Below are 72,089 nucleotides of genomic sequence, written 5' to 3' on the forward strand. Positions count from 1 at the left end.
TCTATGAATGTCTTCATACCAGGAGAAAGATATAAGCCTGTGCTTATCCATTCTTCATCAGCTGAAACAAGTAATTTTACAGTGATCAGAAATTGTAAAACTTAAACAAGGAATAGCATTGTACTTCTGCATTTGGCAAGAAACCTTTCATACCCGCAGTGTTTGCACTGATCTGAACTCTTGCATTAGACACAGTGGGCAAGTCGGGTCTGTCCTTGATGATGTATGGAAGAAGGTCATCAGGATTAGGCGACACTTTGTATACTTCAGTCCCAATTTGGAGCATCAGGTGGTCTTTGGCACTTTCAATGGGGCAATTACTGGACACCTGTGGAACACCTACCTCCTTCACTATGTCAGTAAGAAGTGCGAGCACTGAAGTGTAGGTGGCACTGTCATAAGAACGCATACTAAGGTAATTTGCACAGTCGCAGCCCAGCTGCTTCAAGTAGCCCTGTTCATGATCTGTCAGTTCTTGCCCCTGGCTTACATGTTCAGCAAATCGCTGCAGCATCCTACGAAAGTGGTATCCCTCTCTACACCAATGCTCTATTTCTGGGGCCTCATATAACCCTCCACCCAAGGTGTTGCTTAAGAGGCTCAATCCCATCTTGTTAAGAATGTGATTTCCTGGGCATTCGGTCATCACATTACAGCCAGGGTGGGTCTGGGCCCAATACCAGGCATGACCCCCAATCAAAAGACCTCCGCCTTCAGCAACAAATTCTTGGATCTCTGCACACTGGCATCACTGTAGGAAGTGCAGACGTAGACGCTCAGATCTTCTCTGAAGCCAGTCAACTGGCAATCTAAACCGGATTTGCTCAGTACCGTGTGGGCTGCTTCGAGGCTGGGTAGGATCCCAATAACACCCGTCCGACCCTCATCAAGCCACTTGATAGCATTGATCATGAATGTGGACAGAGAGTCCCAGCTCAGGTAGCCTTCATGGGATACCAGAATTACTCGACCTTGTCCATAATAGGCACCAGAAATGAATGCTTCTCCAGCCGGAGTGACCGCAATGGGAAATGCTAATGGTCCGTGCACCATCACCTCAGATGCTAAAGCCTTTCCTTGGGTGTCAAACTCGGACACACCTTGTAGCAGGAACTCTAGATCATCTTTTATGTCTTTGCCTATTCTGAAAAAAGACAAGACAGATGGTAAAACGCATGGTTTATTAAAGAATGGGTAAAAAACAGAAATGTATGCTGAACTTACGATACAGCAAGCCAATTAGAAGGGATATTACTCGGAACAGGAAATTTGCCAACTTCTTGTGGGTGTTCAGAGAAATAAATTCCTGCAACACTGCACACCTTGTTTCCTGGGAAGTTCCTTATAGTGTTTTCTTGTGGATGATGATAAGACCAATTCCAGGCTTGGCCAGCAATGATCAAACCACCTCCAGCTTTGAGGAAAGCAATCAGATCCTTTGCACAGTTCTCGACACTGTAGGCATCTGTGATATATATAGCTAATCCATCCCGAAAGTCTCCTATCTCTGTCTTGATAGAGCAGCTGTTCAAGTTGTCAGCTACTGAATGTAAACTCCCCTTGATCCCTACAATGCCGGCATCACCGGTACATGGCATGAGCCACATTACGGCATTCTCTATGAGGCCAGGAAAGTGTGTTAGGTATTCCTCATGCCCCAACACTACAATACGTCCCTGACCGTAATGAGATGCAGCTATCAGCACCTGACCTCTTGGATTCATGGCAAGTGGAAAGGCATGTTCACTTATTAGTACAAGATTGCTGGGCACTGCATTCACTTGGAAATCAAGCTCCTGCAGCCCAGACATGAGAGTGTTGTAATCCTGTTCACGTGCCATGGTGGACTACTTCTGTTTAGTAAGTGAATTCAAATCAATCACTCTTGACTAACAATCAGTTGTACAGGGTCTGAACACTAGGTTTGTTCAACCAGAGATTGTGCATGCAGAAAAATGATACAGATTGGTTTTCAGTCCTACACATAGACAGAAAATAAGAAGAGAAAAAAAAGTTGCATATATTTAGAAAACTACACAAATTTTGTTAAAAAAATAATAATTATATTGTTTAATATACTATACAAAAGTCTGATATAAACAATTTAAACTTTACATCCCATCACAATTGTGGCTACATATGTAATATGCACACACTCACCTTTATCTGTAGATACAAACAAGCTCAAATGTCTTTCCTTATTAGCTCTGAGTAACTACTGTGTGAATGTGTTGTGGCTATGACTATGGCTCACCTATAAGGAGCACATGCTAGGAGCACGCCCATAAATACTCCTTTTTTCATTTTGTTTGTTCATCTAATGATGATCACATGATCCTTCAGAAATCATTCTAATATGCGGATTTGCTACTCAAGAAACTTTTCTTACTAATTATTATCAATGCTGAAAAAGTTGTGCTGCTTAATATTTTTATAGAAACTGTGATAGATTTTTTTTCAGGGTTCAAAAACAAAGTAAAAAAAAAACAGCATTTATTTGGAATAGAATTTTTTTTTGTAAAATTTTAAATGTCTTTACCTTCACCTTTATTACCTTACTGACCCCAAACATTTTGAATGAAAGTTTTGAAGTTTGCAAGTTTGAAAACTGAGTGTAGTAGATGTATTTCCCTTATCTTATTTATTTACTAATGGGAATACATTGTGTTTTTCAGGTGTCTGTTTCCACAGCCCCTGGTATATACAGAAAGCCTGTTATTGGAATGTGGGAACATCTGTGTGAGAAGGTGAATCACTATTGTGGTTATTTTTAATTGTTTATTAGAAGGATTGCATTATAAAGTTGTATAATTTTGCTTTACTTACATACAACAAGCAGCATGTTTGGTTACAGTAGCCTGTGTATATTAAATGTGTAGTAAGTGATCTCTGAGAAATGCTGTTGATATTTAAAATAACCAAAACAAACATTCCTCTACCCAAAAGGATCACACCCCTTGATAGCTCTATGTAGGAGGTGAGCTCAATTCAATTCAAGACTCAGTACTTTGATTTGAGGCCAATTTAATGGAACTAAAGAGTAGTTTAATGGCATTTTTATTTGCAGCCTTTTTATTATTCTTCCACATAAACCTAAACTTAACCCATGTAGTTACTTTATACTACTGTGTACTTACTGTAAGTACACCCCAACCCTACCCCACACTCTAACACACCGTTCAAACGCCCCCTCCCTTTAACCCATTACTCCGACCTGCAGATACCCACACTTGAAATAAAGTGCAACCAGAAAACGTTGTTTTAACAACAATTTTATCTTCTTTTTTTATTTTCAGCACAGCCCAAAATGACCCAATAATATATGCTCAGTTATGGTTTCCTCTCATTTTGCAGATGCAGCAGGACGTCCTGCTAACTGGGCTCCGGGGAAAAATAAGAAAGACTTCTCCTGCAGTGACAGACTGGTAATGACGTTAACTGCAGTCTTCATTACACATAAGCAGATTGAATGTGTTACTGTTATTAAGAGTTACTGTATTTTATAATAAATTGTTGATGCAAATCATGTGTAATAGCTTTTTCTGGACACAAGGGGGCTTTTTCTTGCTCCATTTTAGTATAACAAAAAAGGGAAACTTTACAATGGTATGGGCTTTTAGCAAAACACAGTTTTACAGGCTTTTTTGCTCTTCTTCTTATCTCTTGTGCCCTCAGTTTGCTCTCAACATTGGTCTTCAGTTTTACACCCCAGAGGAATACTTCTTGGGCTGGAAACTGGCTCAGTTCAGCTTATCAGAGTAAAACTTTTAGGATGTTTTTGTTTCGCTTAGACATTTTCTGCAGTGTATTCATGTATGGTTATTTATGTTTTGTACCTTAGTTGGGTACTTTACACTAGCTTTCAAAAGTTTTGGGTTAGTAAGATTTTATTTTAATCAGTAAAGATTGATTAAATTGATCAAAATTGGCACTAAATACATTTATAATGTATTTTATAAGAACGTTATTAAATGACCAACTGAGGACCATGTGGGAACGTTCTGTTACCGTCCCAAATGTCCTCTTTGTAATATTCTTATGTGACCATCAAATAACCAAAAGAGAAAGTCCCCCTAAAGTCATATAAGGAACCTTGAACTGCAGCACTTTCATTACCAAAAGAGGACGCTTTAGTAACGTCCCAAATGTTCTGTAAAGGTTCGGAATTTTCGTCACAGTTTCGAGAACTTTTAGGGAACGTTGTGAGAACGTCGCCTTCTGTGGGTACATGCTCGCTTTTTATAATATTTTGTTAAACAGTTGCTTGATGGGCTGGGATCATATTTCCCTAACAACACATCAGAAACTGCTGTATTGCTGGATTTCAATGGAGAATTAATTTATCTAGTCTATGTGCTCGCTTTAGATAACATTTTAGTCAATAATTTAAGCGATGTAGCCAATATATCTTTAATCTGTTGCAAATTCTAATAAAGTAATAAAATGGCATAACAAGCTACTGTTTGTGCCGTCAGAGCATATGTGAGGTATTCAAAATACGAGTAGCCTATGTAGAAGGCTAGATAAAATTTTGTGATGTGTTCATATGAAAATGATACCAGGAACTTTGCACCACAGACAAACTGTATGTACGGACAGAGCATATTGGCGGTGTCATAACATAACTTCTGAACTCTGAACGTCATAAAACAAGCTACTAAAGTCACAAAAAAGCTTCATTGATTGTCACCATTGTTGAGATTGACATATCGATTCTTGATGTCTCTATGATCCAAAAAAAAAAAAAAAAAAAAAATTATTTTGCTCAATAAACTATACAAAAGTCTGATATAAACAATTTAAACTTTACATCCCATCACAATTGTGGCTACATATGTAATATGCACACTCTCACCTTTATCTGTAGATACAAACAAGCTCAAATGACTTTCCTTATTAGCTCTGAGTAACTACTGTGTGAATGTGTTGTGGCTGTGACTATGGCTCACCTATAAGGAGCACATGCTAGGAGCACACCCATAAATACTCCTTTTTTTTCATTTTGTTTGTTCATCTAATGATGATCACATGATCCTTCAGAAATCATTCTAATATGCGGATTTGCTACTCAAGAAACTTTTCTTATTAATTATTATCAATGCTGAAAAAGTTGTGCTGCTTAATATTTTACGAGTTCTCAAAATAACCTATGTAGAAGGCTAGATAAAATCGTTTTCCAACTTAAAGCTGAAAACATTTTCTGCATAAAGACTTAAAATTTAGAATAGTAGGTTATGATTCCACAATATCACAAAGTTATAGTAGCCTAAATCATATGAAATTAACAGTTAATTTACTCAGAAATTTGACACTATGTGATATCAGTGAATCAGGCCACTTCATGATAACTATATCATCAATTGCTATAACAAACATGCATTAGAAACACACAGTTAAAGCAGTCAGAGAAAAACTAACATGAAAAAGTCAAGGGTCAAGAGTCCAACTAAATCCAACACTGACCTCCATAATGGTGACATCAAACTTTTTTCAATAAGGCATCAACATCTAAATCTTTCTTAATTCTCAATAAGAACCATAAAGTCTGGACTGTAATAAGTGCTGAGATCTTGAGAGATCTATTAGTGTTTAATGTTCATTTGAATCAAATCAGGAAATACTTGTAAAACTTTTAACCTTTAAAGAAAATTTATGTTAAAGTTTTTTGCGCTTTATTTAAACTAGGATATTTGACTTTAATTTCAAGGTCTTTGTTTGGCAGCCGCTGCTGCCAGTCATTGACCGTTTTTTCATGATAGGCCTATTTATTAAAGTGAAGATGTTTGATCGTAATAATTCAGGAATTACCTGTAAAATAACAGTGTTTTTCGCTTTATTATTATACTTTAATTTTACATGTTTTTTTGGCTGCCATTAATTTGACCATTTTATCATTTACTGTTTTGTTCCTGTTTAATTACTGATTATTTTTGTAATTTTACATGCATTTGTTTGTAATTTAAGAATACAGAAAAAATACTGTATAAAAATAAGAAATACAGTAAATTTTGTGTAAAAAATGTGAATTACTGTCATTTTTCATTAATATCATAATACTTAAAATAGTACTTCTAAGTTGTTAATTTACATACATTGTTTGTAATTTTACAGAGTTTTCAGTATAATTTAAAAGAAAAGAAAATGACAGTAATAAAAAAAAAAAAATCACAGCTATTTTCCACAAAATTAGGATTTTTTTTTTACAGTGTGGCCTAGCTATGTGCACCCACAAAACATTTTGGCACTGTCATATAAATTCAGAAATGAAATCATTCTAAAATGAAATCCAGCATTACAACATTTTCTGTTGTGTTAATATGGAAATATGATCCCAGGAACTTCACACCCCAGACTGTGTGTGCCGACAGCCACTTGGGCTATAATAATGTTCATAGATCTAACCGTATGTGACATTTGTGTATGATTTGGCAATAGAGGACAGAGTTGTGATCTTTCATGAACTGTTAGTTATGATTGATATGGTGTTGGGTACCCTCTGTCAGAGCAGGGTAAAAGGGAGGCTTTTATCCAATGTAAAATGCTCACACATCTTTTAGTATCTCTGTTTGCTTGGAGGAAATGTCTTTAAGTGACACATGCTGCCACAAAACCTGATGTCTGTGTCAGGGATATTTGAGTCATTGTAATCTACTTTATGCTGCAATATATTAACTCTATTAGCAGTTTTGCAAGGATACATTTTGGCATGTTCAATGAGTGCTGTAAATGTTGGGATGGTTTTCCCTATGCAGTACAACTAATTGGGTGGATCTGACAGCTTGACAGTGACATGCCCATTAGAAGTTTAGGTGTTCACTAATAGCAAAAAGGTAGCAAATGAACAGCTAATTACACAAAAGTTTTTTTGCAGTAGCATTTCATTTTCATGTGGCTGACGGCCTTTTACTAGGGGTGTAACGATACACTCAGCTCATGATTTGATGCGTATCGCGATACTGGGTTCACAATACGATACGTATCACAATATTTTGAAAAATGAAAAATGAAAATGAAATTCAAATAACAGATTTACTTCCAAAACATTAACAAATTAGAAGATTTGATTGGGTGTGTCACTGAAAAATAAAACTGAATCTTAACATTTAAAAAAAATTAGGATAACTAAAACTTAAGAGAGAACTTATTAAAGCAGTAAAATGGTGACACCAGAATAAAAATATTCATGATTCTGAACCTGAAAATACAGAATTATTGCTACATATAAATAACATAAGCCCTTTTTACTGGTAAAAATCAGACATTTTACAGGCACGGCAATTTCCACCCCATCCACTTTGCTCTAGGGAGGTGCTATGAGGTAGATGAGCCCTCCCCACAGATTCCTGACCTGGACCATTTGTTTGTTTAAGGGAAATCGCTCATGGACCACAGGAGCCCGTTTCAGGACATTTGCTCCACCAATGTTATCTGTCTGGCAACCAAGCTGCACCTATATAGAGTATCTCCTCATGTTAAAGGATTAGTCCACTTTTAAATACACTTTTCCTGATTATTTACTCACCCCCATGTCATCCAAGATGTTCATGTCTGTCTTTCGTCAGTCGAAAAGAAATGAAGGTTTCTGAGGAAAACATTCCAGGATTTTTCTCCTTACAGTGGATTTCAATGGCTACCAACAGATTGAAGGTCAAAATTACAGTTTCAGTGCAGCTTCAAGGGCTTTAAACGATACCAGATGAGTAATAAGGGTCTTATCTAGCGAATCGATCGGTCATTTTCGAAAAAAAAAATACAACCGTTTATGCTTTACAAACAAAATATCGCATTGAAGTTGGTGTAGTAAATATTTATGATCCTTTCTGTTCTGGTCTGTATATAAAGTAAAGTGCAAAGCAGTCAGGGGGGACCTTCTGTAACCAGAACCCCCATACAGAGATGGGTGAATGTCTGAAGACATTCACGTATCACTGTGTGTATATGCATTTCTTTGAGTAATCGATGTTATGCATTTGACATTTCTGAATTGGCTTCTAATTGTCTAATTGTAATGTAATTGGCATGATATATTTTTACTTGACAAATAAAATGTTATATTTGATTTACTCTGGATTCTTCTGAAATCATTATGACCGGTAGATTAGTGGAGTCCATATTTCCGCAATGAAAAGGCTCAATGAAAGGAGCATGTTGCACATCATGGGACCTTTTGATTTTTGTTTATCAACTGGCTTAGCAAGTTGCAGTATCGTGACTAAGAAAACTGTGTTTTTGTATGAACAAGCATGTGGCGGTTCAACTCAAATGCTTTAGTAAACTCTGCACCCTCTGACTAAGACCAGAACTGGCGAGTTTGTGATCGTGAAAAGAACTAAAACGGCCGAAGTGACTTTTCTAAGTGATATGGGTCCGTAATGAAAGAATAATTGAAAATAAGAGATACTCAGAATAATCAAATATCTAAATTAATACATAACAAATGATTCATTTCTAATTGGAGACACAACCCTTAGAATAAGAATCATTTGAAATTGGAGTCAGATTAAACGAGTGAAACTAAGTGAACTTCACAGAGACGCTGAAAAGGCATACACTCTTAAATCTTCCCTGTCCTGTGGGAAACCGTCATTGGACCCATTAGGCGGGCCTTACATATTTACATATATATATATATATATATATATATATATATATATATATATATATATAAAATAGCAACATTTTTATGTTAAATCTTTTATGTCTACATTTCTCAGTTTCATTCATAGTAATAGACATGAAAAATGTGCCTGGGTTTAGTGGACAATTGCTGCCATCTACTGGAAAGCAAACACTTTTAACTACAGTCACTAAATGGCTAGAGTTTTAATCAATGGTTCACATTATACAATCAATTAAACATTACTTTGTGTTGTTGTAAAGAATACTGTTATTAACTGTTCTAATAAATCTTCACTGTGAAGCAACACAGTCTACTGTATTTGCACTGTATTTGAAATTATGATATTTTTGAAAAATACAATTAATTACAAGGCTGTAGAGAACAATGCACTATTGCAGACTTATATTCTGAGGTTTTAATTACATTATTTTAATATAGTCAGTCGGGAATTAAAGTGGGCCGGTCTAAGGTTAGTTAGTCCCACTCCGGCCCTGATTAGAGGAATTGCATTATAAAGTTGTATCATTTGCTTTACTTACATACAACAAGCAGCAAGTTTGTATATTAAAGGTGCAGTAAGTGATTTCTGAGAAACGCTGTTGATATTTAAAATAACCCAAACAAACCTGCCCCTACCCAAAAGGATCACACTCCTTGATAGCTCCGTCCTCTTACTGAGGATTGGCTACAAGTACAAGTACAAGTACAAGTACACTGTAAGTACACCCCCAACCCTACCCCACACTCTAATACAGTGGTTCTCAAACCTGTCCTGGGGACCCCTTACCACTGCACATTTTTAATGTCCCCCTCATCAGACACCCAATTCAAGTCTTGCAGTCTCTACTAATGAGCTGATGAGTTGAATCAGGTGTGCTAGATAAGGGAGACATGCAAAACGTGCAGTGGTGGGGGGTCCCCAGGACAGGTTTGAGAACCATTGCTCTAATAGACCGTTCAAACGCCCCCTCCCTTTCGCCATGCTGTGACAAGGATAAAAGTGGGAAAATTATGTGAGTGCCACGAGTGTTCAAAAAGTTCATTAAAATACAAGCTCAACTGTAAACTGTAATATTTGCAGTCTTGCAGACCCTGAGTCCTGAGCCCTCCCTAGTTCAAATCTGTGGTGAAAAATGGAACTGCAGAATGCTCTCATGGAGAGCCATTGGGGCAGATTTTAGGCTGCCCTGCTTATTTTCACATTAGGTAAACACACCTTACGTAACCTCGCTCCAGACCAAGACGATATCAGTCCACTTCAGCTGTGTTTGCATCAGGGGTGCGTTTCTCATACAACAACGTAACTCGCTATTTCACTACCATAACATTCATTGTTGAACAAATCAACTAACTAAACCTGTCAATCAGCTATGTTGGTAAATTATGTCACGCAAGTGGTGGAGTAATAACTTCTTTAAATGAATCCGTTTGAGATCGAATTAATGCTAGGTTTTTTACTATAGAAATTACAGACAATACATCTAAGGACTAATTCTCTTTTTTCTTTGTTATTTTGCTTTATTTCCAGATTCAAACATAGGCTCATTCTTACGTACCAGAGAACATACGCACAAGCGCACTCGTCAAAAACGGTGCTTAAAATCTCTTGACAAACTACAATATGTAGCTAAATTACATTTGTATATATTCAAAATAAAATATGTACATTGTACTTAATGGCAGCTTGCTTATTTTGCTCAAGATGATGATTTTTTAAGTTAACATGTCATAAAACAAGAAACTACACCGCTAGAAATTTTACGTTCCCCACTTGTGTTAAGGACACCTAGTTTCCTAGTAACGTTCCCAGCAGAGGTGGAAAGTCTGAAGCGGTGTTAAAGTTAATTAGATAATTAAGTGATCAATTGGGTGATGATTGACCATTATTGAAGATGCCTGATGTTAACAAGCAAAATCACAATGATTAAGTCACCATCGTGGAGATCGGGGTTTGGGTTACTTGGGCTCTTGTCCCTTGACTTTTTAATATTAGATTTTGTATGGCTACTGTGACTTAGTAACAACAGCTAAACAAGTAAAGATAAGAGATAATCAGATGGTGTTGGTCAGAGAGTAAAAGTCCTGCCATATTTTTATTCCACCCACTGAAGAATTAATGAGATAAATAAGTGTTTAATTGAGTGATGATTGACCATTACTGAAGACACCTGATGATAACAAGCAGAATCACCAAAGGAGAAAATCACTATTTTTAAGTTACCATCATCAAGGTCAGGGTTTGTTTTAGTTGAGCTTTTGACCCTTGACTTTTTAAATATTAGTTTTTGTTTAGGCAGTTTTAACTGTGTTAAAACCAACCAGACAAGCAAAGTTAAAAGATGATCAGGTGGTGTTGGTTATGTTTTCACATAATCATTATTTGGTCTGAATCACTGAACTCATTTAGAGCCCAATCTTATTTAGATTTTCATTATTGATTACAGCAGCACTGTAATTCTACAGCAGAAGATCAACTTTATCAATACAACATTTTGTTTTAGAGATGTTGTCCTTATCACAAAAAAAAATGATTTTAGGCACACACAGACATCAAGAATCAGCGTATGAATCTCAATGATGGTGACAAGCAAAATATTATGATAAATGATGTTTTATAAACGTAGTTCAGGAGGAACAAGTCAAATAAGATACCCAATCATTACAACATCTTAATCATTACCTCATCTCAACCAGCTGTCAACAATCTGTAATCAACGTATCTACCCAATCGGCATGAGTTCAGGCCTGTATATAATCACAGTCAAACTCACCCAAGGATCCTCGACAGTTTCCAGAATTTGGTCCCGCCCTAAGTTCCTAACATGTCCCAAGTCGCGTCCGATGAAGAATCTTTCATCCTCGAGGAATCTTTGCCACAATCCTCTGGCCTTAAGAAAAATTTTTCTCCAATCCAACGGCATTATTTCAGAGGGGCGTCAGCCCAAACAAACGGGTCCCTGCATGCCAAAACGCCGAGGCCTGTCACCACGTCCGAATCATCCGCGATATCCTTCTGTGTATTTCCATACTCTGGCCCATTCAATCATTACTGTCATAGAAAAATGACAATAAGGCAACCGAGCACCAAGCTCGAGTCTCGGGCAATGCCGCCTCTTCCCGCGACGGAACGGGCCTTCTTCCAGCGTCAGGCCGCCGCAGCAGGCCTTCAGTAAGCCCGGAGCCGCGCCGCAGTGCAGATCCAGTTCCCAGCCGGCTCACATTCTCCACTCCATCGGCTCAACCCCGCAAGAAGCACAGTTTAAATCCTTCTCGTCTTCTTTCCTGAATTTTCAGTCATTCCATCTGGATCAATGTTGATCGGGGGATTGTTTCTGTGACTTGCCGTTATAAATTACTGTGCCGCTTCCTTGTGGTTAAACACGCAAACAGTGGCTCATATATCACGTTCAGTTCACACGCTGAATCACTATGAAACTCGGAACTTACTGTCATCGCTGTTCTGCGATTTATCAACAAATCGCTTGGAAACTTAAAGTAATAGTATGCATTTCTGTAACTTCAACCCACAGCTTCACTATTGAGACGAGGCACAGACTGGTAGGACAAATTCTTAAAATTGTTCTTTTGCTGATGCATTTAAATAAATTTTACCGTTCCTATTCATCTGTATGTTCATCTATATTTAGAACTAGCAGAAATCTGTAAGTAACGTAACGAACCATAGACAAATAACCAGTGAATAAACTGTTATGTTGTATGTTCCTACGCAGTTTGAGAAAGCATGGAATTTGATTTGAGTAATTTGAGTACCAGGTCTGGATAAGTATTGGGAAATAGAACTAAAAAGTAAACAAATTTAATTAAAAAACTATGCAAAGCTCTCTTTTTACAAGCTAGTCTCTTTTGATCTTTACTAAATGAAGGTGCACGTGACTCAAACCAGCAACAGTTAAAAGAACAAACGATCATCTAAATCAGTCTGTAGCCTACTTTGCTGTTTGATGATCATTCAACATCAATCAATGACAGTACAAACTGTAAACGACAGTATGGTATCAAACAATCGTGCCAGAGGTGAATATATGCAGGTTATAAAGCATTTTAGGCTTATTAATAAAAATTAATAATCGATTTCTCAGCCTTGCACAGTTTCGCTGAACTCAGACTGAATTTATGGGCTTTAACTTAAATACAGTTAATTTCTAGGCCTCACCACATAAGGAAAAATAGGATATTTTTATTTGTTTCCATCTTCATAGATGGTCCAAACTGTTCTAAACAGGAACTACTATCTTTGCTCAGCTATCTTCATGATGCGCATAATCCCGCAGGTCGCTTTTTCATCTCCTCTCTCTTGCTTCTTCGATTCATGTACTAGAAGACAGGCGTCAGGCCGCAGTGAAGGCCGCTCCCTCCGCCTAGCCACACACCGCAGTTTCCCAGGTGCCACACCACATACAGCTCTCTTCGCCCTCTTGGCGAATGCCTTCCCTCCTAGCGTGAGGATGCCTCCGCTAGCAGAGCAAGCTCCGCTGTTTCAGCCATTTCATCCCACCGTCTCTTACCCTATCCATTGTCTGTGGCCTGTAGATGTTAGCGTGAGGATGCCTCCGCTGATAGCGCAGGCCCGGTCATCAGTCTCAAACTCTCTTTTTGTCTTTGGTCTACAGCTCAACCACAGACCTTAGCGTGAGGCTGCCTCCGCTAGTGGCGCAGGCCCAGATCCCATATTTTACTCCCCAGTTTCCCTCTTTTCTACACTTTTTGTTCCTCCCCAGGCTCCAGGGACTGACCCAAGCGTGAGGTTGCCTCCGCTAGCGGCGCAGGCCCAGAGGCCTTATTGGACTCCCAGCTTCCCTCTTTTCTTCACTTCTTGTTCCTCCCCAGGCTCCAGGGACTGACCCAAGCGTGAGGTTGCCTCCGCTAGCGGCGCAGGCCCAGAGGCCTTATTGGACTCCCAGCTTCCCTCTTTTCTACACTTCTTGTTCCTCCCCAGGCTCCAGGGACTGACCCAAGCGTGAGGTTGCCTCCGTTAGCGGCGCAGGCCCAGAGGCCTTATTGGACTCCCAGCTTCCCTCTTTTCTACACTTCTTGTTCCTCCCTAGGTTCCAGGGGCCAGCCCGAGCATGAGGCTGCCTCTGCAAGTGGCCTCGGTCCCAGCCGTTCCTCCAGCCTGCCTTTCCTGATATTCTCTTCTCAACATTACTTTATTTATATCATGTAAACAGCATTAAGAACCTCCAAGCTCCCAGCAGACCACTTTTCCAGTCATTCGTTCCCCATAGGAGCAACAACCACAGCTGCTCAATAAGGCCTTTCCCAGCATCAGATTCAAACACTTGGTCACTGGTCATAAGAAGCTTTTAAGAACTACATCAAACTGTTTCCACATTAAAGAAGCCTAACAAACGCTTATCAGCTAGGTTTTCAGCTCCAGCTCATATTCTCACACATACCCACAAGCCATATCAAACTCAACTAATACCATCATTCCAATAAAATGGGAATGATATCATTGCCAGTGCAGCGATGTCGCCTCGGCTCCCGCAGGAGCTCAATTCTTCTGGCCCTTCTCTCCACTGCCACAGCAGTGATGTCCCCTCGGCTCCCGCAGATCAGTTCTTCTGGCTAATTTCTCCACTGCCGCAGCAGTGATGTCACCCCCGTTCCCGCAGGAGCCCAGCTCTTCCTAAACTCGGCCTCATCCAATGTTGCAAGAAATCTCCCGGTCTTCAAACTAACCCTCTAAACAGATGATTCAAACCACCCAGTCAAATCCGTCAAACTTCTATCTGACACCATGAGTATTGAGCTCCGATAAGAACCTCAGAAACAGTATACATTTTCTATTCTCGTTCAACTATGGCTGGGCTTATCCGTCCGATCGCTGTGAGTATTGAACTCTCGTCGGACTGCGCGAGAGCCCTCCCAGTCGAAAATAGCTAAACGTTTTGCGTTTATGCCATCAGGGGCTTACCCGTCCAATCACAGCGAGTATTGAACTCCCGTCGGACGTTGCTAGAGCGCTTACCAATCTAAAATAATTAAACGTTTACCTCACTGCCAGCAGGGGCTTACCCGTCCGATTGCTGCGAGTATTGAACTCCCGTCGGATGCCACAAGAGCCCTTACCAAACATTAACCCCTCTGCCAGCGGGGGGGCTTACCCGTCCGATCGCAGCGAGTATTGAACTCCCGTCGGACGCCGCTAGAACCCTCCCAATCTAAAATAACTAAACATTCACCCCATGCCAACAGTGGCTTACCCGTCCGATCGCAGTGAGTATTGAACTCCCGTCGGACACCACACGAGCCTCCAATCTAAAATTACTAAACGTCCACCCCACCATCAGCGGGGGGGGGCTTACCCGTCCGATCGCAGCGAGTATTGAACTCCCGTCGGACGCTGCTAGAACCCTCCCAATCTAAAATAACTAAACATTCACCCCATGCCAACAGGGGCTTACCCGTCCGATCGCAGTGAGTATTGAACTCCCGTCGGATGCCGCAAGAGCCCCCCAATTACTAAACGTCCTCCCCACCGTCAGCTGGGGCTTACCCGTCTGATCGCAGTGAGTATTGAACTCCCGTCGGACACCTAAAGGGGCCCCTCAGCTGAAGCTACCCTTCTAGTCGCCGCAAGTAACGAACTCCCGTCGGATGCCATTCCTTCTCAGTGTTCTGGCTGGTGGGGTTTTACCCATCCGATCGCTGCGAGTATTGAACTCCCGTCGGATGCTGCAGATGCCCCCAGCCAAAACATCTAAACCTTATCTTAGTTTGCTGGTCAAAGAGGTTTATATTCATCGGTTCGCTGTGAGTACTGAACTCCCATCAGATAGAACCCTCCCGATCCGGCAGACAGCTTTCTCCTTGCAAACATCAGCCTTATTTCTATATTTTTGGGGGGTTACAGTTCCCGGCTGCTGTCCATAGCCAATATTTTGCATTTTTGGGGGGGTACTCTGTGTTCGGGCCGATTACCGAGCTCGGAGCCCTCTCCCCGGACAGCACGCCAAATACGTTTACCAATTAATTTACCTGACTTATTTGTAAGTGTGAACTCGTGAAATGATGTTTTATAAACGTAGTTCAGGAGGAACAAGTCAAATAAGATACCCAATCATTACAACATCTTAATCATTACCTCATCTCAACCAGCTGTCAACAATCTGTAATCAACGTATCTACCCAATCGGCATGAGTTCAGGCCTGTATATAATCACAGTCAAACTCACCCAAGGATCCTCGACAGTTTCCAGAATCCCTCCACCACCCCGTCTCCTCACACTCTCTGGATTACTTCATATAATCTAAAAGGAGGGGGGGGTACTCTGTGTTCGGGCCGATTACCGAGCTCGGAGCCCTCTCCCCGGACAGCACGCCAAATACGTTTACCAATTAATTTACCTGACTTATTTGTAAGTGTGAACTCGTGAAACAGATCAACTCTGAACATTAGAAAACAAGCTACTAAAAAGTCACAGAAAAACAGCAAAATTTAAATAGTGAGAATAAAGAAAATTACTAAGACAATTCAGCTCATAATTTATTCATGCAGCAATGCATGATGGGAGGCATGGATCAATTTTGATTGGTGGCACCCAGAATGCATTGCAACATGCTTTATTATTCTCACCACTGTTGAGATTCACAGACTGATTCTTGATGTCTGTGTGTTTAAATTAAATGTTTTATTTTTAAATCAGAACTTTAAAAAAAAAAATTGTATTGTAAAAGTTGATCTTCTGCTGTAGAATCACCCACTGATGTGTAAGATTTTAAAGGTCCTGTTTTTCGTGTTTTTTTTGAAGCTTTGATTGTGTTTATGTTTCGCGTGTAAAAAAACACAGTATTTTTCACATAATTTACTTATCTGTATACCGCTGTTTCCACTGTCATAAAAACGGGTTGATGACTTCCTTGTTCTATGAAGTCTCTCCTTCAGAAATACGTAACGAGTTCTGATTGTGCCAGCGGTTCCTGTGTCGTGATTCGACAGCAGCTCTTAGCGCATCTTGCCCGGAAAGGTCACGCCTCTTACCATAACGTGGAGATGCACGCGCTCAGTGTTATTGTAAACATCTTTAATTTTACCCTATCAATTTGAGCCGGAATCAGACCCGGTGATTGGACTGCGGGATGAAAATAACATTGTTTCGACGACATGGCGACAAACACACTCTACAAACGCAACTCTTGTGTATTCCTGTGGGCGGAGGTTAGTCAAAAAAACTGTTTTAGTGACGTCATTAAAGAAGGAAGTAGAGGGATGTAGGCCAAACTGGCCGTTCGATGTAGGCGACTTCTGTTAAATAAAATATCTCGCTTGGCATTGAACTTTGAGCTTTAAAATTTTACAGATTTTATTTATACTCTAACAACAACATTACACACTAACTAAAGTTTGAAACATGGGATCATGAAGAACGGGACCTTTAACACGGTTTGAGTCAGTTTTAACATCCTTTCTAAGAGTTGTATATTTTTCAGAGAGTAAATTTGGGAATTCTGGAGGCTTTGAGAAACTCAGGCAAAAGCTTCAAGGCTGAGCAGTTGAAGAAGGCTTTTAAAGGTAAAAGTCATTATCAGATGACCAGAATGATAAATGTTACATTTTAAAGTAATAATTAAGGCATGATTCAATCCAAAACACGTTAATAATAATATAAGAAACATTAAATCAATATCTTGACTTTCTTCTTGCATCATTTTCATTAGAGAACGAGAAAAACGATTTACCCAAGAACTGTTTGAGTGTTTGATGGAGAAATGAGGAGCATGGTGGTGTGCAAAGACTGCAGAACTGTGTCTCTGGTGACTGAGATGTTTCTGGATCTTTCTCCTCCTGTAAGTGATGATGTGAGATTCATATAGCAGCTTTTTTATCCTGATTTGGCTCTTCATTCTGGAAAAATATTCATAGCTTCCTTGCTGGTGTAAAGCATGAGCATGTTTTGGGGAAGTGAACTGAACAATTTGAGTGTCTCCTCCAAGCCTGCAGGAGGAAGTGTCAGAAGATAGCTGCCCAGTATCGTAGCAGTATCAGTGTGTGTTTCACTTCATGTTTACACTTCATTCCATAAACACTTGCAAACTTCCCTAAGCACTTCCTCTCAGGGAATCCCCACCGCCATTTTAAAGTGTCACACTTTGTCAAGGGAATAGAGTTTATATGGACAGACCCTCGACCACTTGATTTTAACTGAGGAAGTGAGTCTACTCATATGAACACTTCAGACAGCTCCATTTGATTGGAATGCAGCCAGTGACGATGGAGACCAAGAGAGCGTGACATCTTCTGGTCAATGGGCGTGAAGACATGCTTACAGGAACAGGAGCAAGTACCAGCAGAAGAAAGCCATAAACTAGACAAGGTAGAGACACATACTAGTTTAGATGGTAGGCTAACTAAAGTTGGAATAATTAGCAGTCTAAGCACTGAAGGTGCTGGAAACCGATTGTATTATTTTTTTTTTTTTTACTAATAGCAATTTATAAATGAGCTGACATTTATATTCAATGGGAATGAGAGATGGAGGCTGTAATACTAATGTTGTCCACCAGAAGGAGACACAGGATAAGATCCCCGTTTCAACAAGCTTGCCCCTCGACGACCAAATGCAGAGAAGAGCATTCGCTGCGGACGCGCGAGTAGTAATGAATGATCCTTCATGAATGATTCATTCACTCAGAGTTTTAAATTGCGGACTTTAATGGTTGCTATGCACTTGAGTATTAAATAAGCTCTCTTTATACAAGTTGTGCTGTGTAATTTACCTATACGCAGATCAAATTATTTTACTGACTTGATGACTTTGAATTTCGTTCAGCAACATCGAAATCATTTCGTTAAAATGTCATTTTTCAATAGCTAATTTCTCAGAACACGTCCAATATTACATAATGTTTGATGATAATGCAGCCAAAGATTAATTACCACTATCACAGAGACCAGTGGAGTTTTCAAATGAGGAGGCAAAATCCTCTATGTCCCTGTTACACAATTTAAAGTTAATATTACATAAAAGGGGCCAAATACAATTCTATTTTGTTATTTTTACACTATGCAATGTTCTATTTATTAAAACCAAGAATACATTTCATCAAGTTAGTGTTTTCACTTATTTTTTACATTTATTCAATAACTAAAAGGTAGTAACAATTTAAACTATTATTTATATTATTATTATTATTATTATTATTATTATTAACTAATGCTGCGTTCCAGGCAGGTTTTTGAGCCTGTATGTCATGGCTTCAAATCATGACTCACGACTTTGTAGCGTTCCAGGAAAGTTATGCCAAACTGCGTAAAAGTGTAAACAAACAAACATGGCGGACCGTAGGGGGCTTATGCTCATTAACAATTATTTCTCATAATTAAAATTATTTCCTTGCTTATTTGGGGGAAACAGAGGAGGAAAACGGCGCATAAGGCAAGAGAAGCTGTTATAGCTTTTATTTTACCGTGCACCTGCGGTCATAAACACCGCATCCGTAGGGGCTGCCATTGTTGTTTCGCGGGCTATGTGATGTCAGAACGCGTAACTGGGAGTACGTCGATCTAGTACGAGTGGGAAGTCACGGCTTTGACTGCTGTTCCAGTGCACTTTCACGGGTAGAAGGTTGGAAAAACACGGGTTACGGGTTGCCTGGAACGCAGCATAATATTCAGCTTTTCAATATTCTTGTACTCACTCACTCACAGACACAAAGATGTAGGCTACCTTTAATTTCACCTCGCTGATTGCTCACTAAAACCCCCCGCAGTCATCATGTTTTCAGGTCATTTCGAGTTTCGATTTTAACATGACACAAAGCTAGGGATGGGTACCGAAACCGGTATTAAATTGGCCCCGGGGCTAAATTTTGAAAGACCGGTGTAGATAAGCTCTGACGTTAACGGTTCTGCTATCGGTACTGGGGAAATTATGAAAAAAATACACGTAGGGCCTACATTTATTATTGCTATATAGACATTATCTTGCGAATACTATCTCGCCAGAGTCGCCAGCTGTGTCTGTATGCAATAATATTAGGACAGAAGAGAGATCGCGCTCACGCAGTTACAGCGCGCGCAGCCGCTCACATGAAATCCCTGTTTAATGGTGACGATGGAGGAGAGAACTAAACCACTAAACGTCTGCTTACACTTTAGGCCTGTGATATTATGCTAATTTTATTTTTGATTTCGATTTTGGCTTCCAAGTATCACCAGAAAGAAGATATCTGAGGTAAAACTATTAAGAACTATCCACGTTTCGTCTACCACCCCTTTATTCTATTCACAGCTGTGAGCGTTCCTTCCTCCCTAAACCCAAACTCAACGTCAGAATCAGCACAATCGGTGATTGTTGTCTTTACTGTTGCTAAATTGCAGTAAATGTTTGATAATTATTATCAACGTTTTAAAACGCTGAATGCACAATAATCCGCGCAAGAGACGCTGTTCCTCAGGCTGAATTGTGTGTGCGGCGCGCGCTTCAAAACGGGTCGCAAATAGACAAACAATTAATTACACTTTGGGCTTCAGCCTTCAGGTGCACGTCGAAACGATCAAATACACACACAAATATGTTAAAATGACCGGATTGGAGCGTGTTTAGCTACTTAAACGCAGTTTATATCGTAAGTGTACATGAACAGCTGGGAGAAAATCCGATGTGTGTTAATATCTATTGTCTTAAAGTGACAGCAGTCACCTTCTGACGATTGTGCCATCAATGCTGATCAAACAACAAAATGCAAAGAGAAAATCACTCACAGCGCTTCTTCTGGATATAGTTATCTTTAATAAGCATTAATCTATTAATTTATACTGTGAAAACCATGCAGTGTTATTTTACATTTGGTTACTTTACTTAGATTTCTTTTATAGGCTAGGTCTATATTACCTGAACACATGAACAAATGAAAGCACTTTATTTCATTTGTATCTTTGTTTTATTGTATTTGTCAGTTTATTTTACTTTCTTTGTTCATGTTCTTACTGTATCTTACATAAAATGCCCAAAATGCCGGACACTATATAATATAAAGCAATGTTAATTCAGCTCTCTCTCTCTCTCTCTCTCTCTCTCTCTCTCTCTCTCTATATATATATATATATATATATATATATATATATATATAAACAAAAAGTACCAATAAGAATACCGTTAAAGTACCAGATCGATAAGCAGTATCGGTAAGAGTAGTAATACCGTTAAAACCTTAACGATACCCACCCATACACAAAGCGGTGATATGTGGGGATTACTTACCCAGCCAGCAGAGCCATGTGGGGCCCAAATGGGTTTGACCTGGGCTATCTAACTGGGACCCAGCCAGTTTTGCACCCAGTTTCCATGTAGGCCCCACATGGATTTGCCCAGATGAAATGAACACTGCTTAGTGTGCACACTACAGGCTGTTTAATGTAACACTTAATCAGTGTTGGAGGTAATGAGATAATTAAGTGATTGAATAATGATTTTGTATTAGTGAAGAACACCTGTTGTTAACAAGCATAATCACTGAAGGAAAGAGAAACACAAGAACTACTTCCAGCCACAGCCTTGGATGAAATCAACTGAAGATAAAATACATTACATCTCTCAAGATCTGATTAAACGACTCCACAAACAACATTAGCTTCACTTATTACTAACCAGACTGACTTTATTTCTGTCAGACATCTACAGAAGTTCGTATTAAGAATTAAGAAGAGGCTTAGATGTTGATTTCTTATTTGAAAGTAATAGTTTGATTTGATGTTACCATTGTGGCGATCAGTGTGTGCTTTAGTCAGGCTCTTGACTTTTTAGCATTAGTTTTTCTCTTGACAGCTGTGTCTGTTTGTTATGGCGAGAACAGCAAGAGAAAATATAATCAGATGCTGTAAGCTGATTGATGATAAGATTATAATCGTCATATATTGGCTTAACTCATTGATATTATGTGGGAGGTTTATACAGGTAGTATGTTATTAATTCTGTTTTATTGTTATGATTCTACAGCAAGAGAATAATAGAATTTAATCAGAACATCAAACGATTTATGACACACCATTTACATATTTTGGGCTCCTGTGAGTTTTACTCGCACACAGACATCAAGAATCAGCATGTGAATCTCAACAATGGTGACATGCTTCATGGTGCAATGCATTCTGAGTGCATCATACGAAACTTATCCATGGCTCCCAGAATGCATTGCACCATGAAGCATGTCACCATTGTTGAGATTCATATGCTGATTTTTGATGTCTGTGTGCGAGTAAAACTCACAGGAGCTCAAAATATGTAAATGGTGTGTTATAAATCGTTTGATGTTCTGATTAAATTCAGAACAATAAAACCGAATGAATAACATACTACCTATATAAACCTTACACATACAGGGAGTGCAGAATTATTAGGCAAGTTGATTTTCTGATCATATTTTTTTCCCAAGCACATTTTACCACTTCCAATCCACATCAATCTTAATAACTACTATTAATATTGTTTTTAATCATTTATAAGAGATATATAATTGTTCATGAAGGCTGGAAATGAAAAATGCCTTATATTCAGGTGTGCAGAATTATTAGGCAAGTTTTCTTTTACAGGCAAAATGAGCCAAAAAAGAGATTTAACTCAGACTGAAAAGTCAAAAATTATTAAATACTCATGAGAAGGACGCAATACTAATGCAATACTAGAAATTGCAAAGTTAAAGCATGACCAAGGGACAGCAAAATGCTCATTGGGTCAGCGGGGTCAGACAAAAACAGGTGGAAAAGAAAAGACACATGTTAACTGCAAAATAATTAAGAATTAAGGTGAAGAATTAAGTGTGAAACCATCAGGAACCCTTTAGTCTCCAGCGCCACCATTTTCCAGAACTGCAACCTACCTGGAGTCTCCAGAAGTGCAAGGTGTCAGGATCTCAGAGACTTAGGTTAGCTAAAGAATCCTAAAAAATGACCCGCACTTGATAAGAATCACAAGCTGAAGTGTTATAAAATACATGAAGACTGGGTTTTAATAGGGCTTATAGACAGACAGCTTGAGAATGACTCCTGATGGACCAGCACCACATCCTCTTGTACCACTGTTTGAAGAATTTATCCAGAATCTGGCAGTAAGGTGTTTGAGTTCACTTTTAGTCCATCTCTTATCCTGAAATGTCTGTCTTGCAGAGATGGACTAAAAATGATCTTCCAAAACTTACTGCCAGATTCTGGAAGATAAATTCTTCAAACAGTGGTACAAGAGGATGTGGTGCTGGTCCTTCAGGAGTCACTCTCAAGCTGTCTGTTTATAAGGTCTATAAAAACCCAGTCTTCATGTATTTTATAACACTTCAGCTTGTGATTCTTATCAAGTGCGGGTCATTTTTTAGGATTCTTTAGCTAACCTAAGTCTCTGAGATCCTGACACCTTGCACTTCTGGAGACTCCAGGTAGGTTGCAGTTCTGGAAAATGGTGGCGCTGGAGACTAAAGGGTTCCTGATGGTTTCACACTTAATTCTTCACCTTAATTCTTAATTATTTTGCAGTTAACATGTGTCTTTTCTTTTCCACCTGTTTTTGTCTGACCCCGCTGACCCAATGAGCATTTTGCTGTCCCTTGGTCATGCTTTAACTTTGCAATTTCTAGTATTGCATTAGTATTGCGTCCTTCTCATGAGTATTTAATAATTTTTGACTTTTCAGTCTGAGTTAAATCTCTTTTTTGGCTCATTTTGCCTGTAAAAGAAAACTTGCCTAATAATTCTGCACACCTGAATATAAGGCATTTTTCATTTCCAGCCTTCATGAACAATTATATATCACTTATAAATGATTAAAAACAATATTAATAGTAGTTATTAAGATTGATGTGGATTGGAATTGGTAAAATGTGCTTGGGAAAAAAATATGATCAGAAAATCAACTTGCCTAATAATTCTGCACTCCCTGTAATATCAATGAGTTAAGCCAATATATGATGATTATATTCTTATCATCAATCAGCTTACAGCATCTGATTATATTTTCTCTTGCTGTTCTCTCCATAACAAACAGACACAGCTGTCAAGAGAAAAACTAATGCTAAAAAGTCAAGAGCCTGACTAAAGGACATACTGATCGCCACAATGGTAACATCAAATCAAACTATTACTTTCAAATAAGTAATCAACATCTAAGCCTCTTCTTAATTCTTAATACGAACTTCTGTAGATGTCTGACAGAAATAAAGTCAGTCTGGTTAGTAATAAGTGAAGCTAATGTTGTTTGTGGAGTTGTTTAATCAGATCTTGAGAGATGTAATGTATTTTATCTTCAGTTGATTTCATCCAAGGCTGTGGCTGGAAGTAGTTCTTGTGTTTCTCTTTCCTTCAGTGATTATGCTTGTTAACAGCAGGTGTTCTTCACTAATACAAAATCATTATTCAATCACTTAATTATCTCATTACCTCCAACACTGATTAAGTGTTACATTAAACAGCCTGTAGTGTGCACACTAAGCAGTGTTCATTTCATCTGGGCAAATCCATGTGGGCCCTACATGGAAACTGGGTGCAAAACTGGCTGGGTCCCAGTTAGATAGCCCAGGTCAAACCCATTTGGGCCCCACATGGCTCTGCTGGCTGGGTACAGGAATATCATTTTTATAGGAACCTTTATAAAAGCTATGTCATGAATTTATGTGTAGATACTTGATAGAAATGGTGGAGGTTGTTTTTTAATCGATGTTATTAAATGTTGATCAAGGTGAGTGTTTCAGTCACGAGACTTACATGTGACCACCGCATTAAGGTTTTCTGTGAAGGACGTAAATATTTGAAATGCATTTGATTTTTTTTTAAGCACATTAACATTTTAGCATTTCTGTTACAACATGTGAGTGAACACTGTGTCTCTTGATCCCAAGAGTCGGAGGAGAGCTTAATTGTGTTTGTTTGTCATTTCCATTCAGAGTCAGTGGTGAAGATCAGATTTTGTTTCAACTGTTCAGATTCATCATGGATGACACACAAACATCCAGAGATGAAGATTTTTCTCCAGGATGCAGGTACTGTTAATAAACACTAGATTAAATAACCTGAAGAGGTCTGAAGTTGGCAAGATTTTGTTATAATGCAAAAAGATGTTTGATGATAAATGATTTTAAGACCTTCTTAAAGTGATTATTATCATAAAAGATATGTTCTGTTATAGTTCAGTTGATCAGACGAGATCAGAACCAGAGCCCAGCTGTGTGTCTATGAGGAGTGACAGGTCTCTGGATCGGCCAATAGAGTTTAAGAGTGGAGATACACAGACTGATCTCAGGTATATAACATTTATATAAAATTATGATTATTGTATGGCATTTTGTGTTATCAGAACAATATTCTGATAATGAAAAATTATTGTTATACATTGTTTATAGTTATTTTTTATCTTTATCTGATATTTTAATGTATATGTTGATCACAGAGACACATGAGTGTTTTTTGTCAACATAGTGTAAATAATAAAAAAAACTTTAAAGTGAATGCTTTAAATTATTGTATTCAAAACCAACAAAAATACATATACAGTTGCAGAATCTGTGAAAATGTGCAAAATTTTAACAAAATAAGAGAGATCATACAAAATGCATGTTATTTTTTTATTTAGTACTGTCCTGAGTAAGATATTTTACATAAAAGATGTTCACATATAATCCATAAGACAAAAAAAAATAGCTGCATTTATTAAAATAACCCCATTCATAAGTATGTGAACCATTGGTTCTCAATACAGTGTGTGGTTACCTGGATGATGTACGACTGTTTGTTTGTTTTGTGATGGTTCCTCATTAGTCCCTTGTTTATTCTGAGCAGTTAAACTGAGCTCTGTTCTTCAGAAAAATCTCCAGGTCTCAAAAATTCTTCAGTTTTCCACCATCTTTTGCATATTTTACAACAGTGACTGAATGATTTTGAGATCCATCTTTTCACATGGAAGACAACTGAGGGACTCAAACACAACTATTAAAAAAGGTTCAAACATTCACTGATGCTCCAGAAGGAAACACGATGCATTAAGAGTCGGGGGGTGAAAACTTTTGAACAGGATGAAGAGGTCCAAATTTTTCTTATTTCGCTTGAATATCATTTTTTTCATTTAGTACTGCCCTTCGGAAGCAAGAGAAGATACTTGCATGTTTCCCGGAAGATAAATTAAATACAATTTACCTTGATCTTCAAATTCCAAATTTCACCCCCATCTATTAAAGGTGCTAAAGAGGATGTTTTGTTTTATACATTTTTGCAATATTACTTGAAACTGTCTTTACTAACTGATAAAAGACTATTTATTAGGTGCACTGAAAGGAATAATATTAATATACATCATCTGTGCACGAGATAGGGCCTTAAAAACATCAGCCAATCGTTTACACGATCATCGCGTAAACGATTGGCCCTCTGGCTTGTCAATCACTGCCGTGATGTTCCTTGTGAGAGACGTGCGCAGATTGGCCCTCTGGCTTGTCAATCACTGCCATGACGTTCCTTGTGAGAGACGAGCGCGGCTGCGCGCTCCAGTAACTTTCCACACTCCACAGGCGCCGCATGCAATGTTTTTGTCAGGAGACAGGAGTAACAACTGCAGATTATGAGTTACATGCGGTGAGTCCGACATAATGAATCCACTAACAGGACACACGAGTGTTTACCACACTGTGCCGGTGGTAAACACTTGTGTTCCAATACTCGGGCACGAGTTTTGGGAGGCGTTCCCTCGAAATTCTTACGCATGCACTCATTTCAAAAACTCAGTAACAGTCTTTGGTTTCTCAGTCGACGAAAAGATCCTCTTTAGCACATTTAATGCATCATGTTTTTTTTTTCTGGAGCATCAGTGAATGTTTGAACCTTTTTTAAAAGTTGTGTTTGAGTCCCTCAGTTGTCCTCAGCGTGAAATGACGGATCTCATAATCATTCAGTCACTGCTGGAAAGGGTTCTGATATGCAAAAAATGCTGGAAAACTGAAGAATCTGCAGGACCTGGAGATTTTTTCTGAAGAACAGAGCTCAGTTTAACTGCTCAGAACAAACAAGAGCCTCATGAAGAACCATCACAAAGATAGAAACACTTTAATCTCTCTCTGTTACAGTTCAGTTGATCAGAAGAGATCAGAACCAGAGCCCAGCTGTGTGTCTATGAGGAGTGACAGGTCTACAGGTCATCAAATACATTTTCCGAGTGGGAATACACAGACTGATCTGAGGTATAATGTTACTGTAAAAGATTTTTCAGAATACAAAAATGACTTTGTTCTTATTAACTCATTTAATAATGAGGTATTTTAATTTTACAGCCATGAAGTCCTCAACAGGTTTAGATCAAATCTGATGAAGAAGTTTGAGTGTCTGTATGAGGGAACAGCACAGCAGGGAAACCCAACACTCCTGAATGAGATCTACACAGAGCTCTACATCACAGAGAGTGAGAGTGGAGAGATCAGTAATGAGCATGAGGTGAGACAGATTGAGACACAATCCAGGAGAGCAGCAACAGAGGACACACCGATCCAATGCAATGACATCTTTAGACCTTTACCTGGACAAGACAAACCCATCAGAACTGTGCTGACAAAGGGAGTCGCTGGCATTGGAAAAACAGTCTCTGTGCAGAAGTTCATCCTGGACTGAGCTGAAGGGAAAGAGAATCAGGACATCCAGCTCATATTTCCACTTCCTTTCAGAGAGATCAATTTGATAAAGAACAAAACACTCAGTCTCTCAGATCTTTTTCATGTCTTTTTCCCTGAAACAAAAGAAATGGAAATATCCAGTGACAAATATAAAGTGTTGTTCATCTTTGATGGTCTGGACGAGTGTCGTCTGTCTCTGGATTTTCAGAGCGATGTGAGGTTGTGTGATGTAAGTGAATCAGCCTCAGTGGACATGCTGCTGGCGAACCTCATTACAGGGAATCTGCTTCCCTCTGCTCTCATCTGGATCACCTCCAGACCAGCAGCAGCTGATCTCGTCCCCTCTGAGTGTGTCCATCGAGTGACAGAGGTACGAGGATTCAATGAGCCACAGAAGGAGGAATATTTCAGGAAGAGAATCAGTGATCAGAGTCTGGCCAATACAAGCATCACACACCTGAAGTCATCAAGGAGCCTCGACATCATGTGCCACATCCCAGTGTTCTGCTGGATCTCAGCCGCTGTTCTAGAGAAGATGTTGAGCGAAGCAGAGAGTGGAGAGATTCCCAAAACTCTCACTCAAATGTACACACACTTCCTGATCCTTCAGACCAACATCAAACATAAGAAAGACTTTGAGAAGAACATGACAGATGAAGACATGATCCTCAAACTGGGGAAACTGGCTTTTCAGCAACTTGTGAAAGGCAATGTGATCTTCTATGAGGAAGACCTGAGAGAGTGTGGCATTGATGTGACAGAAGCATCAGTGTATTGTGCACTCAGATCTTCAGAGAGGAGTTTGGCTGGTATCAGGGGAAAGTCTTCTGCTTTGTTCATCTGAGCATTCAGGAACATCTAGCGGCTCTATATGTGAACATCTCCTGTACAAACAACAACATAAATGTGTTTGACCAAATCAACAAACAGAGCCTGTGGTTTAAAGTTAAGGACTGGTTTCAACTCAATTCATCAGAACATGTTTCATTATCTGAGCTGCATCAGAGAGCGGTGGATGAGGCTCTACAGAGTAAAAATGGACATTTTTCCTGCGGTTTCTTCTGGGTCTGTCAGTGGAGTCTCATCAGATTCTCCTTCAAGGACTAATGAAACAGACAAGTAGCATATCTGACAGCAAGGAGAGTACATCAACAGTTGAGTACATCAAGATGAAGATCAGGATCATTGATTCTCCAGAGAAATCCATCAATCTGTTCCACTGTCTGAATGAACTGGGAGATCATTCACTAGTGGAGGAAATACAACAGTATCTGAAATCTGGAACAATAAAGGCAGTCAAACTCTCTTCATCTCAGTGGTCAGCTGTAGTTTTTGTGTTGTTGACATCAGAGAAAAACCTGGATGAGTTTGATCACAAGAAGTTTGTTGTAGGAAACAATGAAACTGAAGATATTGAAAGTTTTTCAGAAGCTGCTGCCTGTGATTAAAGAATCCAGATCAGTACAGTACGTATCAATGAGAACAAACAATTCACTGGAGAAACAGCCCATTTATCAAGTTGCTCAAATCTCCTAAAAACTGTATGTATGGTTAACATAGCAGAGTCATACATTTTAATATTACTAGTCAGATGGACGATTAAACATTTACTTGATCTTTGGCTTAAAGTTGACTATCAGTGCGGGCTCTCTAGTAAAGTGCAGATGTAATCTGTGGCAACGACTCCTCCATAACAAGAATAACAATGTAGAGTGAGATATTAGTCTGCATTTACATTGTATCTATTTTGACATGCCGTTTTGCAGCGTGTAATTAGCCATTGCTCCTCTCAGCAGGAAAAACAAAACTTTTATTCAAAAGGATTGTTTATAGCCTTGAAAGAGCGCTTCCTTTACAATCTCTAAAAAGCTGTCACTCATCTCAGGTCACGATCCCACAAAGTTCCATCATAACCAAAAAAGTAATTTCTTACTTTGTGTCTTTGTTTGTTAATGAGAGCATTTGTGAGCTTGCAGAACTCAGCTCTGAACAAAAACTCCAACTTTGGAGCAGTGAGTGGATTCTGACTAAATGAAACTCCTCTGATTGGCCATTGCGTTCAAGAGATCAACAAACATGTCTGTGATTGGCTACATTTCTTACTGCTGCAAAAACACATTGTAAACAGAAACATTTGATGTTCTCCCAAGCGCAAACACAAAAGAGCACTGGAGCGATTGACGAACCTGTTTCGCCAATATGTTATTACAGTATCAACTGAGGGTGTCACGGTTCACTAATCCGCTGTCTCATACTGTTGTCTGTGTGTAGGTTTTGGGATGTGTCACTTGATTGTTCTGTGTGGGCGTCGCCGCTGATTGCTGATCAGCGGCAGCTGTGGATCATTACACCTGCCTATATAACGCCTTGTCTTTCGTCTCATGTTTGTCAGATCGTTTGTTGAAGTCCTGGTGTTGTCCCGTTGTTTCTCGTGTTTCTTGTTCCTGGACTGGATTCTCGTCGCTGTTTCCTGTTACCTGTCTGTCTCGTTGGATTACTCGTTCTGGATTTCATTCACGGATACTCACACGGACACACGGACTCACCATTCAGGACCATCATTCATCACGGACACTTCATCGCCCATCGAAGTCCCTGTGTTACCCCTCTCCTGCTGTCTGTGTTGCTGCTGTGTGTTTTGTGGTCTACTTACCTGGCGTGAAGCTCTATTAAAGAGATATTAACTTGCAATTGTATCCAGTCTTCTTTTCCGTGACAGAGGGTGCTTATATTTATGTTAGGCTTTGTTTTTTACCCATGGTTTAATTTTTAACTAAAAAAGGTTTGTGATCAAACATTATTTATAAAATGGATAGTTCCGGCCCTTGATTTTTAATTGGTTGAGCCGCATTCGAAGCCGCTGTAAAATTCCCGAAAACATACAGCTGACAGTATTACATAAGTATCGCTGCACCACTGAGTGTGTATGTTGCTGTGTCTGTTTTAGCAATCACTCTTAGCAACATAAACATATGTTTGTCCTTAATTGATTTTGTTCATTGAAGCTTACTGTAGTATGTAGAAGAGTATTGTGAGAGAGAGATATCAAGTGTATTACCTGCATTCAGATTTAGCATTTTCCTTCAGGTCAGTCCTGTATTCATAATAAAAAATCTGTTTGAATGTCCGCTGCGATCTTGTCCTTTTAACATTTAATGGGTTTTCCTGTGCCCTGCTGACATTGACAGCGCTAGTCAAAGTATTTGTCATTTGCGTCTTGTTCCGTATTCACAACAAGTTTCAATATAAAAGTCTTTGCAACTGAGTGACTCGCTCATAAAGACAATCTTTAACAAGCCTAACAATGCCCCTTAACTGTTATAAATTGATGGTAAACCATGGCTTCTTGGGGCTTATTGCTTTATTGTCACACCCCCTGCAGTACCTATGCAGACCTCTGGTTGAAGACCCTTGGTTTAAAGTTAAAAAATACATAAATATTAATTTAATTCAATCTTAACATTTTTTATTAGTATGAATTTGACCATGAAACTTGGATAAGAATTTGGCATTGATAAATTATATTGAAACTGAAAGTAGCTTTTTTGTGTTTAACTATTTATTATGCTATTTGATCTCTCTACAGGTTGAGGGACTGTGATATCACAGATGAAGGTTGTGCTGCTCTGACTTCAGCTCTGAGATCAAACCCCTCACACCTGAGAGAACTGGATCTGTCATGGAATAAACTAGGAAAATCAGTGAATCTGCTGTCTGATGTACTGGCGAATCCTCACTGTAAACTGGAGATACTGTGGTAAGATCATATTTGACTCTCACATGAATCACAGTGTAAAGTATATTTGAAGTGTTCAGCCTCGTTCTGCTGCTGTGAGTTCAGCTGATTGAGCTGTAAATGATTGAACACATGAGCTGCTCCTCAGTAACATGATACTGCAGGACTGAGAGTCACACTGAAATACACACTTTCACACAATCAGCATTTCATTCTTTTGACTTTAAACAGATTGGAGCTCAACAATCTTAACTGAGAAATGAAGAACATGCTGGATTCATTCTCACTGTTCATCTTTCTGCATTGACACTTTCTAAAGTATCGTTTTTAATTTTGTAAAATCACACACACACATATATGATCATGCTTTGTCCTCTGTGACATTTTAGATCTCAATAATTTATCACACATGTTAATTAAGTTTGTGCTTTGTCTTTAATAATGGATCCACTGCTGAACTGATCTGATCTAAACTGAGAGAGTGAAGAGTGTGTCATTGTTCTCTGCAGGTTGATTGATTGTGGAGTCACAGATGAAGGTTGTGCTGCTCTGGCTTCAGCTCTGAGATCAAACCCCTCACACCTGAGAGTACTGTATCTGTCGTGGAATACAATAGGAGATTCAGCAGTGAAGCTTCTCTCTGCTGTACTGGAGGATCCTCACTGTAAACTGGAGAAACTGTGGTAAGATCATCTCACTAATATTCAGTCTCTGTCCTCAGTAAGACGTGGCATTAAATGTAAATTCTAAAACTAAAATCAACTTGTAAAATAAATGCTCAGTAAACACACTAAATCTCAGCGCAAATGATGATTAATACTCCTTCACCTGCTCCTTTTAATTGTCACCTTATTTTCTTCTTGTTCTAAATTCTTCTGAACTCATTGTGTTCTCATAGATGTCATAAAGCATGGCATGAATTTAAAAATAACAGTGTAGAGCTGTAACCTGTAGGTAAATTGGTGATGATCTGGAGGAACATGATCTCAATACATGTGAAGGCAATAGTTCTTACATTGTACATTAGGACATTGGATATCTCTATTGAGTTCACCACATTTCAATTCACTTTATAAGCTGCCAGATGAGACCAAACATGACACAATTATGACAAGAGTTAATAAATGATATGTAATGGGGAACACATGGATCCTGTGAAGCAAATGTCCTCCTGTAGGAGTGTATTAGAGGAGCGAGTGACTGTTTCTCCAGTCAGATCCATCCTTAAATCGGTATGAAACAATATCTCACATTCAACTCTGTGTGTCTGTTCAGTCCTGAAGCACATGAGAGCATCAACCTGCATGAATCTCATTCTGTCAGCAGCAGTATGTGGCAATGCTTGTCATTATATCTCCTCTCCTGATCTGAGGCCAGAGTGAATAATCTGCAGACACTTGAACTACAATTCATTGTTCTCTACAGGTTAAGATGTTGTGATATTACAGATGAAGGTTGTGCTGCTCTGGCTTCAGCTCTGAGATCAAACCCCTCACACCTGAGAGAACTGAATCTGTCATGGAATAAAATAGGACAATCAGGAGTGAAGATGCTCTCTGATCTGAAGGATGATCCATGTTATAAAAGACATTATATTATTGTGAGTATATTGTAAAATGTAGCTTTGCTTCCCGTTTATAACTTAAAGAACACTTTAAGTACTTTGATTCCACAGCAAAAACTCCTAACTAATAAAACTCAAACATTATTAAAGACAAATGAATAGACAGTAGAAATAATAATATACAAATTAAAACAGAAAAATACTATAGAACAGTTATAGTTAGGTCTAACTGTAGCCTGGTAGTCAGGTACAGAAATGTAATAATATAAATATAAATATAATTGTAATTACACTGCATGCATAGTGTTCACTGTATAAATTAAATATAGATTAATCATTGTTAAAGTTGTTTTGTTGTTTAACAATTAGTGACATAGCAGATATTTTTAGGCTGCTGTCAATAAATGCATGGAACCAATATGATGAAACACATCTGAGTTATCTCAAGTTATCTCAACTCTTTAGATTCACTTAAGACTTTATAACCAGCTATATAAAAGAATACTTGTCAAGACAGGGATTTGGAGATAATTTTGTGCGTATGTATCCGTTCAAGCCCAAGGATTTGGGAAATAGCGCTCTATTGTGTGTTCTCGCGCCATCCAAAAGGCGCCTCTGTGATCGTGCGTGCTTTGAGTGTGTGTGCACAGAAAACAAAGTGCGATTGCAAATTGTGCCTCTTCTTGCAATTGAACTGTTTAAAAATGCTTGAGTGTTTTAAATTGTTCAAACTTACAAACACATCAAATAATAAACTTTCACTATATAATGGTTAATCTGCGAATCATATGCGTTCCAAACCGTGGCGCCTGGTTCTTACAGATCACGGATCAACCACGATTCGTTGCACCCCTACTATAAATATATGAATAAATTAATCTCTTACAGTGTTTCTGTGTGTAAGTGATAAAGAGAGAGTTGTTTATCATTTGCTGTTATTAATCTATTAGCAGTTTTTCATTCATATCTCTGGCTGTAATATGAATATACCAACATCTCTGGCTGTGTTTTTTCTGAAATTATCTTCTGTTGTGATGTGACAGCAGTAATGTCTCAGTAACTCATATGTGACTGTGTGTTTCAGGATCAGCTGATGGTGAATAAGGAGCTACAGAGACTGAAGACACAGACTGAATACACAGAGACTGAAGACACAGACTGAAGACACAGACTGAATACACAGAGACTGAAGACACAGAGACGCACAGCGATCACACTGACATGAGTGTGTGACTTCACAACATTTTCTTGTTTTTATCACCCATTATACATGAGGATTCACGCCTCCATGCATACGGTGTTTCTTGACCAAAAGTGTCTTAGAAAATTTAAATCTCTCTATTGTTTTATATGAAGGAGTAGGAAGGATAATTTTTACCTCATTTTGAAGCAAAAACTCTAGTCTACAACCTCCAATACCCAGAATCCTTGTGAACACAGTTTTAATATATTTTTTTTGGCCTTATTTCAGTGACTTAAGTTTTTTGTTTTTTCAATAACCACGCATAAACATTATTCCTTCAAAAACACAAACATGTACATACATGTTCCTCACATATTATTTTAGCCTAGTTTGTGCTGAATACAGTGTAATGACACTTTTGTCATTTATATGTTTATGAACAACTGAAAAAAGCACAAATGTCAGGGCATGTCAAAACTTCTCCAGGGCCCCAGAAATCCTCAGACCCCTGAGGGTTAAACTAACTCAAGTCAATTATGGACAGTGGGTCCACACAACCAACTTAGTTTTTATTAACATTAAAGATTTATTTTTAATTTATGCAAAATCCTTGAGTTGTGACAACACAACTGACTAAGGAAGACTCTATGTAAAACAGTTGTCCAACCAACTCAATTCAATCATGGACAGAGGTTCCACATGATTGAAACAAGTAAAACCCAATAAAATCAACAATGTTAAACAAACTAGAATTAACTGTGTTCATTTAACTTGAATGATTTTAGTTTAAATAAAATAATTAGTTTTCATATAAATTGATTTTTATAAATAATCCTACAATTAATGCTTCTTGTTTAATCTTATGATTTTAATTTTTGTGATGTACTGTTCTGTGCTGGCAGTCTAGGAGTGATACTGTTTTCATCCAGAGCACTACCATAGTAAATATTCTTTACAGTAGACTTAAACATTAGTCTCTCCATTTTCTCATCTGGCAAAAAACTTTAGCACTTCAAGCACTTTACTTCAACATTTACTCTCCCAGCTCAGCCCCTTTGCAAAGCATGATGGGAAGTGAAAGTCCTATTTAATTGAGTCCTGGTTGGATTTACTTGATTGAAACATGTTATTTTAATATGAAAACATCAAGTTAAGTCAAAAGGTAATTGTTTCAAGTCAATTTAATATGAAGCAATTAAATACAATGGTGTTTAATCAAAATAAGTTGTTTAAATAAAGTGAACAGAATAAACAAATTTAATATATGTATATTTATTTTTAAGTATGTATCTAGACAGGTAATGTTGAGAAAAGTGTGTCCTTCCATTTCTTAATTTAAAAAGGTTTAGAAATGAACTTCAGCGGTATCGAGCGTCACCCAAAATACTCAAAGCAGCTGCATTTTCACCTATTAGTATGCCATGCCATATGCCATGGTGGACTACTTCTGTTTAGTAAGTGAATTCAAATCAATCACTCTTGACTAGCAATCAGTTTTACATGGTCTGAACACTGGGTTTGTTCAACCAGAGATTGTGCATGCAGAAAAAATGACAAAGATTGTTTTTCAGTCCTACACAAAGACAGAAAATGAGAAGAGAAAAAAAACAAGTTGCATATATTTAGAAAAATACAAACATTTTGTTAAAAAATCTGATATAAACAATTTAAACTTTACATCCCATCCCATCCCATCCCAGTTGTGGCTACATATGTAATATGCACACACTCACCTTTATCTGTAGATACAAACAAGCTCAAATGACTTTCCTTATTAGCTCTGAGTAACTACTGTGTGAATGTGTTTGTGGCTGTGACTATGGATCACCTATAAGGAGCACATCCTAGGAGCACGCCCATAAATACTCCTTTTTTCATTTTGTTTGTTCATCTAATGATGATCACATGATCCTTCAGAAATCATTCTAATATGCGTATTTGCTACTCAAGAAACTTTTCTTGCTAATTATTATCAGTGCTGAAAAAGTTGTGCTGCTTAATATTTTCATAGAAACTATGATAGATTTTTTTTTTTCAGGGTTCAAAAGCAAAGTAAAAAAAACAGCATTTATTTGGAATAGAATTTTTTTTTGTAAAATTATAAATGTCTTTACCTTCAATTTGATCAATTTAATGCATCCTTGCAGAATAAAAGCATTAATTTATTACCTTACTGACCCCAAACATTTTGAATGAAAGTTTTGAATTTTGCAAGTTTGAAAACTGAGTGTAGTAGATGTATTTCCCTTATCTTATTTATTTACTAATGGGAATACATTGTGTTTTTCAGGTGTTTGTTTCCACAGCCCCTGGTATTTACAGAAAGCCTGTTATTGGAATGTGGGAACATCTGTGTGAGAAGGTGAATCACTGTTGTGGTTATTTGTAGTTGTTTATTAGAAGGATTGCATTATAAAGTTGTATCATTTGCTTTACTTACATACAACAAGCAGCACGTTTGGTTACAGTAGCGTGTGTATATTAAAGGTGCAGTAAGTGATCTCTGAGAAATGCTGTTGATATTTAAAATAACCAAAACAAACATGCCCCTACCCAAAAGGATCACACCCCTTGATAGTTCCGCCCCTTTACTGATGATTGGCTACAAGTGTGTTTTGGTGCTCGGTCCAATCCACTTTCAGCAGCGTTTCTCAGAAATTGCTTATTGCACCTTAAAAACACCATTGTGTTTTTGCAGGCAAATGGTGGAGTGACTATAGACGCGTCACAGAGCTTCTATGTAGGAGGTGAGCTCAATTCAATTCAAGACTCAGTACTTTGATTTGAGGTCATGGAACTAAAGAGTAGTTTAATGGTATTTTTATTTGGCAGCCTTTTTATTATTCTTCCAAATAAACCTAAACCTAACCCATGTAGTTACTTTATACTACTGTGTACTTTCATAGGTAAGTACACTGTAAGTACACCCCCAACCCTACCCCACACTCGAACAGACCGTTCAAACGCCCCCTCCCTTTCACCCATTACTCCGACCTGCAGATACCCACACTTTTTAATAAAGTGCGACCAGAAAACATTGTTTTAACAACAATTTTGTCTTCTTTTTTTTATTTTCAGCACAGCCCAAAATGACCCAATAACATATGCTCAGTTATGGTTTCCCCTCATTTTGCAGATGCAGCAGGACGTCCTGCTAACTGGGCTCCGGGGAAAAAGAAGAAAGACTTCTCCTGCAGTGACAGACTGGTAATGACGTTAACTGTAGTCTTCATTACACATAAGCAGATTGAATGTGTTACTGTTATTAAAGGGATAGATCACCCAAAAATGAAAATTTGATGTTTATCTGCTTACCCCAAGGGCAAATTATATAAATACTGTTCAGTTTCTCGCACAATCCGATCGTTTCGTGTCTTAATGTGTCATCACGATCCGCAGGGTTTAATTTGGATTCGTCTGTGCATATTTTATTTACTCTTATAGTAGAAGTTCCCATCCACTAGCATTATTTGACTGATAGACGGCAACGGTTGGAGTTAAAAATAATCATTTGTGTTCTACTGAAGAAACAATCACTGTAGAATCACCTACATCTTGGATGCCCTGGGGGTAAGCAGATAAACATCAAATTTTCATTTTTGGGTGAACTATCCCTTTAACAGTTACTGTATTTTATAATAAATTGTTGATGCAAATCACATGTAATAGCTTACTCTGGCCACAAGGGGGCATTGTTGTGTTTTTCTTGCTCCATTTTAGTATAACAAAAAAGGAAAACGTTACAATGGTATGGGCTTTTGGCAAAACACAGCTTTACAGGCTTTTTTGCTCTTCTTCTTATCTCTTGTGCCCTCAGTTTGCTCTCAACATTGGTCTTCAGTTTTACACCCCAGAGGAATACTTCTTGGGCTGGAAACCGGCTCAGTTCAGCTTGCCAGAGTTTGACCCTGTAAACCTTTTTAGATGTTTTTGTTTCACTTAGACGTTTTCTGCAGTGTATTCATGTATGGTTATTTATGTTTTGTACCTTAGTTGGGTACTGGGATCATATTTCCCTAACAACACATCAGAAACTGCTGTATTGCTGGATTTCAATGGAGAATTAATTTATCTAGTCTACGTGCTCGCTTTAGATAACCTTTTAGTCAATAATTCAAGCGATGTAGCCAATATATCTTTAATCTGTTGCAAATTCTAATAAAGTAATAAAGTGGCATAACAAGCTACTGTTTGTGCCGTCAGAGCATATGTGAGGTATCGTTACTTTATTATTTTACAAGTTCTCAAAAAAAGAGTAGCCTATGTAGAAGGCTAGATAAAATCGTTTTCCAACTAAATCCAGCATTATAAAATTTTGTGATGTGTTCATATGAAAATATGATAATATGAATATATTATGGTATCATATTTTCATATGAAAATATGATACCAGGAACTTTTCACCACAGACAAACTGTATGTACGGACAGAGCATATTGGCGGTGTCATAACATAACTTCTGAAATCTGAACATCATAAAACAAGCTACTAAATTCACAAAAAAGCTTCATTGATTGTCACCATTGTTGAGATTCACATAATGATTCTTGATGTCTCTATGATCCAAAAAAAAAAAAAAGGCTGAAAACATTTTCTGCATAATGACTTAAAATTTAGAATAGTATGTTATGATTCCACAATATCACAAAGTTACAGTAGCCTAAATTAAACACACAGTTAAAGCAGTCAGAGAAAAACTAACATGAAAAAGTCAAGGGTCAAGAGTCTACCTAAATCCAACACTGACCTCCATAATGGTGACATCAAACTTTTTTTCAATAAGACATCAACATCTAAATCTTTCTTAATTCTCAATAAGAACCATAAAGTCTGGACTGTAATAAGTGCTGAGATCTTGAGAGATCTGTTAGTGTTTAATGTTCATTTGAATCAAATCAGGAAATACTTGTAAATTTTTTAACCTTTAAAGAAAATTTATGTTAAAGTTTTTTGCACTTTATTTAAACTAGGATATTTGACTTTAATTTCAAGATCTTTGTTTGGCAGCCGCTGCTGCCAGTCATTGACCGTTTTTTCATGATAAGCCTATTTGTTAAAGTGAAGATGTTTGATCATAATAATTCAGGAATTACCTGTAAAATAACAGTGTTTTTCGCTTTATTAAAATTAGGATATTTTACTTTAATTTTACAGGGTTTTTTGGCTGCCATTAATTTGACCATTTTATCATTTACTGTTTTGTTACTGTTTAATTACTGATTATTTTTGTAATTTTACATGCATTTGTTTGTAATTTAAGAATACAGAAAAAATAATGTATACAAATAAGAAATACGGTAAATTTTGTGTAAAAAAAAAAGTGAATTACTGTCAAATTTCATTATAATCGTAATACTTAAAATAGTACTTTTATAAGTTGTTAATTTACATACATTGTTTATAATTTTACAGAGTTTTGAGTATAATTTAAAATAAAAGAAAATGACCATTAAAAAAAATCACAGCTATTTTCCGCAAACTTTTTTGGATTAAAATTTGGATTTTTTTTTACAGTGTGGCCTAGCTATGTGCGCCCACAAAACATTTTGGCGGTGTCATATAAATTCAGAAATGAAATCATTCTAAAATGAAATCCAGCATTACAACATTTTCTGTTGTGTTAATATGGAAATATGATCCCAGGAACTTCACACCCCAGACTGTGTGTGCCGACAGCCACTTGGGCTATACTAATAGTCATAGATCTAACCGTATGTGACATTTGTGTATGATTTGGCAATAGAGGACAGAGTTGTGATGTTTCATGATCTGTTAGTTATGATTGATATGGTGTTGGGTACCCTCTGTCAGAGCAGGGTAAAAGGGAGGCTTTTATCCAGTGTAAAATCAGCTGGACAGCTGCACACACACCTTTTAGTATCTCTGTTTGCTTAGAGGAAATGTCTTTAAGTGACACATGCTGCCACAAAACCTGATGTCTGTGTCAGGGATATTTGAGTCATTCTAATCTACTTTATGTTGCAAATATTTTAACTCTATTAGAAGTTTTGCTAGGATACATTTTGGCATGTTCAATGAGTGCTGTAAATGTTGGGATGGTTTTCCCTATGCAGTACAACTAATTGGGTGGATCTGACAGCTTGACAGTGACATGCCCATTAGAAGTTTAGGTGTTAAGGGTAGCAAATGAACAGCTAATTACACAAAAGTTTTTTTGCAGTGGCATTTCATTTTCATGTGGCTGATGACCTTTTACTAGGGGTGTAACGATACACTCAGCTCACGATTTGATGCGTATCGCGATACTGGGTTCACAATACGATACCTATCACAATATTTTGAACAAAATTAAAAATGAAAATGAAATTCAAATAACAGATTTACTTCCAAAACATTAACACATTAGAAGATTTGATTGGGTGTGTCACTGAAAAATAAAACTGAATCTTAACATGAAATTAGAATTAGGATAGCTGAAACTTAAGAGAGAACTTATTAAAGCAGTAAAATGGTGACACCAGAATAAAAATATTCATGATTCTGAACCTGAAAATACAGAATTATTGCTACATATAAATAACGTAAGCCCTTTTTACTGGTAAAAATCAGACATTTGGGTTTACAAGGACCCACAAATATTGCCCAATTGCTTTATTATACATTATATTCATTAAATATAGCAGTTTAATGTAGCTAGTACTATTACTGAAACTCTGTAAATTTTCATTTTTGTGACACATCTCATATTGATATTGCTTGGCAGAAATGAAAAACTTATATATAAAAAAATTTTGTATCTTGAAAAGAAAGCATTGTTATGATTTGCATATTTTTTCATTTTAGAGGCCTCAGAGCTTGCAGACATTTTTGGCTTACATATTTTTGCATCAAAAGTCAAGTCAATTGTATGTGTATAGTGTTTTATTTACAATACGCATTGCAACATTATGGAAATTCCTGATGTTAATGTTTATAGTACTTTGATGCCTAATTGTGCAGATTTCGTTTAGAGCTGAGTGATATTATAGTTTGCATTTAATAACAATAAACAATCAAGCAGTTGAGATTTGCTATAGTATATATCACTTTATGTGAGTGTATTATATGTATGCAGAGAGGCATTGGTTATATTGTTAAATGTATGTAATATTTTTCACACTTCACACAGGATTGTCCCAGCATCACTTTAATTTGACAGTTGCATGATTCCAAATATATGTGGCAGAACATGTTATTATACAAAACAATAAAGCACTGAGGCGACTGCTACATTGTCATCAGTAGTCATCATTCTTTGCTGCCACACATTTAAACTTGTACAAAACATTTTTCTTCTTGTTTTTCAAATTGAAAATCTAGGAACAGTGTGAAAGCAAAAAGAACTGGTTTTGTTACCCCTACACCATGAAAGGCCTCTATCACAGACAGCATAAAGTCAAAAGACCACTGAGGCATATAAGTGATCTGTAAACAAAAATTACTAAATATATTTTCCCCTTAAGCACTAAACTGGACCAGGCCAAGGTTTAGTTTTTATGTATATGTTGTGTTTTTAACATGCATGTTCAGGTTATACTGTACTTAACCTTAACCGACTTACCCTATAGCCACATTTTATTAAAACAAGAATATTCAGATTTTTTAAAATTATATTTATGGTTTTTTTTTTTTTTTTGCCTTACATTGACATTAATCAATTGCTCATGAATACAATAATGTCCATGAAACTCCAGATAAGCACATATAATCTTTTATACATAATCTTACCCCACAATTACATTAAAACTGGCACTGCAAATTTTAAAATCTATCTGAGACGTTCTTATGCGCACTGGCTCATAGGATTGTCAGTCCATTTAGGAAGATGAGAGATCTTCTCTTCTGTGCTGGGCTTGATGGGCCAACCCCACGCTTTGAAGAAGGGGCACAGATTCAGTTTGACCACCTTGGAGAAGGTCTCAGCATATAGATTCATCTTGCCTGCATTGTCATTTGGCACTTCACTCATATTATGGTACGCAGCAAAAACTTTCTTAAAAGCATCCCAGCCAAATTTTTCCTGAAGCTTGAAAAAAAAAAAAAAAAAAAAAAGGTTAGAATGTAAGGCTACACAAATATGGGTATAAATATTTATATAATTATATTTTTATAATAATTGCATAAAATAACATTTTTATATTTGTTTATTTCGCATTAAAGATTTTAAATTACACATTTCTTTTTAAGACTTAACTGAAAAAAAGAGTAAATTATTACTTCCAATGCTCACGAATAACCCATTCTTGCTTTAAACTCTCCTAAAACAATTACAATAATGGCAATGATGGTGTAACCAAAAATGTACATTATCAAACAATTTTTATAAACCCATGCATTTAACCGAATAAACAAACTGTTAAAACTTTATTCGCAGTCAGTTTGTACCTGCATGTAAGTCTCCAGTGCTGTCCACACACTCCAGCTATTTAAATCCTTACCACCACTGCAATACTTCTTGATACGAGCCTGGCGGTTTTCTAGAGTCATCTCGGGATGAGCATTAGCTCTATTCATTCGCAGCACTTCCTCATGTATGTACACTGACCACAGGTTGCAGGTGCACTCAGTGGTGTGTGGAGGGAACTCCCAAACTCTGCGCTGCTGGTTATGACCCAACTCATGAATGGGTCCCCAAAGACCACTTTTATAGACTTGCTCTATGTTTATTAGTTCTGGGGCAGAGATGGATTGCATCATGATGGGATATCCAGAATGCATGAAACCTGAGGGGGGAATAGGCGGAACGGTATTATCGTTAGGATTGTGTGAATATAATTAATAATAATGGCATGATTCTGTTGTAATAGTGATGGTTCTTTATCCCAGCAATAGTAACACTGACCGCAAGAGATCTGAACATCCGCAACAAACCGCTCCTTGCGGGGAAACTTGGCAGGTCTTGCTGCCAGGTCAGCTATGCTTCTCATTATGGTATCCCAAAGTGTAGCCACCTCATCAGGGCGGTCCAGATTCCTTATAAACTCTGATTCTAATGCGATGATGATATTCTCAAACTCAAGTTCGGCCCAGGGGGCAGGTGCCGAACGAATCCTGCTTACCCAGTCAGCTACATTTGTCTCTCCTGTAGGGCAAAACAAGTTTTACCATAGACCTTTAAATGTTCTGAATAGAAACCTTACTGTGATGCTCACTGAATATTAATTCAGAATTCTTACCAGATTTGAAGTATGGAGCCTGTACTGAGACCTGCACGACAATTTCCACCCCATCCACTTTGCTCTGGGGAGGTGCTATTAGGTAGATGAGCCCTCCCCACAGATTCCTGACCTGGACCATTTCTTTGTTTAAGGGGAATCGCTCATGGACCACAGGAGCCCGTTTCAGGACATTTGCTCCACCAATGTTATCTGTCTGGCAACCAAGCTGCACCTATATAGAGTATCTTCTCATGTTAATAACATGCTCTCCAAGCCCTATGAGCATTAAATTTGTTTCTAGAATGACAAGTATATTACATGCAGCACTATTCCTTTACTGGAAACATGTAATGTGTATAGACTATTGATTACCTGCCAATTTTTCCCAACGATCTCTGGAGGTATTTCTATGAACGTCTTCATACCAGGAGAAAGATATAAGCCTGTGCTTATCCATTCTTCACAATCTGAAACAAGTAATTTTACAGTGCTCAGAAATCAACAAGGAATAACATTGTACTTCTGCATTTGGTAAGAAACCTTTCATACCCGCAGTGTTTGCACTGATCCGAACTCTTGCATTAGACAAAGTGGGCAAGTCGGGTCTGTCCTTGATGATGTATGGAAAAAGGTCATCAGGATTAAGCGACACTTTGTATACCTCAGTCCCAACGTGGAGCATCAGGCGGTCTTTGGCACTTTCAACAGGACAATTACTGGACACCTGTGGAACACCTACCTTCTTCACTATGTCAGTAAGAAGTGCGAGCACTGAAGTGTAGGCGGCACTGTCATAAGAACGCATACTAAGGTAATTTGCACAGTCGCAGCCCAGCTGCTTCAAGTAGCCCTGTTCATGATCAGTCAGTTCTTTTCCCTGGCTTACATATTCAGCAAATCGCTGCAGCATCCTACGAAAGTGGTACCCCTCTCTACACCAATGCTCTATTTCTGGGCCCTTATATAACCCTCCACCTAAGGTGTTGCTTAAGAGGCTCAATCCCATCTTGTTAAGAATGTGATTTCCTGGGCATTCAGTCATCACATTACAGCCAGGGTGGGTCTGGGCCCAATACCAGGCATGACCCCCAATCAGAAGACCTCCGCCTTCAGCAACAAATTCTTGGATCTCTGCACACTGTGCATCACTGTAGGAAGTGCAGACGTAGACGCTCAGATCTTCTCTGAAGCCAGTCAACTGGCAATCTAAACCTGATTTGCTCAGTACCGCGTGGGCTGCTTTGAGGCTGGGCAGGATCCCAATCACACCCATCCGACCCTCATCAAGCCACTTGATAGCATTGATCATGAATGTGGACAGAGAGTCCTGGCTCAGGTAGCTTTCATGGGATACCAGAATTACTCGACCTTGTCCATAATAGGCACCAGCAATGAATGCTTTTCCAGCCGGAGTGACCGCAACGGGAAATGCTAATGGTCCGTGCACCATCACCTCAGATGCTATAGCCCCTCCTGTGGTGTCAAACTCAGACACACCATGCAGCAGGAACTCTAGATCATCTTTGAAGTCTTTGCCTATTCTGAAAAAGGACAAGACAGATGGTGAAATGCATGGTTTGTTAAAGAATGGGTAAAAAACAAAAATGTATGCTGAACTTACGAAACAGCGAGCCAATTAGAAGGGATATTTCTCAGAACAGGAAATTTTCCAACTTCTTGTGGGTGTTCAGAGAAATAAATTCCTGCAACACTGCACACCTTGTTTCCTGGGAAGTTCCTTATAGTGTTTTCTTGTGGATGGTGATAAGACCAATTCCAGGCTTGGCCAGCAATGATCAAACCACCTCCAGCTTTGAGGAAAGCAATCAGATCCTTTGCACAGTTCTCGACACTGTAGGCATCTGTGATATATATAGCTAATCCATCCTGAAAGTCTCCTAGCTCTGTCTTGATAGAGCAGCTGTTCAAGTTGTCAGCTACTGAATGTAAACTCCCCTTGATCCCTACAATGCCAGCATCACCGGTACATGGCATGAGCCACATTAGGGCATTCTCTATGAGGCCAGGAAAGTGTGTTAGGTATTCCTCGTGTCCCAACACTACAATACGTCCCTGACCGTAATGAGATGCAGCCATCAGCACCTGACCTCTTGGATTCATGGCAAGTGGAAAGGCATGTTCACCTATTAGTACAAGACTGCTGGGCACTGCTTTCCCTTGGAAATCAAGCTCCTGCAGCCCAGACATTAGAGTGTAGTAGTCCTGTTCGCATGCCATGGTGGACTACTTCTGTTTAGTAAGTGAATTCAAATCAATCACTCTTAACTAACAATCAATTGTACAGGTGCTGAACACTGGGTTTGTTCAACCAGAGATTGTGCATGCAGAAAAAATGATACAGATTGGTTTTCAGTCCTACACATAGACAGAAAATAAGAAGAGAAAAAAAGTTGCATATATTTAGAAAACTACAAAAATTTTGTTAAAAAAAAAAAATTATATAGCTTAATATACTATACAAAAGTCTGGTATAAACAATTTAAACTTTACATCCCATCCCAATTGTGGCTACATATGTAATATGCACACACTCACCTTTATCTGTAGATACAAACAAGCTCAAATGACTTTCCTTATTAGCTCTGAGTAACTACTGTGTGAATGTGTTTGTGGCTGTGACTATGGCTCACCTATAAGGAGCACATCCTAGGAGCACGCCCATAAATACTCCATTTTTTTCATTTTGTTTGTTCATCTAATGATGATTACATGATCATTCAGAAATCATTCTAATATGCGGATTTGCTACTCAAGAAACTTTTCTTACTAATTATTATCAATGCTGAAAAAGTTGTGCTGCTTAATATTTTTATAGAAACTGTGATAGATTTTTTTTCAGGGTTCAAAAGCAAAGTAAAAAAAAAAAAAAAAACAGTATTTATTTGGAATAGTTTTTTTTTTTTTTTTTTTTTTTTATAAATGTCTTTACCTTCAATTTGATCAATTTAATGCATCCTTGTGGAATAAAAGCATTAATTTATTGCCTTACTGACCCCAAACATTTTGAATGAAAGTTTTGAAGTTTGCAAGTTTGAAAACTGAGTGTAGTAGATGTATTTCCTTATCTTATTTATTTAGTTAACTCTGACCACAAGGGGGCATTGTTGTGTTTTTCTTGCTCCATTTTAGTATAACAAAAAAGGGAAACTTTACAATGGTATGGGCTTTTGGCAAAACACAGCTTTACAGGCTTTTTTGTTCTTCTTCTTATCTCTTGTTCCCTCAGTTTGCTCTCAACATTGGTCTTCAGTTTTACACCCCAGAGGAATACTTCTTGGGCTGGAAACCGGCTCAGTTCAGCTTACCAGAGTTTGACCCTGTAAACTTTTTGGATGTTTTTGTTTCACTTAGACATTTTCTGCAGTGTATTCATGTATGGTTATTTATGTTTTGTACCTTAGTTGGGTACTTTACACTACCTTTCAAAAGTTTTGGGTTAGTAAGATTTTATTTTAATCAGTAAAGATTGATTAAATTGATCAAAATTGGCACTAAATACATTTATAATGTTACAAAAAATGTATATCAAATAAATTATGTTCTTTTGAAAAAATGAAAAATCCTGAAAAACATGTTATGGTTTCCACAAAGGTATTAAGCATCACAACTGTTTTCAACATTAAAAACTAATAATAAGAAGAAATGCGTCTTGAACAGCAAATCAGAATATTAGAATGATTTCTGAAGGATCATGTGACACTGAAGACTGGAGTAATGATGCAGAAAATTCAGCTTTGCCTCACAGAAATAAATGACGTTTTAAAATATATTTAAATGAAAAAGTTATTTTAAATTGTAAAAACATTTCACAATATTACAGTATTTTTGATCAAATAAATGCAGTCTTGGTGAACATGAGAGACTGCTTTCAAAAACATAAAAAAAAAATCCCTTACTGACCCCAAACTTTTGGACATTACTGTACTAAGCATCTGTTATAATATTTTGTGTTTTTGTATCATTGTCCAGAGGAAATTAGACTCTAAAATGCGTCTTTACGATCCTCCTGACACCTCCCTCACATCTACCAAACAGGAAGTGATTGGATCAGTGGGATTCCCTGGATGTGAGACATTTTTTTCAGTGTTTGTTTTTTCTTCTTACTCCCTCCAGGTGATCATTTTTTATTATATAACCCCTCTGTTGTTATTTTTTTGCAGCGGGCAAATCCACATTCTTCCAGACACACATCATTCCAAAGGGCTATGCATATGTGAACAGGGTAAGTTGAGTAACATAGCTGACACAACAGAGAACCCACAGACAACAAGTAGATCTCATAGAGCAGGATCGAGCATTTCTGGTTTAGAAGATTTGGAGGTTCTACATGTGTATAATATCTTGATTTAACTGCCTTTTAATGCTGTGCCATCTGCACATGAACTCTAGGACATGCTTGGCTCCTGGCAGCATTGTGTGTCGGCCTGTGAACGCACTCTGAAGGAAGGCCAGAGCGTAGTGGTGGACAACACTAACCCTGACCCCGAGTCTAGAAAAAGGTGCTTACCTCTGTTTCCAAAGCAGATGCTTATTTATCTTTGTCTTTCAGCTGAAATGCCACCATCAATGATTTTCTCCACAGATATGTAGATGTCAGTCAAAACACTGGAGTCCCCTGCAGGTGTTTCAACTTCACTGCGAGTCTGGAACAAGCAAAACATAACAACAGGGTATATGTCTTTACTGTAGTCACCATGAAATCAAAATTAACAATAATAAAATAATATAAATTTGGATATTTTACTTTAATTTTACAGTTTTTGTTCAGTAGCCGCTTTTGCCAGTCATTGATCTTTTTTTTATTATTATTTTTTTTTTTAATAATCTTTTTAATGCCATGCATTTCACCCATTTTTCAGTGTAGACTACATCATTTTAGAGAATAAGAACCAAATCCCAGAAATTATAATTCTGATAGAAATTCTAATTAGAATCCTGAACAATTTTCTTTCTGGAATCCTTTAGGATTTTTGTGTCAAGGACGTCACCTGGTAGCGTTCCCAGAATGTTCAGAGACGGTCACGATGTGGGGTTCTTTTAAGGGGTTTGGGGACGTTATTTAGTGGACCTTCAGGGAACATTCAGGACGTTCTGGGAATGTTTAGAGGATTATTACTACATTCAGTTAACTTCCCAAATATACTCATGACGTTTTTGCGCGATCATAAAATAACCAAAATAAAAAGTCATATCAGGAACATTATTAAATGACCAACAGAGGACCATGTGGGAACGTTCTGTTAACGTCCCAAATGTCCTCTTTGTAATGTTCTTATGTGACCATAAAATAACCAAAAGAGAAAGTCCCCCTAAAGTCATATAAGGAACCTTGAACTGCAGCACTTTCATTACCAAAAGAGGATGCTTTAGTAATGTCCCGAATGTTCTGTAAACGTTTGGAATTTTCGTCACAGTTTCGAGAACTTTTAGGGAACGTTGCGAGAACGTCGCCTTCTGTGGGTACGTGCTCGCTTTTTATAATATTTTGTTAAACAGTTGCTTGAGGGGCTGGGATCATATTTCCCTAACAACACATCAGAAACTGTTGTATTGCTGGATTTCAATGGAGAATTAATTTATCTAGTCTACGTGCTCGCTTTAGATAACGTTTTAGTCAATTTAAGCGATGTAGCCAATATGTCTTTAATCTGTTGCAAATTGTAATAAAGTAATAAAGTGGCATAACAAGCACTGTTTGTGCCGTCAGAGTCATGCGAAGTATCGTTACTTTATTATTTTCTCAACAAACGAGTAGCCTATGTAGAAGGCGATAGATAAAATCGTTTTCCAACTAAATCCAGCATTATAAAATTTTGTGATGTGTTCATATGAAAATATGATAATATGAATATATTATGGTATCATATTTTCATATGAAAATATGATACCAGGAACTTTGCACCACAGACAAACTGTATGTACGGACAGAGCATATTGGCGTCATAACATAACTTCTGAAATCTGAACATCATAAAACAAGCTACTAAATTCACAAAAAAGCTTCATTGATTGTCACCATTGTTGAGATTCACATATTGATTCTTGATGTCTCTATGATCCAAAAAAAAAAGAAAAGGCTGAAAACATTTTCTGCATAATGACTTAAAATTTAGAATAGTATCTTATGATTCCACAATATCACAAAGTTACAGTAGCCTAAATTAAACACACAGTTAAAGCAGTCAGAGAAAAACTAACATGAAAAAGTCAAGGGTCAAGAGTCCAACTAAATCCAACACTGACCTCCATAATGGTGACATCAAACTTTTTTTCAATAAGACATCAACATCTAAATCTTTCTTAATTCTCAATAAGAACCATAAAGTCTGGACTGTAATAAGTGCTGAGATCTTGAGAGATCTGTTAGTGTTTAATGTTCATTTGAATCAAATCAGTAAATACTTGTAAATGTTTTAACCTTTAAAGAAAATTTATGTTAAAGTTTTTTGCACTTTATTTAAACTAGGATATTTGACTTTAATTTCAAGGTCATTGTTTGGCAGCCGCTGCTGCCAGTCATTGACCGTTTTTTCATGATAGGCCTATTTGTTAAAGTGAAGATGTTTGATCATAATAATTCAGGAATTACCTGTAAAATAAAAGTGTTTTTCCCTTTATTAAAATTAGGATATTTTACTTTAATTTTACAGGGTTTTTTGGCTGCCATTAATTTGACCATTTTATAATTTACTGTTTTGTTACTGTTTAATTACTGATTATTTTTGTAATTTTACATGCATTTGTTTGTAATTTAAGAATACAGAAAAAATAATGTATAAAAATAAGAAATACGGGACCCATTTTATATTAAGTGGCCTTAACTACTATGTACTTACATTTAAATTAATCATTTATACAATGTACTTATTGTGTACATACATGTTTTACATTGTACTTATATCTTATATTACTTATAATTACACTGTTGACACATCCCTTAACCCTTACCCCTACCCTTTAACCTACCCATACCACCAAAGCTTTCCCTAACCTTACCCGTATTCCAAAAGTGTTTTGAAATTCAATATGAACCCAATAAGTACATTGTACTTATTTTTTGATGTAAGTACTTAGTAGTTAAGGCCACTTAACCCTCTACCGCATAGTGTTGCCATATGGCAACATACTCTTTATGTTCATTTCCTTGCCACCGTCTCTTTAAGAGAACATTCTAGTTTTTTTTATTGGTAAGAGAAGACCTTAATTTAGCCAATGATGTGCTTTGGTTAAGTCACATGACATGCATTTTTTTTCTGTGACGCCATATCTGACAGACTGCCATCTCTTGTCGGTAGTTGCTGAAAGCAAACTAAAACGTCAGTAACAAACAAGGACCTGCCCATGTCACATTCACAAAAAAAAATGTTAACATCATCTCAGGTAAGGTATGATGACATATTCACCACTCAAAAATGTTTTTATGAAATTAGTTTTTGGTAAATCGAGAAAATGTCTGTGTTGCCATATGGCAACACTGCGCAATAATGGAATGACATTATTATAATAGGTTAGATAGCTAGCAAAGATCAGCTGCAGTCTGTTAAACTATAACAATAAAAACATTAATGCTAGTGATATAATGTTGATTAGTCGTATGTTAAGGACTGCCATGGCATTTGTATTATGGATTAAATCAACATCAGAGATCTGCCATCACAGCCATGTATACTGGCCCAGACCAACCACTGTCCTACCATGGTGTCTCAAAAAGGCAGGTGCAAGTGGCTGTAAGTGTATTGTAAGTGTGAAGAGCACCAAATGTGATGTCTACATGTGTCTCACCTTTGGAAAAAAAAAATGCTTTTTGAAGTTTCATACAGAAAAAAGGTGAAATTTAAAGAATATAAAGCATTATTCAGCAAAAGAGAATGGAAAAACACAAGATGTTGGAAAATAAGTATAAGGTATTGTTTATAATTACTGCTAAAACTTATAATAGCACTAATTGATTCAATACAAACAACATTTCTGAGGAAAAATATGAACTATATACACTTACACTTATTTTAAGTTTTTCCACTATTGTACGTTGTTGCCATATGGCAACATATCATAAAGTACCTTAAAATAATATTTTTTTCCAAAATATTTTTTACAGCACTTTAAGTTAAGCCATTCTAAGAAAAGAAAAAGAGTCAAATATTTTTTTTTATAGATTTATCATAATGCGTGCGGTAGAGGGTTAAAAGTGGGACCGAAATACGGTAAATTTTGTGTAAAAAAATGTGAATTACTGTCATTTTTCATTAATATCATAATACTTAAAATAATAGTTATAAGATGGTAATTTACATACATTGTTTGTAATTTTACATAGTTTTGAGTATAATTTAAAAGAAAAGAAAATGACCATAAAAAAATCACAGCTATTTTCCGCAAAATTAGGATTTTTTTTTTACAGTGTGGCCTAGCTATGTGTGCCCACAAAACATTTTGGCGGTGTCATATAAATTCAGAAATGAAATCATTCTAAAATGAAATCCAGCATTACAACATTTTCTGTTGTGTTAATATGGAAATATGATCCCAGGAACTTCACACCCCAGACTGTGTGTGCCGACAGCCACTTGGGCTATAATAATATTCATAGATCTAACCGTATGTGACATTTGTGTATGATTTGGCAATAGAGGACAGAGTTGTGATGTTTCATGATCTGTTAGTTATGATTGATATGGTGTTGGGTACCCTCTGTCAGAGCAGGGTAAAAGGGAGGCTTTTATCCAGTGTAAAATCAGCTGGACAGCTGCACACACACCTTTTAGTATCTCTGTTTGCTTAGAGGAAATGTCTTTAAGTGACACATGCTGCCACAAAACCTGATGTCTGTGTCAGGGATATTTGAGTCATTCTAATCTACTTTACGTTACAAATATTTTAACTCTATTAGCAGTTTTGCAAGGATACATTTTGGCATGTTCAATGAGTGCTGTAAATGTCGGGACGGTTTTCCCTATGCAGTACAACTAATTGGGTGGATCTGACAGCTTGACAGTGACATGCCCATTAGAAGTTTAGGTGTTAAGGGTAGCAAATGAACAGCTAATTACACAAAGGTTTTTTTGCAGTGGCATTTCATTTTCATGTGGCTGACGGCCTTTTACTAGGGGTGGAACGATACACTCAGCTCACGATTTGATGTGTATCGCAATACTGGGTTCACAATACGATACCTATCAAAATATTTTCAACAAAATGAAAAATGAAAATGAAATTCAAATAACAGATTTACTTCCAAAACATTAACAAATTAGAAGATTTGATTGGGTGTGTCACTGAAAAATAAAACTGAATCTTAACATTTAAAAAAATTAAAATTAGGATAACTAAAACTTAAGAGAGAACTTATTAAAGCAGTAAAATGGTGACACCAGAATAAAAATATTCATGATTCTGAACCTGAAAATACAGAATTATTGCTACATATAAATAACGTAAGCCCTTTTTACTGGTAAAAATCAGACATTTGGTTTACAGGCACGGCAATTTCCACCCCATCCACTTTGCTCTGGGGAGGTGCTATTAGGTAGATGAGCCCTCCCCACAGATTCCTGACCTGGACCATTTCTTTGTTTAAGGGGAATCGCTCATGGACCACAGGAGCCCATTTCAGGACATTTGCTCCACCAATGTTATCTGTCTGGCAACCAAGCTGCACCTATATAGAGTATCTCCTCATGTTAATAACATGCTCTCCAAGCCCTATGAGCATTAAATTTGTTTCTAGAATGACAGTATATTACATGCAGCACTATTCCTTTATTGGAAACATGTAATGTGTATAGACTATTGATTACCTGCCAGTTTTTCCCAACAATCTCTGGAGGTATTTCTATGAATGTCTTCATACCAGGAGAAAAATATAAGCCTGTGCTTATCATTATTCACAAGCTGAAACAAGTAATTTTACAGTGATCAGAAATCAACAAGGAATAACATTGTACTTCTGCATTTGGCAAGAAACCTTTCATACCCGCAGTGTTTGCACTGATCCGAACTCTTGCATTAGACACAGTGGGCAAGTCGGGTCTGTCCTTGATGATGTATGGAAGAAGGGCATCAGGATTAGGCAACACTTTGTATACCTCAGTCCCAACGTGGAGCATTAGGTGGTCTTTGGCACTTTCAACAGGACAATTACTGGACACCTGTGGAACACCTACCTTCTTCACTATGTCAGTAAGAAGTGCGAGCACTGAAGTGTAGGCGGCACTGTCGTGAGAACACATACTAAAGTAATTTGCACAGTCGCAGCCCAGCTGCTTCAAGCAGCCCTGTTCATGATCAGTCAGTTCTTTTCCCTGGCTTACATGTTCAGATGTTACGAATGTTACGAAAGTGGTACCCCTCTCTACACCAATGCTCTATTTCTGGGGCCTCATATAACCCTCCACCCAAGGTGTTGCCTAAGAAGCACAATCCCATCTTGTTAAGAATGTGATTTCCTGGGCATTCAGTCATCACATTACAGCCAGGGTGGGTATGGGCCCAATACCAGGCATGACCCCCAATCAGAAGACCTCCACCTTCAGCAACAAATTCTTGGATCTCTGCACACTGGGCATCACTGTAGGAAGTGCAGACGTAGACGCTCAGATCTTCTCTGAAGTCAGTCAACTGGCAATCTAAACTGGATTTGCTCAGTACCGTGTGGGCTGCTTCGAGGCTGGGTAGGATCCAAATAACACCCTTCTGACCCTCATCAAGCCACCTGATAGCATTGATCATGAATGTGGACAGAGAGTCCTGGCCCAGATAACGTTCATGGGATACCAGCATTACTCGACCTTGTTCATAATATGCACCAGCAATGAATGCTTTTCCAGCCGGAGTGACCGCAATGGGAAATGCTAATGGTCCGTGCACCATCACCTCAGATGCTATAGCCCCTCCTGTGGTGTCAAACTCAGACACACCTTGTAGCAGGAACTCTAGATCATCTTTGAAGTCTTTGCCTATTCTGAAAAAAGACAAGACAGATGGTGAAATGCATGGTTTGTTAAAGAATGGGTAAAAAGCAAAAATTGTATGTTGAACTTACGATACAGCAAGCCAACTAGAAGGTATAATTCTTGGAACAGGAAATTTGCCAACTTGTCCTGGGTGTTTAGAGAAATAAATTCCTGCAACACTGCACGCCTTGTTTCCTGGGAAGTTCCTTATAGTGTTTTCAGTCCCACTTTATATTAAGTGGCCTTAACTACTATGTACTTACATGAAAAAATAAGTACAATGTACTTATTGGGTTCATATTGAATTGCAAAACACATTTGCAGCTATTGAGGTGGGATACAGGTAAGGTTAGGGAAAGCTTTGGTGATATGGGTAGGTTTAAGGGTAGGGGTAAGAGTTAAGGGATGGGCCAACAGTGTAATTATAAATGTAATTACAGAAATTAATTACAGATGTAATGACATGCAGGTGTTTTTAAAATATAAGTACAATAAACATGTATGTACACAATAAGTGCATTGTATAAAATGATTAATTTAAATGTAAGTACATAGTAGTTAAGTCCACTTAAAATAAAGTGGGTCCGTGTTTTCTTGTGGATGGTCATTAGACCAACTCCAGGCTTGGCCAGCAATGATCAAACCACCTCCAGCTTTGAGGAAAGCAATCAGATCCTTTGCACAGGTCTCGACACTGTAAGCATCTTTGATATATATAGCTAATCCATCCCGAAAGTCTCCTAGCTCTGTCTTGATAGGGCAGCTGTTCAAGTTGTCAGCTACTGAACATAAACTCCCCTTGATCTCTACAATGCCGGCATCACCGGTACCTGGCATAAGCCACATTAGGGCATTCTGTATGAGGCCGGGAAAGCGTGTTAGGTATTAGGTATTCGTACATGCAGAAAAATTATACCAATTGGTTTTCAGTCCTACACAAAGACAGAAAATGAGAAAAGGAAAGAAAAAAATAAGTTGCATATATTTAGAAAAATACAAAAATAATAATATTGTATATTATACTATACAAAAATATAAGCTGATAAACAATTTAAACTTTACATCCCATCCCAATTGTGGCTACATATGTAATATGCACACACTCACCTTTATCTGTGGATAAAAACAAGCTCAAATGACTTTCCTTATTAGCTCTGAGTAACTACTGTGTGAATGTGTTTGTGGCTGTGACTATGGCTCACCCATAAGGAGCACATCCTAGGAGCAAACCCATAAATACTCCTTTTTTCATTTTGATCATCTAATTATGATCACATGATCCCTCAGAAATCATTCTAATATATGGATTTGCTGCTCAAAAAACTTTTCTTACTAATTATTATCAATGTTGAAAACAGTTGTGCTGCCTAATATTTTTGTGGATACTGTGTTTTTTTTTTCAGGGTTCAAAAAAGCAAAGTAAAAAAAAAAAAAAACAGCATTTATTTGGAATAGAATTTTTTTTTGTAACATTATAAATGTCTTCACAGACAATTTGATCAATTTAATGCATAAAAGTACTAATTCATTACCTTACTAACTCCAAACTTTTTGAATGAAAGTTTTGAATGCAAGTTTGAAAACTGAGTGCAGTAAATGTATTTCACTTATTTATTTACGAATGGTAATACATTGTGTTTTTCAGGTGTTTGTTATTTGTGGGAACATCTGTGTGAGAAGGTGAATCACTATTGTGGTTATTTGTAGTGGTCTATTAGAGGCAGGCCCAGATTGGCTAATCGGGAGTACCGGGAGAATTATGGCCGGTCTGTTTTTTGCCCCAGAGGGCCAGTGTTGTCATGGCACTGGGTTGAAATATGGATGCTCTAGAAACTGTCAATGTGGCCAAATAAGCACCTTTTTCCTTAAAACCAGTCAGTGGCAGATTTAGGTATCAGCGACATGGGCGACATGGGCAGCGGCCCAGGGCGGCATCTTGCCGGGGGCGGCACGGGCCACCTGCGCAAAAAAAAAAAAAAAGGAATGCGCAATCGGGTTTTTACCTCTCGTTTACACGTAACATCAATGATATGTCACTGTGTGGGTAAATTAACCAGGTCAGGAGGGACTCGGAGTGTGCGCCCGGAGAAGAACTCTCACTCAAAAGTAGCTACACAAGAAGAAGGGATGAGATGACTTCTGTAGGGAAAGCGGGAGCGGGACAAGTTCTACATCAACACTAAATTATGGTCTAAGAAAAATGGTCTTAAGCCACCGGGGGCCAATTTAGGTAGCCTAAATAAATAAAAAGGAAGAGGGGAAACATGCAAAAGATAAGTAGGCAAATAATAAAATACAGGGCATATCACTTATGCTGTGTTGCTTGCTAATATGCTACACATTGGACAACAATGTTCATTTTTCTGTCCAACTAGCTTACATAACCAGACAGTAAAATGTGATTTTGTAACATAATGTAACTTTTTTAAACAAATGTGCTATCACTCACTATAATATTTTTCCTGTAAAGTTTTGGTGGATTTATGGTATTTTTTATTTGCCTCAATTTGTAATAATTATATATAATAAGTGTACATTATATATATAAAAAATAGCAACATTTTTATGTTAAATCTTTAACAAAGATCTACATTTCTCAGTTTCATTCATAGTAATAGAAAAATGTGCCTGGGTTTAGTGGACAATTGCTGCCATCTACTGGAAAGCAAACACTTTTAACTTCAGTCACTAAATGGCTAGAGTTTTAATCAATGGTTTACATTATACAATCAATTAAACATTACTTTGTGTTGTTGTAAAGAATACTGTTATTAACTGTTCTAATAAATCTTCACTGTGAAGCAACACAGTCTACTGTATTTGCACTGTATTTGAAATTATGATATTTTTGAAAAATACAATTAATTACAAGGCTGTAGAGAACAATGCACTATTGCAGACTTATATTCTGAGGTTTTAATTACATTATTTTAATATAGTCAGTATTAAAGTGGGCCGGTCTAAGGTTAGTTAGTCCCACTCCGGCCCTGATTAGAGGAATTGCATTATAAAGTTGTATCATTTGCTTTACTTACATACAACAAGCAGCAAGTTTGTATATTAAAGGTGCAGTAAGTGATTTCTGAGAAACGCTGTTGATATTTAAAATAACCCAAACAAACCTGCCCCTACCCAAAAGGATCACACTCCTTGATAGCTCCGTCCTCTTACTGAGGATTGGCTACAAGTACAAGTACACTGTAAGTACACCCCCAACCCTACCCCACACTCTAATACAGTGGTTCTCAAACCTGTCCTGGGGACCCCTTACCACTGCACATTTTTAATGTCTCCCTCATCAGACACCCAATTCAAGTCTTGCAGTCTCTACTAATGAGCTGATGAGTTGAATCAGGTGTGCTAGATAAGGGAGACATGCAAAACGTGCAGTGGTGGGGGGTCCCCAGGACAGGTTTGAGAACCATTGCTCTAATAGACCGTTCAAACGCCCCCTCCCTTTCGCCATGCTGTGACAAGGATAAAAGTGGGAAAATTATGTGAGTGCCACAAGTGTTCAAAAAGTTCATTAAAATACAAGCTCAACTGTAAACTGTAATATTTGCAGTCTTGCAGACCCTGAGTCCTGAGCCCTCCCTAGTTCAAATCTGTGGTGAAAAATGGAACTGCAGAACGCTCTCATGGAGAGCCATTGGGGCAGATTTTAGGCTGTCCTGCTTTTTTTCACATTCAACAGGTTGTTTGCACATGACGTCACAGCAGCAGCGCGAATGAGTCTGGAGGGCAGGGACTGATTTTTCTATATAGGAATCCTATCAAAAACTCAAAATTCGTATGTTTTGCGTCGTTTATGGTTGCTCAAATCGTTAAAATCGAGAACCCAGAAGGTGTTTATATCGTTTACATAACTTATACCGTTTTTTATAACTTATTTCGTTTTTTAACTTTACAAGTTGTCGCCTTTTATACCGTTTTGCGTCTGCTGATACTTAAATGAATATGGATACCTGCTTACCTTTTTGACTTGGTTAAATATTCACATTCTTCATTTTATCGTATGCAGGGAGGAGAAGATATTTTATCCTATTTAATTATAATTTGGTATTTTTTATCAGTATCAGTTTTGTAGTATTCTGTTCACAATGTTGTTCTGGTTACCATGAGAACAGTGTCACGCGCTGCTGCTTCAGCCATCGTATGGTAGAAAATGTCCAAATAAAAAAATGTGTTCAACAAGCTGACAGAAGTCGATCCATTTATTTGTTGGAAGCATGTAAATGTAACTAGTTTGGTCCGTGTACGTTTTGATAGTTTGTTTTCCAATTTGAAATGAAATACACAGAAACGAGAAAACAGTCGTTTCCCGTTTTTTCGTTTGTTAAAAAAAAACGGAAAAACGAGATTTTGACTCGATTTTCGTTTTTTCGGGTCATGGATAGAAAACGGAAACATGACTTCAAAACTCGTTTTCCACATGTGGGCGGTCATTACACGCCCCTTTCAGCCGATTGGTCAATCAAATCTGAGCCAGTGACGTCATCTTCAGTTCGTTCAACAAAATAACAGTCCTCTACTGCTATATCAGTAGATGTCATAAATCGGCTTTCTTCTGTGCTACCTAACGCTTATTTCACAGAAATATTTATTTCAGAAATGTTAATCAGCACACAGACTGTTGAAATGCGGTTTGTAGTTTAATATGCATGGTGAAACTGCGCTACCCACACAGAGGAGCGGATGAAAAGCACAGATTTAAAAAAAACAAAAAAAAAAAAAAAAAAAACTAGTTTTTATTTTATTCTATTTTGAATAAATAGAATAAATCACAATAAATAAGTAGTGTAAGCAGTTTTGAAAAACGAACAATAGCTCATCTCTCTATTTATTTTATATAGCCTATTGCCTGCTGAATATAGGCTAATGTTAATAACCCTTTGGTTAAAAGACTGAGGGAATATATAAAGATCAAACATTAAAGATCAAAATTACAGCTACATAGCTATTTTAGTTATGACAAAAATAATATATATAAAACGAATTAATTTAAAGCTGAACTGAAACAGAAACCGGCGTTATAACTACCTCTCTAATTTGACACAAATCCAAATGTTTCAATATTCACGATTGGGAGGCTAAACTATATTTATTATTTGAACGCTTTTATTGTAGCCTACAGACTACTTAAAATGAGCAGTATAACTTTTTATATATTTGGTTAAATAGGCTATGTTATTTTGACAGTTAACAGGCTGTGATGTCAGGTTACTAAAACTGATGTGTGTGCGCGTTAGGCGCCGACGCGTTCACTCGAATTTTCTTATAAAAGCGGAAACAACTTAAAATACTCAGACATTTATGGTCAAATATATGTAACACCATTCGAATCTGCGAAGGGTTAAATAGGCCTATTATTTTTGTACACTCACAATAACAAAACATTGCTCGTTAGATGAACAAAGACATTTTTTGCCGTCTCGGTTTCCTTTCTGTGAACTTCTCAAAAATGAACCGACACTCATATTGTCGCATTTTTTTCCCCCTTTCATTTTGGTAATATGTTAATTACTTAAGTGAAATAAATTTCGCGCATAGGCTATTTATTCGTTTTATATAATTGAATCCTTTTTTCCCCGTTCACAGAAGCGCGGCAGGTGCGTGATGATGATGAATCCTCATGTTCTGTTGTTTATTCTGCTATTTGTTCATGTAGGCTAAAACTAACCCCCTGGGATTTTTTTTTAATGATTCACAGACATTTATCATATATGCATACAGTAAATTTTCCCGCTGTTTAAGCCACGAATATTTACAAAATAAAATAATTACAAAGATAATAAAAGATAATAAAATAATTACAAAGATAATAAAAGTTCTATGTTTAATATACGAGAGTTTTTGTTTTGCTGTTGTCCACTAAAGCAGTTGACGCAGAATCGCCAATTGCCGTTAAATCGAAATTGAAAGTAAAATGTTCAGGGCCATTTAATTCATTCAAAAGCGAAGGAAAGACAGAAAAAGTGAGGATAGCAAGTAAACTGTGACATATAACAATGTTCACTGTGTTCATAAATTGTTTAATTTAAGAGATAAAATCTGCATGGCCATTTATAAGTAAGGAAAACTAAAAAGCCCCCCGATGGTGATACCGTTAGGCTATTAGGTGTTGCCACACAGTGGACAGCCTATTTTCTAATATGACTGCATAGTCTACTATATAGCCTACTGCAAGGAATGCGTCTGCTAAATGATTGAATTTAAATGTATAAAATGTAAACAAAACATTAAAATAAGAAAAAAAATGAGTGCAGTAGCCACTGATCTATAGAGAATAGTCTATCATAGCCTATTGATCGGTGGTAGTATCCCAAAGGATGTCATGCGCTTGCAACAGATGTAGAGGCATTTACATTTTACATTTTAAAAAAACAATGACAGCTTAAAAACAGACTTAATTAAATTTACTGTAGGTTTTTTAAACTTGTTTTTATCTGTGCAAACATATTTCTGTGAAATACACGTTAGGTTGCACAGAAGAAAGCCGATTTATGACATCTACTGATATAGCGGCAGAGGACTATTATTTTGTTGAACAAACTGAAGATGATGTCACTGGCTCAGATTTGATTGACCAATCGGCTGAAAGGGGCGTGTAATGACCGCCCACATGTGGAAAACGAGTTTTGAAGTCGTGTTTCCGTTTTCTATCCGTGACCCGAAAAAAACGAAAATCGAGTCAAAATCTCGTTTTTCCGTTTTTTTTAACAAACGAAAAAACGGGAAACGACCGTTTTCTCGTTTCTGCATATTTCATTTCAAATTGGAAAACAAACTATCAAAACGTACACGGACCTAGTTTTAATGTTGTTTTTGTAAATATTCACTTTCCCATATGACCACGGAGTAGAATCGGAGGGTCACGTTCAGGACACAGACATGCTGTATTTTTGTATTTATTTCAACAAATGACAACCAAAATCAAACCCATAGAAGCTCGTGAACAGTTTTGAAGTGGCTGTGTGCAAGTTATACTCATTCACAAGCCGAGTGATCATATTCTAAAACATAATGTTACAGAAACCAAATACATAACTCAGCAAAGTATGTGATTATTTTGAATGAAAGGCAGTGGCTTTATTTAGTGACATTATTTGCTAGTCCTCTTCCCTCACCTTCTCAACCAAGGCGAAAATTGTATTACCGTTCATTTTTTTCCCCACGATCGATCGTGAGTTCCTATTACAATTCTCGATTCAACATAAATGACCTACAATGGCGACATTTTTCACAATCACGACAGAAAATAAAAATACTGCTCTAACTTCACTAGTAGAAAGGTAGCGCGATATAAACAAACCCAGACTAGAAATGAACGCGGCGTGACGGCAGCTTCGCATCCTCTATATCTGCCTCCTCGATGGCAGGAAAGTCTTTTAATTCAGCGGAAAAGTCGCTCCTCTTCATAAGGATCGCGTCCAACATATGTTGTGATTTTCTGTTTATACTTTTCTAAACCATCAAAGAAAGGACTTTCCCCCATCTCTTCCATTCTAATTTTCACTGCTTACCCGGAATTTCGCGCGTCACCAGAACCACGTGATTGCAAACAACCTATAATGACTTAATTATCTCATTAACTTCCCTCTTGAATGGTCTTGGTCTCAGTCTGGTCTTGACTACACCTCTGATTAACCTTCCTGACACATTCACTGTGTTAAAATCATTGACTCAATGAATGTGTCAGAATTAACACAACAAGCCTTGTCCCTAAACTCACCCATTGATGTTTAAGAATTTAACACAGTTTGAGTCAATTTTAACATCCTTTCTAAGAGTGTATATTTTTCAGAGAGTAAATTCTGGAATTCTGGAGGCTTTGAGAAACTCAGGCAAAAGCTTCAAGGCTGAGCAGATGAAGAAGGCTTTTAAAGGTACAAGTCATTATCAGATGACCAGAATGATACATGTTACATTTAAAAGTAATAATTAAGGCATGATTCAATCCAAAACACGTTGATCATAACATTTAATCAATATCTTGACTTTCTTCTTGCATCATTTTCATTAGAGGACGAGAAAAACGATTTACCCAAGAACTGTTTGAGTGTTTGATGGAGAAATGAGGAGCATGGTGGTGTGCAAAGACTGCAGAACTGTGTCTCTGGTGACTGAGATGTTTCTGGATATTTCTCCTCCTGTAAGTGATGATGTGAGATTCATATAGCAGCTTTTTTTATCCTGATTTGGCTCTTCATTCTGGAAAAATATTCATAGCTTCCTTGCTGGTGTAAAGCATGAGCATGTTTTGGGGAAATGAACTGAACAATTTGAGTGTCTCCTCCAAGCCTGCAGGAGCAAGTGTCAGAAGATAGCTGCCCAGTATCGTAGCAGTATCAGTGTGTGTTTCACTTCATGTTTACACTTCATTCCATAAACACTTGCAAACTTCCCTAAGCACTTCCTCTCAGGGAATCCTCACCGCCATTTTAAAGTTTTACACTTTGTCAAGGGAATAGAGTTTCCAACTTTAATGGACAGACCCTCGACCACTTGATTTTAACTGAAGAAGTGAGTCTACTCATATGAACATTTCAGACAGCTCCATTTGATTGGAATGCAGCCAGTGACGATGGAGACCAAGAGAGCGTGACATCTCTGGTCAATGGGCGTGAAGACATGCCTACAGGAACAGGAGCAAGTACCAGCAGAAGAAAGCCATAAACTAGACAAGGTAGAGACACATACTAGTTTAGATGGTAGGCTAACTAAAGTTGGAATAATTAGCAGTCTAAGCACTGAAGGTGCTGGAAACCGATTGTATTTTTTTTTTTTTTTTTTTTTTACTAATAGCAATTTATAAATGAGCTGACATTTATATCAATGGGAATGAGAGATGGCGGCTGTAATACAAATGTTGTCCACCAGAAGGAGACACAGGATAAGATACCCGTTTCAACAAGCTTGAATGATTCGTCACTCTGTCTGCGTTCACTCAGAGTTTTAAATTGCGGACTTTAATGGTTGCTATGCACTTGAGTATTAAATAAGCTCTCTTCATATAAGTTGTGTTGTGTAATTTACCTATGCGCAGATCAAATTATTTTACTGACTTGATGATTTTGAATTTCGTTCAGCAACATCAAAATCATTTTGTTAAAATGTAATTTTTCAATAGCTAATTTCTCAGAACACGTCCAATACTACGCAATGTTTGATGATAATGCAGCCAAAGATTAATTATGACCAAAAACTATCACAGAAACCAGTGGTGTTTTCAAGTGAGGTCCTCATTTATGTCCCTGTTACACAATTTTAAGTTAATATTACATAAAAAGAGAGGCCAAATACAATTATATTTTGTTATTTTTACACTATGCAATGTTCTATTTATTAAAACCAAGAATAAATTTAATCAAGTTAGTGTTTTCGATCGGCGGCTGACTTGAAGCAGTGCAACATTTTTCAGTTAGCCGATGTCGAACACACCTGCATTGAAGCTTTTCAGCCAAGTGGTTCGTAGCAGAGTGCAGCCTGGACGATGGGGTAGCAAACTGTCAATAGTCTCTGAATGCCACCAATACAGTAAACATTCCCTTAACCCCTTCGAAAATTAACCATATTTTGGTACAAAAACTAGTTACAAATATGGTGTTTGCAATCAATATACCAACAGATATTTTTACAACAATAAAACCATGGTTGCTTTTTGCAAGGAAGGAACTAGAATTTGAACCCAAAACACTCGTCACTTTTTCTGTTATTTGTTATCTGATCTGCACTACTGAAAACCTCATTAATCCTGAATGTAGTTACCCACTTCTATATAAAAAACCTAAAAAACAATACATTTAATCACCCCTTTAAACACTTTTCTAAAATCATTGGTAATTGAAATATTACACAGAATTGTCACAACTAAATTAAGAATTCATTAATTAGATGGACTTAATGCCTGCTTAAAGCAATACATAGCAAATTATGTTAACATGAAATATTAGAAACCTTAAAAAACGACACATTAATGCAAATGACTGAAACCTGTTGTCATGCACGTGTTTGCCATTTTTTTTTATTAGAACACTAAACACTGCAAAGTTTAACTTTAAATGACATCAATTAATACATCAAAACCAGTTGATCTCAGTTCATTCTCTCTTTCCCTTCCATGAACTTAACACACCAATGTGTTTCCTGCCGCAAAAAAAAGTCCTGGGAGCAAAATCCTGTGCACACATCTGAGTAAAAGTCCAGAAGTTCACCACATCGGCCTCTTCCCCTATAGCCTGGTGGGTATGACTTGAAAAGGGCTCTGCACTGCAGGCATTCCCTGATGCTGTACATCCGTCTCAACTCCTTCCGGTAGACGGGAGAGAAATTCTTCCAGTTGGCCACACCTTAAAGTGTAAAGACAAAATACAGTAAAGATAAATAAAACATTTAACTGCCTCATACTAAAAAAAAAAAAAATCAGTTGGAGAATGTGCATTGAACAGGAAAAGAAAAGAAAATTCTTACTGTCTAGCCAGGCCAAGTGTGCTGCTTTCCGAAAAACTTCTTGAGTGACCACATCCCTAAACCATCTGCATACCAGAGAAAGTGTGAAATATGAAGAGTCACCCGTTGACAAGATAACGTCCCTGAGGATTTCGGAGAGGATTTCCAGGGGAAGCTGTTGAAACAAAAACACATATGTTTATTTATACTTTTATATAAAAGTAATTAAAAATTATATAAACACTGACTACAGACAACCTTGCCTTAGACAAACCTGATAGATTGTTGTCACAACTGCATACTCTGAATAAGAAAAAAATAAAGATTAATATTATTTTATAATACTAATAATAAAATATTAATATATACAGTACTGTACAGAAGTCTTAGGCATGTTAGTATTTTTTCACACTAAAAAAATTGTTTTAAGCCAGTTATTTATATCTTTTTCTGTAGTGTGTCAGTAGGAAATTTTGGTCTACATTTAATTGTAATAATCCAGTGAGAGTTTTGTATGTATAAGGAGTCTGACAACAGCCAGTATGATCCACATGGACATCTTTTGCATTGAATATAAATATGTCTGTCTTGTATGGTGAACAGAATCCACATTGAATCGCAAACAAAATGTCTTTGATGCTGATGTTAACTAATAGCTATATATGAAATGATCCGTGGTGCTGACCAATATAGTACTTGTACATAATCCTTTCAATTTCATATCTGAACAACTATGTAGCTGCTGTAACAACTAGGAAAAGAAAAAAAAACTCTTCATGTACACACATATGTAATTATTTGTTCTTAATGAACGTATGTGCATAAATAACCTGCTTTGCTGGACTCTGCCTGAAGACATTGCCTTTTGAATGGTGAAGCTCCCCCCCCTCTCAGGGAAACAAGTGGTGGAAGCCAGGTCACTACCACGTAGGAATTAGCAACATACACAATGACATCCTGTAACAATTATTAGATACACACAAATGTATCCTGTTTTCAATAAAATCTTTTAGACTGCTACTTTACCATGCAGAAACCATTGTGCTCTATGATTCTTAGGCAACAGTTCAAAATCTATAATTTACAAAAAAAAAAAAAAAAAACATAAAATGAGTTCCTTTGATTTTCTTCCATCTCATTTTACTAATAAAAAAAATTATTTCACCATTGCTTCAACTTCTTCTGACAGTCCTAAAGACAACAAATCAGAACGCAACAGCACAGTTGATCCCATAGAAACAATTGACCCTTCGCTAAGCCACGCCTGAAAACCGCCACAGGCCAGTGTGATATTAACGTGGTTTATGGTTTTATTAACATCTACACCTACCCCAACCCTAAACCTACCCTTATAATAATGCAAGTACAGTAGTGGTAGCACAATATGATATAGCATTAATCATTAGAACAAGTATAAATTGATAGTGAAAATTGCTAACGTTACTTATCAGATTGTTCTTTGTTCTAATGCATATATTTGAACGTAAAATAAGATGATTAAAGGCAAGACGGAGTAGCCTGGCGCATTAAAAATATAAGCGGGAGAATGTTATCATTGCAAAATGGTCAGGCTAATGTCTTGTGTTTATGCCACAAGACGTATGGATAAGCTGTTTGAGTTATAATTAGGTTATTTTCACAAATTTCACTTAACCTGCTGTGGATTTTGTTCACTTAACCTGCTGTGGAACCTGTCAATTTGTGTGTTTCCCATTTGAATGGTCAGCCGTATGAAGCGGCTGCTGCTTGCGCTGGGAGCTTTAGCTTCAATTTTGATCAAATTAATTTTCTAATCGGTTGCATATTATGTCGTGGATATATCCCTCGAATGCATACTGCAGTCCCTTTTGTCTTGCTCTCTCAGATATTTCACCTGTTCGCCAAAAATGACTAATTATCTCCTTGGAAATGTCTGACGCCGGTGCATACATACTGTAAATGACTTGCCAGGCGCAAAAGCTTGACAGGCGTAGCAACAGTAACTAAGGAGGGCGGGGCTTAGCAAAGGGTCCATTTGTTCCTCCAGGTCACAGTTGGGGTTCATCACATGTGCAACCTGAAAATATTAACAACTCAGTTACCTGTAGGACTCCTGACATTTCCACACTGAAGGTCTGATTCAGCTGTAACAGCTGGCTTGTTCATATCATCTATCAGGTTTCCAGTCTCCATGTTTGGAAGAGACCCTTAAAGCAATAAAATGACCAGATAGAAAAGATCACTCTACATGCAAAGGATTATGCCAAACAAATATGTGATATTTTATTTTTGTCAAGAAGTCTGACCTCTGTTTGAAGAAGCTGAAGATGTCAATGTGGGATCTTGTCTTTTGCGGTGACACAAATCCTCTCAACTTTCAATGCAGGGCTCTCTCGAATGCAAGATTCAGCTCCAAACCTCTTTGCTCCAGAGTTGCAGACACTGTACTCCTGCTGTTCACTCAGACCCACTAGATACACAATAAACAAATATTCATAAAAATTGAGAAATTATCAATTGATTCAAACATTGACATTTCAACAATTTACTGCTCAAACCTTGAATCAAAATATTTAAACATAGCTTTAAGATAACAAAAGACATGCTATTGTCTAACAGAACTAGGTCTAGTTCTTTAAGATTCAATTACCTGTGGTATCTTTATTCATGACATTCTCAATGTCTGCGAGAATAACTGTGACCTATTAATAACCGTCTTCTCACAAAAGCAGCAGTGAAAATGTGGCCTTTCTCGGCACTAGCCGCTGCATTTGACAATGAGGAAATCTTAAAATGTATGAAATAAGCACATTACCATGCCAACTTAATTTAATATAATGTGAGTTATAGCAATTATTTAATACAAATCATACCTTCATACTAAATACATGCAAACCATAATACAAACATTTGTATTTTACTGCGGCTTCAAAATGTCTACGAACATGGATATGTACTATTTGCGAAATTCAGTTTGTAAAGTGACAAAATGGGCACAGTTTAAGACTAGACTTCATACAAACCTCATGTTCTGCTCTGGTTACGACAGTGTGGTGTTTGTTGGAAACATGGACGTTGGAACGGGGGGGCGGGGGCGGCCCCCCCCCCACCCCACCCCTTTTCCCCACCCCTCTAGGGGTCAGCCAGCTGTTTTTTTTCGTTGTTTTTGTTTTCCGTTTATATATAATTTAATTACCATTTGTGCATTTCATTCATTGCGCCTTGACACCAGTTCAAAACTGAGTCCCAAAAGTCCGCGTAAGAAGCATAACACGTACAGACTCCATATTAGGCCTATGATTCGCTCTTTTGTTGTTCTGTTTTCTGTTGTAAGCAAAGGGGTTTCGGACTTTTCAGACGGTCCCTTCAGGCGTGTATCTCTGCCGCCTGCTCATAGAGACCAATTTATTATAAGTGCAAAACCCGAAACCCTTTTGCTCATTTTATATTACGAAAAATACTCAATAACTTCACTGTAACACACTGTACTGTCACCAAATTCAGTTCATACATCACTGCTCTCCTGCTGGTTATAGGTACTACAACACTTAGTTTGGCAAGTAGCACTTAAAGGCCTTCTTTACACAAATGATGTTGGTACACAGCTTACATACAACAGCTTTTGCATGATAATTGCTTACTGGATTTGATGGTATTACAATTTATTTAATATTTTTTACTAATAACAGTGAAGTTATTATATTATTTTATTTAATAATTAATAATCATAAACGTTATGCATTTTTTTTTATCAAACTAAGTGTTGGGTTTTGCACTTTTCAGACGGTCCCTTCAGACGTGTATCTCCGCCGCCTGCTCATAGAGACCAATTTATTATAAAACACATTTGAGGAAAATTGGGTTGTGTAGCTTGTTGTCTAGGTTACTATGATTGGAAGTAGCTGCATTTGTGTTTTTAACAACGTTTAGCTCATGAGTTATTAATCCGGGAAGCTCGAATCTGTGAATATATTGCCAACTGAACTGCTTGACATAAGCACTGACTGCATTTCTTCATTTTTGAGTCCAACAAGTTCAAACTCTATGAGCCGCGCATTATTTGTGTGCATTATTAACGTATGTTACTAACTGAAACACTACTGCCAGCCAGCGGGACATTAAAGAGGAAGTGTTTGTCCGAGCTCACAGCAAGCGTTAACGATTATAACTTTGCGAGGGAACGCAATCTTTGCAAGGGAACGCAAAAGATTTGAAAAAATAAATAAATAAATTCCTCCCATCCCAAATTTTTTTCCACCACCACGTAAAATTTCCTTCCTTCCCATTTTTTTTCTACCACCATGTCCTTTTAATGGCTCCGTAGTAACATGGATTTGCAGTTATCATTTTGTGTCAAAATGTTGGATTTTGAGGTAAAAAAATCATACCGTATATATTGTGTTGTTATATATTATGTTGACAACTCATCAATTAAATATTATTGATCTTATATTCTGCATAATTGTGTTTTTAAATAAACAACACTGACAAAAACTATACTATAAAACTATATATATGTTTTAGGGCTGGACAATATGACGATACAACATTGATATAAGTGATTACGCGGATTTAAACCTACCTATATTGTAGTTATGTAAAATATTCACATGCAGATTTGCTTTATGTATTTCCCCACCGTCGAAATCAGGCACATAAATATCATGAAACACGACTCCTGGCTGCATGTCGATATCCATGGATTTTATTTGACAAGTTGTAAGGAACACATTCAATTCCAACCTTTAGTGTATTTCGTTAGTTTTACTCGCGTTTTCGCAGTTTCCCTATTAAATCCAGTCACGCAGCAAGTTCTTTTGCCACTCAGTCCAGCTGAGGGAGCGCGTTTTCGGCGGGAAAGTGACATCGACGAATACCCTCTATATGGAAGTGAATGAGGCTTTGCGATTTTATTTATTTATTTATTTTTATCTAGGCCTACGTGAAATTCTGCATCCATTGTACGATTTTTTATTTATTTTTTCCACCTCCGAAGGGCAACGTGAGTCGAGAAGGGCACATGGGCAGTTGCCGGGCCTGAGACTGCGGTCAAGCCAGCCGCCACTCAGAAATAAGCGGTCAAACTAGCCGCCCCTATATTTCGCGGTCCGCGCATACACTTGCTATTACGGTAATACTGTTTGTGTACCGACCTGAACTTTCACATTCATTTACTTATTTATTCAGTCAGTCAATCTGTATGAATGAATAAATATAGCTAAAAAAAATATTTCACAGCTCAATTTCACCTGAAAATGATAGTAAACCTCAAAGCCGGACATTCTGTGCTGCTGAATTCCAAAATTAAAGCCACCCAACACTCATACGCTGTTTTGTTTCACCTCAGCTGGAGAGGACACCTTCTCCCAGTGTCAACTGCACCGTTTCAGGACATTCTGATGTTGCAGTCCAAAATAAAAGCCCCCCAAAACGCATGTATGTGGTGTTTTGCTCATACTTTCAGAAATTCATAAAAAATAAAATCCTAGTTTCCACAGACTAATTTCACCTCAGCTGGAGAGGACACCTTCTCCCAGTGTCAACTGCACCGTTTCAGGACATTCTGATGTTGCATTCCAAAATAAAAGCCCCCCAAAACTCATGTTTCTGCTGTTTTGCTCATATTTTCAGAAATTCATAAAAAATAAAATCCTAGTTTCCACAGACTAATTTCACCTCAGCTGGAGAGGACACCTTCTCCCAGTGTCAACTGCACCGTTTCAGGACATTCTGATGTTGCATTCCAAAATAAGAGCCCCCCAAAACTCATGTATGTGGTGTTTTGCTCATATTTTCAGAAATTCATAAAAAATAAAATCCTAGTTTCCACAGACTAATTTGCACACCTCAGCTGGAGAGGACACCTTCTCCCAGTGTCAACTGCACCGTTTCAGGACATTCTGATGTTGCATTCCAAAATAAAAGCCCCCAAAACTCATGTTTCTGCTGTTTTGCTCATATTTTCAGAAATTCATAAAAAATAAAATCCTAGTTTCCACAGACTAATTTCACCTCAGCTGGAGAGGACACCTTCTCCCAGTGTCAACTGCACCGTTTCAGGACATTCTGATGTTGCATTCCAAAATAAGAGCCCTCCAAATCTCATGTTTCTGCTGTTTTGTTCATATTTTCAGAAATTCATAAAAAATAAAATCCTAGTTTCCACAGACTAATTTCACCTCAGCTGGAGAGGACACCTTCTCCCAGTGTCAACTGCACCGTTTCAGGACATTCTGATGTTGCATTCCAAAATAAAAGCCCCCAAAACTCATATATGTGTGTTTTGCTCATATTTTCAGAAATTCATAAAAAATAAAATCCTAGTTTCCACAGACTAATTTCACCTCAGCTGGAGAGGACACCTTCTCCCAGTGTCAACTGCACCGTTTCAGGACATTCTGATGTTGCATTCCAAAATAAAAGCCCCCCAAAACTCATGTTTCTGCTGTTTTGCTCATATTTTCAGAAATTCATAAAAAATAAAATCCTAGTTTCCACAGACTAATTTCACCTCAGCTGGAGAGGACACCTTCTCCCAGTGTCAACTGCACCGTTTCAGGACATTCTGATGTTGCATTCCAAAATAAGAGCCCCCCAAAACTCATGTATGTGGTGTTTTGCTCATATTTTCAGAAATTCATAAAAAATAAAATCCTAGTTTCCACAGACTAATTTCACCTCAGCTGGAGAGGACACCTTCTCCCAGTGTCAACTGCACCGTTTCAGGACATTCTGATGTTGCATTCCAAAATAAAAGCCCCCAAAACTCATGTTTCTGCTGTTTTGCTCATATTTTCAGAAATTCATAAAAAATAAAATCCTAGTTTCCACAGACTAATTTCACCTCAGCTGGAGAGGACACCTTCTCCCAGTGTCAACTGCACCGTTTCAGGACATTCTGATGTTGCATTCCAAAATAAGAGCCCCCAAAACTCATGTTTCTGCTGTTTTGCTCATATTTTCAGAAATTCATAAAAAATAAAATCCTAGTTTCCACAGACTAATTTCACCTCAGCTGGAGAGGACACCTTCTCCCAGTGTCAACTGCACCGTTTCAGGACATTCTGATGTTGCATTCCAAAATAAAAGCCCCCAAAACTCATGTTTCTGCTGTTTTGCTCATATTTTCAGAAATTCATAAAAAATAAAATCCTAGTTTCCACAGACTAATTTCACCTCAGCTGGAGAGGACACCTTCTCCCAGTGTCAACTGCACCGTTTCAGGACATTCTGATGTTGCATTCCAAAATAAGAGCCCCCCAAAACTCATGTATGTGGTGTTTTGCTCATATTTTCAGAAATTCATAAAAAATAAAATCCTAGTTTCCACAGACTAATTTCACCTCAGCTGGAGAGGACACCTTCTCCCAGTGTCAACTGCACCGTTTCAGGACATTCTGATGTTGCATTCCAAAATAAGAGCCCCCAAAACTCATGTTTCTGCTGTTTTGCTCATATTTTCAGAAATTCATAAAAAATAAAATCCTAGTTTCCACAGACTAATTTCACCTCAGCTGGAGAGGACACCTTCTCCCAGTGTCAACTGCATTGTTTCAGGACATTCTGATGTTGCATTCCAAAATAAGAGCCCCCAAAACTCATGTTTCTGCTGTTTTGCTCATATTTTCAGAAATTCATAAAAAATAAAATCCTAGTTTCCACAGACTAATTTCACCTCAGCTGGAGAGGACACCTTCTCCCAGTGTCAACTGCACCGTTTCAGGACATTCTGATGTTGCATTCCAAAATAAGAGCCCCCCAAAACTCATGTTGTGGTGTTTTGCTCATATTTTCAGAAATTCATAAAAAATAAAATCCTAGTTTCCA

The 72,089-nt window shown here is 37.5% G+C and overlaps 3 protein-coding genes and 2 pseudogenes across 9 annotated transcripts; 2 read left to right on the forward strand and 3 right to left on the reverse strand.

The window, feature by feature from the left end:
* Positions 1 to 2,134, reverse strand: part of LOC125248800 — a 4,587-nt pseudogene extending 2,453 nt beyond the window's left edge.
* Positions 2,135 to 17,684: 15,550 nt separating this feature from the next.
* LOC125249440 lies at positions 17,685 to 36,066 on the forward strand (annotated as a pseudogene).
* LOC125249444 (polynucleotide kinase 3'-phosphatase) lies at positions 34,113 to 47,621 on the forward strand. Its single transcript, XM_048161739.1, has 8 exons — positions 34,113 to 36,065; positions 36,402 to 36,450; positions 36,840 to 36,910; positions 37,521 to 37,613; positions 46,852 to 46,948; positions 47,043 to 47,104; positions 47,272 to 47,381; positions 47,465 to 47,621. The coding sequence occupies exons 1-8, from the start codon at positions 35,940 to 35,942 to the stop codon at positions 47,604 to 47,606; spliced, it is 750 nt and encodes a 249-aa protein (XP_048017696.1). The 5' UTR covers positions 34,113 to 35,939; the 3' UTR covers positions 47,607 to 47,621.
* On the reverse strand, positions 40,835 to 45,508 carry LOC125249439 (TRPM8 channel-associated factor homolog). The gene is made up of 8 exons (XM_048161734.1): positions 45,418 to 45,508; positions 44,483 to 45,237; positions 43,411 to 44,402; positions 43,234 to 43,328; positions 42,880 to 43,093; positions 42,546 to 42,785; positions 42,089 to 42,426; positions 40,835 to 41,729 (listed from the first exon to the last, which is right to left on the reverse strand). The coding sequence occupies exons 2-8, from the start codon at positions 45,097 to 45,099 to the stop codon at positions 41,487 to 41,489; spliced, it is 2,739 nt and encodes a 912-aa protein (XP_048017691.1). The 5' UTR covers positions 45,100 to 45,237; positions 45,418 to 45,508; the 3' UTR covers positions 40,835 to 41,486.
* Positions 47,622 to 63,568: 15,947 nt separating the features above from the next.
* On the reverse strand, positions 63,569 to 69,844 carry LOC125249445. Of its 7 annotated transcripts, none has more exons than XM_048161742.1 (7): positions 69,605 to 69,834; positions 66,569 to 66,732; positions 66,365 to 66,469; positions 65,114 to 65,203; positions 64,558 to 64,586; positions 64,305 to 64,458; positions 63,569 to 64,183 (listed from the first exon to the last, which is right to left on the reverse strand). In XM_048161742.1, exons 3-7 carry the CDS (start codon positions 66,453 to 66,455, stop codon positions 63,930 to 63,932), a joined length of 618 nt encoding a protein of 205 aa, XP_048017699.1. In that variant the 5' UTR covers positions 66,456 to 66,469; positions 66,569 to 66,732; positions 69,605 to 69,834; the 3' UTR covers positions 63,569 to 63,929. The 7 variants fall into 7 exon arrangements, 6 of the variants coding, with proteins under 6 accessions (XP_048017699.1, XP_048017697.1, XP_048017700.1 ...); XM_048161740.1 differs by having other exon boundaries at positions 69,512 to 69,834; XM_048161743.1 differs by having other exon boundaries at positions 65,114 to 65,170; positions 69,512 to 69,833.
* Between the last annotated feature and the right edge of the window lie 2,245 nt (positions 69,845 to 72,089).

Source organism: Megalobrama amblycephala, linkage group LG16, assembly GCF_018812025.1.
Source record: "Megalobrama amblycephala isolate DHTTF-2021 linkage group LG16, ASM1881202v1, whole genome shotgun sequence".
Lineage (NCBI taxonomy): Eukaryota > Metazoa > Chordata > Actinopteri > Cypriniformes > Xenocyprididae > Megalobrama > Megalobrama amblycephala.

Bases quoted from the DNA above. Each gene is read 5' to 3' on its own strand.
- LOC125249445 (XM_048161742.1), bottom strand. From the start codon at position 66,455: ATGGAGACTGGAAACCTGATAGATGATATGAACAAGCCAGCTGTTACA. The intron at 64,459-64,557 runs GTTTGTCTAAGG...TTGTTTCAACAG, and splicing joins TTGTGACAACAATCTATCAG to CTTCCCCTGGAAATCCTCTC. The intron at 64,184-64,304 runs GTAAGAATTTTC...TTACACTTTAAG, and splicing joins ACACTTGGCCTGGCTAGACA to GTGTGGCCAACTGGAAGAAT.
- LOC125249444 (XM_048161739.1), top strand. From the start codon at position 35,940: ATGTATTTCCCTTATCTTATTTATTTACTAATGGGAATACATTGTGTT. The intron at 46,949-47,042 runs GTGAGACATTTT...ATTTTTTTGCAG, and splicing joins ATCAGTGGGATTCCCTGGAT to CGGGCAAATCCACATTCTTC. The intron at 47,382-47,464 runs GTGCTTACCTCT...TTTTCTCCACAG, and splicing joins GACCCCGAGTCTAGAAAAAG to ATATGTAGATGTCAGTCAAA.
- LOC125249439 (XM_048161734.1), bottom strand. From the start codon at position 45,099: ATGGCATGCGAACAGGACTACTACACTCTAATGTCTGGGCTGCAGGAG. The intron at 44,403-44,482 runs GTAAGTTCAGCA...GTCCTTTTTCAG, and splicing joins TCTAATTGGCTCGCTGTTTC to AATAGGCAAAGACTTCAAAG. The intron at 42,427-42,545 runs GTCAGTGTTACT...TTCCCCCCTCAG, and splicing joins GGATGTTCAGATCTCTTGCG to GTTTCATGCATTCTGGATAT.